Genomic DNA, 72,089 nt, shown 5'->3' with positions numbered 1-72,089 from the left:
AAACAAAGAAAGCCTACTGGTCGGCCTCGACCACATCAACGAATTAAGAGACAAATGCAGAATAAGAGAAGAAGCGTGCAAGCTAAGGGTCGCAAGAAGATATAACTCGAAGGTGAAGCCACGAAGTTATCAAAGAGGAGATCTAGTTTGGCGCATGCTCAGCGACGCTCGGAAGGACGGCGGAAAGTTTTCTAGCAATTGGGAAGGACCATTCCGTATTGCTGATACGGCCGCCGGTGGAGCGTATTACTTAGAATATTTATCAGGAAAATTCGTACCGAGAACGTGGAATGCCACACATCTCAAGTTCTATTACAGTTGATAAATAAATTCAAGTTCAGTGCACTCTTTCCTCGCTCGTTCGTTTTATCCCTAAGGAGGGTTTTCGATCGAGAAGGTTTTAACGAGGCACTTTAAAAATCTCGTATGTTTTTGAAATTAAACCGTTCGTTCAGTCAGAGCTATAACATAAATGTTATCCGAAACAATAACTTAACTGTTATTTACCTATCGTTGGTCAGAAATTAATAATTTGTTATTAATTAAACCGTTCGTTCGGTCAGAACTATAACTTAAATGTTATCCGAAACAATAACTTAAGTGTTATTTACTTATCGTTGGTCAGAAATTAATAATTTGTTATTAATTAAACCGTTCGTTCGGTCAGAACTATAACTTAAATGTTATCCGAAACAATAACTTAAGTGTTATCTACCTATCGCTGGTCAGAAATTAATACACATCATTAATTAAACCTTTCGGTCAGAATCATAACTTAAAATTTATTACGAACATTATCAGCATAATAATTCTCAAGTATTAAAAGTATTAAACCGATGCGTTCGGTTAGAATCGTAATTTAGTTATTACTCAAGTTAACCAACACATTCGATCGGAAGCATAACTTCAAATACTGAAACGCATTTTCACATTAAAAGCAGAACATAATAGATGATTGTTCGAAAGCAATAAAATTGTGTGGAGAAAGCAAGACTAAAGCAATTAATTGTTCAAACGCCCACAACCCGGGCCCAGATGTACTTCACAAATTATACTATTTCAATAGCATCATCCTGCTGAGGGGCCTCCGTCACGGGTTCGTCTAGATTTTGACCTTCATCCTCCGCACCTTCGGCCTCCTCACCCTCTTCGCCTCCAAGAGGTACTAGACGACCATCCACCACATCCATACCCGGATCGTAGCGAGTATCCTCAGCCGGCACACCATGGAAGAAAGCTACCTGACGAACGCCTTGGTTTAAACTTTCTTCACTTATGCGCAACATAAAACTTTGGCACTGTTTAATCTCGGCGTTCAAAGATTCCTTTCCGACCGTCAGATCATCTTTCTCTTTCTTTAAGAGGTCTCGTTCGGCCATCAATGTAGCCAGTGTGGTCTTTAGAGCCTCTTGCTCTTCCTTAGCTAGTTGATTATCTTTCTCTTTCTCCTTTTGGCAATCTTCAACAGCCTCTAAACCTTTCTTCAAAGAAGTGGCCGAATCGTCAAGTTTACGCTTCAACTTTGGAATTACAACGGACTCAGCCCTCTTCAGCTCATCGCCAATTGCATGGCTCACAACCGTCGCCCGACACTGAAGTTCAACCATCTCTTCAATAAGGTCCAAAGTGGGGACGGCGGCCAGTATTCCCTCATCCTCAGGTCGTAGATCGAATTGCATGGTGGGAGCAACTCTTATCCCAACTCCCAACATGCTAATAGGTTTACCTCCAGAAGAAGAGCCCGCCTCGACCCTTGGTACCTTGGCCGGACGCCCCCTTTTCTTACTCGCAACTGGAGCAACAATAGCAGTCTCGGTCGGCACCTCTCCGATGGCAGCAATTGGGGACTTCGATTTAACACCAGCAATAACAACAATCTTGCTCTTCTTCGCTTGTCTTTTCAAGCTGTTCATGAACTTGCTCAAGCTCGGATCCATCGTCACGACAATATCTACAAAACATATATACAGTTAAATAATGTCAAATTATCAAACCGAACGACCGAAGAGCAAAGATGCTCACCGTTCAGATCTGCCCATTGCTTGGACGATCCATAGAGAGCTATCAGTTCCTGAGTGGGAAGTCTACACGGAAATTGGTTTATAAATCAAAATTTCCTTATCAATAGGGGATAAGGATTCCCAAAATCGATTATCAAGTGCGGCAGGTTTCTCGGTCCAATGAAAGGGAAATTTAGTAGTCCCATCAGCATTGTAAAAAAGGTCTCGGCCATCCGGCTCCACAAAAAGTTTAAAATAATAATCTTTGAAATTTTTGTAAGAGGAGGTAAAAGCAGCGAAACGCACATTACCCAGACGACTAGATAAGGATAACCAACCCATAGGATGGCTGGGATGAGTGTTATAATAGTACAAGAAAGACTCAGGGGTAGGTGTAAGGCCAAAAATTTGACAGATAACTCGAAAGGCTTGTAAAATTGCCCACGAGTTTGGGTGCAGCTGGGTCGGTGCAACGTTAAGTATCCGAAGGATACTCATGGTAAAATCATCAAAAGGAAAAGATACATACAAATGAGAAAAGAGAGTGCTATAAACATAAAAGAAATCACGGGGAGCATTCTCCCGACCGTGGCACACCTGGTCGGTCACGCCACATATATCTACAACCAACACCTCAGTCAGGAAGTTTGACGCTAAGAAATTCTTGTGACTTGAGAGAAATTTATCCAAGTCATCAGAGGACTTAATTTTGCTAGGAATACGAAGGACAGACGGATCGACCCAGTCATAGTTTGGGCCGTCCGACGACTGACTCGCATTACCAGATGCAGTAGAGCGCTCGCTTTGCATGCGAGAGGCACGGGGTTCGATCCCCCGCATCTCCAATTTTTAGGATAACTGTTTTTTTTATGTTTATTCTTTTGTTTTCATGTTAAAATGAATTTTTTGTAAGAGGGAATTATTATGAGTTATATAATTAAAAACATTATTATGACTTGACAGAGGAGAAAAATTGTTTAGGACAATATTTTTGTCTCAAAACAAATAAATAAATATCGAAAGTTTATATTTTCATTTTGACTCGAAACGTAGAAGCAAAATCTTTACGTTGTTCTAGTTTATACTTTTCATATTCATATTCTTATATATACTAGAGGGCACACAGGCGCTCTCGCGCCTGTGTATCCGCATTTTTTATGTGTTCATTTATATTGTATTTATATTTAATATTAAAATTAAAATAAGAAAAATGTTATTTTTCACACATTTATATTAACAATATAAATTTATAATACATTATGAATAAAAAAATGACATTATGCCAACAATAATGTTGTGGAATTTCTCTATACAAATAACTTCTAGAATGTGGATCTCGACAATTTAGTGCAAAGAATTGCGTGAGCATGGTTTTGGAGACATTGTCATCATTTAATACATCACTTATGTTCTGATGCTTATAGAAGCGCACCTGATGACGATTTGGTAAATGAATTTGTAATCTTTCTACATTTGGATTCATTTTATAAAGTGTAAATCTAAATATTTTCCATAAAGCCTCCGGAGCACAAATCCATATAGCATCAACATATCGTTGGACTTCATCTACAATTGTTCCTCTACGAACCTCCATTGCTACTCGATCTGGACCTTTGTACACATACTTGTATAAATATTTAATACTTTTAATGCTACTGCACACCTCAACATTTATATGACAATCATATTTTAGCAACAACCAAGGGTTATAAGGAACCACCCATCTATTGTCAACAGTCACATTTCTATTTATAGATACCGGTGCATTGAAACGTCTTTTGTATTGTGGATATGAATCAGTACCTTGACGTGTTTCTTCCAAGAACTCTTTAGGATATTTTTTCTTGCATTGATTGTGCTTCGTACATGGTGATCTGGGATTAAGAGTTCCGCAAGGCCCATGTATCATGTGTTTTAGTACAGCTTCGTGCAACTGTGGTTCTTCTTCACTTTTTGGTATCTCTGCTATAACAATGCTATCATAATCTTCTGGATCACGTAATTTATCATTATCGTGTAAGATAAGTAACATATGCACATGGGGTAGTCCACGTTTTTGGAATTCAGTCACATACATGTAACTTTTAACTTTTCCAAGAACTCCTTTATCGATCACATTTTCCTTCAATTGTTCAAATTTTGCACGAAATATTCTTGTGAGCAAGTCAGGACGATCTTGTGGAGTTTGAAAATTTTAAAGTTCTGATGAAATTTCACTCCAAGAAGGATTGCATGTCATTGTAAGGAAAATATCAGGTTTACCATCATGAGCAACAATTGCCATGCCATCTTCATATCGTTGGGTCAAGTCTCGACGACTACCAATAAATGATGATGGTAATATTGTCCTTTGTCCAACATTTCCTTGAATAAAAAAACACTATGAGTTTTGATATATTTATATGTAATAGATGTAGTATGTTACAAATATTATGTACCTGTGTGAGTTTTTCCTTCGTGCAAAGCATCTTGCAAACCTTGATACACTTCAGCACGAATATTATTTTGATGATTTCGAATCCATCGTAACCTTCCTGCTTTAATCTTGACATAGTTGTCTACAACATATTGTTGTAAAAGTCGTCCCGCTTGTAATATTGTAGATTGATCATTGGGTCAAATCTACATTGAAGTAATCATGTATGTGTATTAATTTTATGACACAACATTGATAAGTAAATTGTTGGAAATGATATATATATATATATATATAATTGTGTTGGAAGTTACCTAAACCATGTAGCTATAATATTCTCGGCATGAGATACTTTGGCCATTAAGATTTTTTGTGTTGAAATCCCAACCATATGTTCCAAAAGGAAATAATAGTGGATATTGTAAAGGGTCATAATATCCTACAGTTTCTTGAATGTTTATTAAGTTCCCATCATGACGTACAACTTTAATGTCTCGTCCACGTGTCATTGATTCTGTGTCCCCAGTAACAATAATTGCTGCCACTTGAAATGCAGTTGGAAGATTATATTGTGGTTGATTGGCAGGACGCTCTTTAATGAGTAAAGTACATTCATGAATATTTTGTTCTTGAGCAAGTTGTCTAAATATATGCACAAATAGATTGCACTGATGTAGTATTTGTTGCAACTTATTAACAATGGTTTGTGAAGATGAGGAGTTTCCATCATCCTATTTTGTAATTCATGTGCAGTGTCATAAATGTACAATTGCAAAAAACGTGGCCTGGAACCCTCATTTGGAAAAAACCCTCCAATCCTGTGATACATTGCACCTTGAGCACGAAAACTATATATACCACGACCAGTTGCAACTATATTTTAATCCATGTGAACACCAAGTGAAGTGAATGAAATCACATGGTTGTAACTTCTAATATGTTGTCTAAAATGTCTACTTTCAGAAGAACAACCGGAAAATATTTGAATCAACTCATCCGGAGCAGTAACATGTGGAAGAATGACTTTTCCACCCGAACAACACATATCACGTGATTCATGGTAAAATAATCGTGCATGACAATGTGCACATGTAGTCGGAGTAGAAAATTGAAACATTACCATCGCCATAGTATTTCTAAAATTTCGAGCTGAGTTATGCGCCCATCGAAATCTATATTGCATTCCTACATGTATAATAATTTGTCAATAAAGTTAAGTATTTCATTGAACGTCCATCACATAAATATTGCGATAAAAGTATACTAACCATGTTCAATGTGAATGACATTTGTATTACTTGGTCCTGCTTCTTTATCATTTGATCCTTGAAAGTTATGTGGTGTAAAAGTATAAGCTGTCAAGTTAAATAAATGAATGTGCACATGTAGTCAGAGTAGACAATTGAAACATTACCATCGCAATAGTATTTCTAAAATTTCGAGCACAGTTATTCGTTCGTCGAAATCTATGTTGCATTTTTACATGTATGATAATTTATCAAAAAGTAAAGTATTTCATTGAACTTTTATCACGTATATATTGCGATAAAAGTATACTAACCATGTTCAATGTCAATGACATTTGTGTTACTTGGTCCCGCTTCATTATCATTTGATCCTTGAAAGTTATGTGGGGTAAAAGTATAACATGTCAAGCTAAATAAATAAATAAAATTATATAGAAAAAATTAAAGCAATAATATGTGTTACCTGCATTATTTAATGACCGAGCCAAATGTCGAATAGATGACAATGTCATTCCTGAAACCAGAAATTGTAATGTGGATAATATTGTTTCTCCTTTCTCTATAAGTTTTTCTTCGTATATATATTCAATTTGTCCTTTAAAAGATTTTTTGGAAATTGACATCTTATGCATAAAAGTGTACTAACCAGGTTCAGTAACATGTGTGTTACTTGGTGCTGCTTCGTTATCGTTAGATCCTTCAAATATCAAGTTAAATGAATGAGTGAATAAAACTACATACATAATCAAGTTATATAATATTTTTTTTACCTGCGTTATTTATTGATCGAGCCAAATGTCGAATAGATGTCAATCTCCTTCCTGAAACAATATTTGTCATATGAATAGTATTGTTTCTCCTTTCTCTATATTAGTTTTTCTTCGTATAGACATTTGTTTTTTAAAATACTTTTTGGACATTGACATCTTATACATAAAAGTGTACTAACCAGGTTGAGTAACATGTGTGTTACTTGGTGCTACTTCGTTATCGTTAGATCCTTCAAATATGAAGTTAAATGAATGAATGAATAAAATTATATATTAAGAAAATTATTTCAAAATAATATATGTTTTGTTATGTAATATTTTTGTTACCTGCATTATTTATTGATCGAGCCAAATGTCGAATAGATGTCAATCTCCTTCCTGAAACAATATTTGTCATATGAATAATATTGTTTCTCCTTTCTCTATATTAGTTTTTCTTCGTATAAACATTTGTTTTTTAAAATACTTTTTGAACATTGACATCTTATGCATAAAAGTGTACTAACCAGGTTGAGTAACATGTGTGTTACTTGGTGCTGCTTCGTTATCGTTAGATCCTTCAAATATCAAGTTAAATGAATCAATGAATAAAATTATATATTAAAAAAATTATTACAAAATAATATTTGCTTTGTTATGTAATATTTTTTTACCTGCATTATTTATTGATCGAGTCAAATGTCGAATAGATGTCAATCTCCTTCCTAAAACAATATTGGGATATGAATAATATTGTTTGTCATTTCTCTATAAGTTTTTCTTCGTATAGATATTCCATTTGTCTTTTAAAATATTTTTTAAAAAAATTGACATCTTATGCATAAAAGTGTACTAACCAGGTTCAATAACATGTGTGTTACTTGGTGCTGCCTCGTTATTGTTTGATCCTTCAAATGTCAAGTTAAATGAAGGAATAAATAAAACTATATAAAAAAAATTAAAAATAATAATTGTGAAAAGTTAAATGTTTATATAACATCTTTGTTACCTGCATTATTGATTGATCGAGCCAAATGTCGAATTGATTTCAATCTCCTTTCTCTATAACTTCTGCTTTGTGTAGATAGTTCATTTGTCCTTTGTTCCATGGTCATTCTTCGTCTTATGCTTGCAATATTTAGCTTCAAGTTTGGTTTTGTCGTTCTACTATTCATCTTTTGTATTTATATTTTCGATTTTGTTGTGTAATGTATTAAAATGTAGAAAACTAATAAACATTAGAAAAATTATTTAAAATATTCTAAAATATAAATCAAAACTAAAAGCAAAATAAATTATAAAAACACGGTTGCAAACCAAGAATCAGTAATGCAATGCAAACATACATACAGCAAGAAAAAAAAATTAGTATGTGACAGAAAATAGATAGCTAAATTAAAAATATTTTTAGAAAATATTTTACAAAATGTGAAAATAAATATATAAAATATGATAATATTTAAAAAACGCTTTGATCTATATATTAAATATTGTTTATATAAATAAAAAAATATAATTAAAAAATATCTTCATATAATAATTCGCAAAATGTAAAAATAAATATATTAAATATAGATAATATTTTAAAAAACATTTTCATCAATATATTATTTAAAAAAGTAGCGTAAAAAAAATATCTTTAGAAAATATTTTTCAAAATGTGAAAATAAATGTATAAAAAGCACTTATATTTTCCATTTGGTTATGTAAGGTATTAAAATGTAAAAAAATAATAATAAAGATTAGAATAATTATTTAAAATATTCTAAAATATAAATCAATACTAAAAGCACAACAAATTATAAAAACATTGTTGCAATGCAAACATACATATAGCAAGAAAAAAAAGAGTATGTGACAGAAAATAGATAGCTAAATTTAAAATATTTTCAAAAAATATTTTACGAAATGTGAAAATAAATACATAAAATATGATAATATTTAAAAAATATTTTTATGTATATATTATTTAATATTATTTATTTAGATGGAAAAAATAGATAGCGTAAATAAAAAATATATTCCGAATATATTTTTCAAAATGTGAAAATAAATATATAAAATATAAAATTATTTAAAAAAAAATTTTAATCCATATATTATTTAATAGAATTTATTCAAATTTCATCCTTATAATATTTATGTTTTATTTTATTATTTTAAAAATATATGAGAGGAGATATTTGTTATTTTGTGACTTCTTTATTTTTAAAAACTAAATTTTAAATTTTAAATATTAAATATTATATTTTAAATTACCTATATATAGGGAATCTCCTCTTAACTATCATTTAAAATTTAAAATTGTGAATTTTGAATTTTGAATATTTAATTTTTAATTTTTTTAAAAACTAAATTTTGAATTTTAAATATTAAATATTTAAAAAACACTTTGATTTATATATTAAATATTTTTTATATAAATGAAAAAATATAATTAAAAAATATCTTCATATAATAATTCGCAAAATGTAAAAATAAATATATAAAATATGAAATTATTTAAAAACAAAATTTTAAATTTTAAATTAGCTATATAGGAGACCTCCTCTTAACTACCATTTAAAATTTAAAATTTAAAATTTAAAATTTTGAATTTTGAATTTTGAATATTTAATTTTTAATGTTTTTAAAAACTAAATTTTGCATTTTAAATATTATATTTTAAACTACCGGGATCTCCTCTTAACTACCATTTTGTATATGAATATTTTTATATTATATTATTACATATCAATATTTTTTTTTGTCTTACTAGTATTTTTATATTATATTATATATGAATATTTTTATATTATATTATTATTTATGAATACTTTTATATTATATAACATGAATATTTTTTTTGTCTTATAAATATTTATATATTATATTATTATTTATGATATTTTGGTTAATATTTTGATTATAATTTTGAGGATTTATCTTATCATAATTTTATGGCATTTCATCACCTTCCCGTGAATATGTCTCTATTGCGATTCCAAGAAAAACATGTTACTAAAGATCTATGGGAAGGTAATGAAAGATTATTGAGACCCAAAAGACATGCAATCTGGGTACTAAAGTATAAGGACATACTTAACCAACAAGTCAAACACTTAATTGATTATTTTGGTTTTGGACATTTGTTAAAATTTAGGAACATTGACTTCAACCACCTACTGCTTACAACATTAGTGGAAAGGTGGAGAACAAACACTACAAGAAAATCATGAAATAGAAACCAATTTGTAGAAACCAAAATAATTAGTTGCAATAGTAACTAAATTAGAGACCATTTTAGAAACTAAAAAGAAATTTGGTTTCTAAATTAGTTTCTATTATTTTCTATTATTGTTAAATAGTTTCTAAATTTGTATCTAATTAGCAACCAAGGTTTTTGCTACCAAATTTAGAAACTAAATAATTGGTAGTTAAAACCTTAGTTGCTAATTAAATACCAATTTAGAAACTATTTAATAATAATAGAAAATAATAGAAACTAATTTAGAAACCATTTTTTTTTTAGTTTCTAATATGGTCTCTATTTTAGTTCCTATTGTAACTAATTATTTTGGTCTCTAAAAATTGGTTTCTATTTCATGATTTTCTTGTAGTGAAAGACTCATACCTTTCACTTTCCTCTCAATGAAACAATTGTTGGAAGATGTGGAATTGGTATTGGGTTTACCTGTTGATGGAGAGGTTGTCACCGGGATTACTAATGATGATTTAATATCTTTGTGTGAGCAGTTGCTCGGATTTATACCACTCGCTATAGCGGTGAAAGGAAATTCAATGAATTTGTCTTGGCTTAATAACACTTTTTCAGGAACTGCCACATCATGCAACCAACAATGTTATTGCTCAACATGCTTGAGCCCACTGTAAGAAATTATGTAAATTAATTTCTATAAAGTGACTCACATGACTTAGAGTTTGGCTTTAGGCCGAAATATGATTTAATAATAATAATAGAATAAAGGGCCCATTGGTTAACGTGAAAAATATATATCTTATGATATACCTAATGAAAACCTACGTTTGATGGAGATTGGGAACAAAAGGCTATAGGGTTCTGTCTCTGCAAATAATAGTTGTCTCACTCTTAACCATCACGAAAGTGTGTGACAAGAACGGAATTGCTAAGAGATAGATTGGGACAAAGGAGATAAAGTAATTGCTCAATTAGGATCACTCATGGATCAAGGTAAGTGCCTATTCTTTCTTGATTGTATGATTGTGTGAGAGTCATGATATGATAAGATCTATATGTGAACATTATTGTATGTGAACATTATTATATGTGTTCAATTTACGTTCATTTATGTTTTAATTTACATGTGGTATCAAAACCCTCGTTGCTCATGTTGTGATTCTCTATATCTAATTGTCCTGAACCATCAAAAATCAAAGAACCCTAATTTTAATATTAGGGTTTATGGATTAAGGATTCCATTAACATAACCCTAATCTTCCTGCACCCAATGCCATTAACGGTGTTAAAAAAACCCTATGAACCTATTAGTGGGACCGCAAGCCTTCGCCGCTTCTGTGAACCTTGTTTGCACGGTGGTAGTGTTGTGATGGTGGTAGGAGCCATTTCGGAAAGAAAGGTGTGAGAAAGATGATGATGTAGATTCAATTTCTGATTATGGAATTATAATATAATATATATTATAATATAAATTAATGAAAAACATGAATTGTTCCTGCACTTTAGATTAAATTATAATATAATGTTGAATTCAATTTATGAATAACAATGAATTCATTCATGCACCTTATGTCATTCATTCCTCTTATGTTATTTTATTTTTAATTCAATTACTGAAACTTATGAATTAATTCCCTTACCTCATTTATTTTATTAATGATTTCAATTAAAATTTTAATTAAAGTGAGGAATGGAAAATTATTTTTTCCACTTTATGTATTAATTTTAATGTAATTTAATTTGCATTAAATTAAAAGTTTTAATGAAATTTTATTATGTTATAATGTAATTTAATTTGCATTAAATTAAAGTTTAATTAATTGATTGAAAGTGAGGAATGGAAAATTAATTTTTAAATTATGATTTTGGAATTATTGTATGATAGATTTGTAATCACCAAAGTGATCAAATCTTTATGTTTTATTTAATTTCAAATTATGGATGAATTTTATTTCAATTAATGATATGATTTTGGAATTATTTGTATGATAGATTTGTAATCACCAAAGTGATCAAATCTTTATGTTTTATTTAATTCCAAATTATGGATGAATTTTATTTCAATTAATGATATGATTTTGGAATTATTTGTATGATATATTTGTAATCACCAAAGTGATCAAATCTTTATGTTTTATTTAATTCCAAATTATGGATGAATTTTATTTCAATTAATGATATATTGTTGGAATTATTTGTATGATAGATTTGTAATCACCAAAGTGATTAAATCTTTATGTTTTATTTAATTCCAAATTATGGATGAATTTTATTTCAATTAATGATATAATTTTTGGAATTATTTGTATGATAGATTTGTAATCACCAAAGTGATCAAATCTTTATGTTTTATTTAATTCTAAATTATGGATGAATTTTATTTCAATTAATGATATAATTTCTGAAGTTATTTGTATGATAGATTTGTAATCACCAAAGTGATCAAATCTTTAAGTTTTATTTAATTTCAGATTACTGATAAATTTTATTTCAATTACCTATAGAATGGATGTTAAATTATTTATATATGGGTAAATGAAAATTCATTATTATAAGACATTTTTGGATCACCCAAAGGTTGATTAGTTCTCCTTGTAATTAATGGATATGATTGTTGGTAGTGAATATGTGTTATTATTTTTGCTTGTATATCCAAAGATAACAAGTGTTTCTAGTTAATACATATATCTTACCAAATAAAGTTAATACTATTAGCATCATTATGTTTTGTGTATTAATGAATCTCCCAAAGGAGAACATTAGTATACATAGAATGTTTTCTGAATCTGTATTGTATGTTTAGTTTATGACTCAAAGTATTAATGTTAAGCATGTGTGATCAAGTATCTGTTCTTGTATCTTCATGCGAATGAGCATAGCAAGTAATATTAAGTCTGCTCTTCCCAAAACTGATAGTGCAAAAGAATTTATGAAATTTGTGGAAGAGCGCTCTCAAACTACTGATAAGTCTCTTGTTGGGACATTAATGAGTACATTAACCACCATGGAATTTGATGGTTCTCGTACTATGCACGAACATGTCATTGAAATGACTAATATTGCGACAAGACTTAAGTCTATTGGAATGGCAGTGGATGAGAACTATAACATGTTAGTTCAGGAAGAGACTAGATTGAAGAATCGAGGAAACCACTCTATACACTATGTGAACAATCAGGGAGCTGAAAAGAAGGTCTTCAAGAAACATGGAAAGGGTAAAGGACCACTGAAGATAAATGAGTCCTCTACTAAGCTCCAAAAGAAGAATGACAAATGTCATTTTTGCAAGAAATCTGGACATTTCCAAAAGGATTGTCTGAAACGTAAGGCTTGGTTCGAAAAGAAGGGTAAGCATAATGCTTATTTGTATGTTTTGAATCAAACCTAACTGAAGTTCCACATAATTCTTGGTGGATTGATTCTAGATGCACAACTCATGTTTCTAACCCGAACCATAAAGCCAAATGAAAAGTTTGTCTTCATGGGGAATAGAGAGAAGGTTCCAGTGGAAGCAGTCGGGACTTATCGTTTAATCCTCGACACTGGATTTTATTTAGACTTGATGGATACTTTTTATGTACCTAGTATATTTAGGAATTTAGTTTAATTGTCTAAACTTGATGTTGCCAGATACTCTTTTAAATTTGGGAATGGATGTTTCAGTTTATATCAGCGTACCTATTTGATTGGATTTGGTACTCTTTATGATGGATTATATAGATTGAACCTTGATAATCTATATACTGAAACTCTTATGACCTCGCATCATAATGATGGCACTAAACGTAGTTTAGTGAATGAATGTTCTGCTTTCTTGTGGCACAAACGTTTGGGGCATATTTCCAAAGAAAGGATGGTAAGATTAGTAAAGAATGAAATACTTCCAAGTTTGGATTTTACTGATCTGAATGTATGTGTGGATTGTATTAAAGGCAAACAAACAAAACATACAAAGAAAGGAGCCACAAGAAGTACTCAACTTCTTGAAATTATACACACTGATATATGTGGACCTTTTGATGCAAGTTCTTTCAATAAAGAAAGGTATTTTATCACCTTTATTGATGATTTTTTCACGTTATGGTTATGTCTATTTACTACATGAAAAATTGCAAGCAGTGAATGCCTTAGAAGTTTATATAAATGAAGTGGAAAGGCAATTAGACAGAAAGGTGAAAATTGTCAGGTCAGATAGAAGTGATGAATATTATGGAAAGTATGATGAAAGTGGACAACACCCTGGTCCGTTTGCTAAGTTCTTTGAGAGACGTGGTATTTGTGCTCAATACACAATGCCAGGTACACCACAACAAAATGGTGTTTCAGAAAGGCGTAATCGAACCTTAATGGATATGGTTAGGAGCATGTTAAGTAAGTCAATTGTACCTGTTTCATTGTGGATGTATGCTTTAAAAAAACTGCCATGTATCTGTTGAACAGGGTTCCTAGTAAGGCAGTTCAAAAGACACCTTTTGAATTGTGGACAGGAAGGAAACCCAGTTTAAGACACCTGCATGTTTGGGGATGTCAGGCAGAAGTCAGAATATACAATCCGCAAGAAAAGAAATTGGATGCAAGAACAATCAGTATATGTTTCATTGGTTATCCAGCAAAGTCAAAAGGGTATATGTTTTACTATCCTACCCATAACACAAGAATTGTTGAATCTGGAAATGCACGGTTCATTGAAAATGGTGAAACCAGTGGGAGTGATACTTCACAAAATGTGGAGATTAAGGAAGTTAGCGTACAAGTTCCTTTAACTAGTACCTTTACTTCAAGTATTGTTGTTCCTAATGTAGTTGAGTCACTCAACGATGAAGAAGAACAACAAATTAATGATCATGAAGTTAACAATGAACCTGTAGTAGAACAACCACAAGAAATAGTACTAAGAAGATCTCAAGGAGAAAGAAAGTCTGCTATTTCGAATGATTATGTGGTTTATCTACAAGAGTCAGAAAATAACTTAGGTATTGATAACGATCCAGTTTCATTTTCAGACGCCATCAATGATGATAATTCTGATAAGTGCTGAGATGCCATGAAAGATGAGCTTAAATCAATGGCACAAAATGATGTATGGGACCTTATAGAATTGCCAGAAGGATGCAAGAGAGTCGGGTGTAAATGGGTCTTTAAGACTAAACGTGACTCTCATGTCAATATCGAACGTTACAAGGTCCGACTTGTTGCCAAAGGTTTTACTCAAAAGGATGACATTGATTATAAGGAAACATTTTCACCTGTTTCTAAGAAAGATTCCTTTAGAATTATCATGGCATTAGTAGCTCATTATGATCTTGAGTTGCTTCAGATGGATGTCAAAACTGCCTTTCTAAATGGGGATTTAGAAAAGGATGTTTATATGGACCAATCAGTGGGGTTCATTGAAGAAGGAAAGGAACACATGGTGTGTAAACTTAAGAAATCAATATACGGGCTTAAACAGGCTTCTAGGCAATGGTATCTTAAGTTCAATGATACTATTGTGTCCTTTGGGTTTAAGGAAAACATCGTTGATCGGTGTATATACCTTAAGGTCAGTGGGAGCAAGTTTATATTCCTGATTCTGTATGTTGATGATATCTTGCTTGCAACTAATGATCTTGGTCTGTTAAGTGAGACTAAGAAGTTTCTCTCTAATAACTTTGAGATGAAAGATATGGGTGAGGCGTACTATGTGATAGGAATTGAAATATTCCGTGACAGATCACAAGGACTGTTAGGTTTGTCTCAGAAAGTATATATTAATAAAGTTTTAGAGAGATTCAGAATGGATAAATGTTCGACATCTCCTGTTCCAATACAGAAAGGAGACAAATTTAGTCTCATGTAATGTCCAAAGAATGACTTGGAACGATAACAAATGGAGAATATACCTTATGCATCTATTGTTGGGAGTTTAATGTATGCTCAAACTTATACACGACCAGATATTAGTTTTGTATTTGGTATGCTTGGAAGATACCAGAGTAATCCAGGATTGGATCATTGGAAAGCTGCAAAGAAAGTTTTAAGATACTTGCAAGGAACGAAGGATCACATGCTTACTTATAAAAGATCTTATCATCTTTAAGTGATTGGATATACAAATTCAGATTTTGCTGACTGTGTGGATACACGAAAATCTACATTTGGTTATGTGTATCTTTTAGCCGGAGGAGCGATTTCATGGAAAAGTGCGAAGCAGACAATCATTGTTGCATCCACCATGGAGGCTGAATTTGTGGCATGCTTTGAGGCCACAATTTAGGCTAATTGGTTGCGGAATTTTGTTTCATGACTTGAAATTGTTGACAGTATTGCCAAGCCGCTGAGAATTTATTGTGATAACTCCGCAACTGTCTTCTTTTCTAAAAATGACAAGTATTCCAAAGGTGCTAAACATATGAAATTGAAATACTTTGCCGTTAAAGAGGAAGTTCATAAACATAGAGTGTCAATAGAACATATTAGCACTGATCTTATGATTGCTGACCCTTTAACAAAAGGGTTACCGCCCAAAACATTTACTGGTCATGTTGTAAATATGGGCATTATGTCTACTAGTGAATGATGAATGTTGTTATTAATGCTTATTTGACACTCTGAGCTCATTGAATAAATAAAATTTCTGAAATTTATGTTTTCTATTTTATGTATAAGCATGTAAATTATGATGTGGAAAAAAATTATGTTGTTATTGATGAAAATGACATTATGTTTGAACCTATTATGAATTTCTCACTATAAAGTCATATTAAGGAGAAAGAATGATATAGTAGTACATGGAAGAAAATGTGTTGATTGAAATGACATGTAACCGCCATGACTCTTATTATTTCTGTATCCTTGATCTTGATTAATGATAGAACCAATTTACGTAAGGCCTTTTAAATGCGCATTTATGTAATTATTAAATCATGAAAGTATTATAACTCATATGAGTCAAGTGGGAGAATGTAAGAAATTATGTAAATTAATTTCTATAAAGTGACTCACATGACTTAGAGTTTGGCTTTAGGCCGAAATATGATTTAATAATAATAATAGAATAAAGGGCCCATTGGTTAACGTGAAAAATATATATCTTATGATATACCTAATGAAAACCTACGTTTGATGGAGATTGGGAACAAAAGGCTATAGGGTTCTGTCTCTGCAAATAATAGTTGTCTCACTGTTAACCATCACGAAAGTGTGTGACAAGAACGTAATTGCTAAGAGATAGATTGGGACAAAGGAGATAAAGTAATTGCTCAATTAGGATCACTCATGGATCAAGGTAAGTGCCTATTCCTTCTTGATTGTATGATTGTGTGAGAGTCATGATATGATAAGATCTATATGTGAACATTATTGTATGTGTTCAATTTACGTTCATTCATGTTTTAATTTACACCCACATATTAACACTTATTGGAAGTCTATTGATGTCTGATTTTTCAGGTAGTAAGGTACATTTAATGTACCTATTATTGTTGGTTGAATTGAACAACGTCATGAATTATAGTTGGAGGTTAGCTGTATTGGCTCCTCTGTATCGTGTGCTTGATCACGAAATATACTTAAATCAGGATAATATTGGAGGTTGCATGCTGCTTTTACCGTGTTGGGCATCAGAACTCCTAACATGCATTTCTCCACCACTTCAACCATTGACTAATGAAGAAATTGAACAAGGCGTTGGTTTCCCACTCGGGAAAATATATGTTATTTTTGTATTAATTTTTTAGACAAGAAAACAAAGTTCAACTTAAGTTATCTTAGTTGTAAATTTCTTTATATTCCTTTGTTTACGTTAGGTGGACTCGGAGGATGCATAGGGCGCACACAGGAGGAACCACGGTTCTCCAAACACGGGCAATTTTTTATGGCATTAAAGCTAGAAAGGTTGTAAACAATATATAAATTAACATACCATTTGAACTGAAAATTTCATATTATTGATGTTTTAAACATTTATCTATAGTTTCTTTGGACTCCATATCGAGTGGATTATGTTAGGTGCTTAATCACTATTGAGGTTTCCCCAATTGCATGGATGATAGTTCCTCTCATATGCTTTTCAACGGTTGAATTTCATCAGGTTGATAAGGTTATTCATCAGTTTGGATTTCGACAAACTATTTTAAGTGACCCATTGAACCTTGATCAACTTCACAGAGAGGATATGAGAGGACGTACTGATCGATACTGGCCAAGATATCATGCCGCATGGATAACTATGTGGAATGACCATCATAATCGTCCGATTCAAGGAAATCAGTTTAATGGAAATAGCCATTTGCATGACAAGTCATGCAATGGTACATCAACCATACTATCTGCTACATCTCCCTATACAGTCACCGTCCGATGACATTGTAAGTTAAATTGCAAAATCATTTAGTATTCTTCATCGACTCATCCAAAATTAATACATATTTTCAAAACAGTATGATATGCCACATGAGACTACACAACCTTACTATCAACTTCATGTCGGGTCTTCTTCTCAAGTTGAATCGTTTCAACAACAATCTTTTCGTCTGTCAGGTGTTCACCCAACTCAGTTGTTCGGATATAGGGATCAACCTCACATGTCATTCCAATCGTCATTCTATCAAAGACCTTTCAACTACTCAACATTTCCATCTTAATAACAATTTTTTGCTAGTCCATCAAATCCCTTTGCAATGTCTACCATGATCCCCTCATCTGCCTACAATCTAATGTCATCCATGTAGTATTATCGACCAACAATGCCTTTACAAGTGTCCGAAAATCAGAGTGAGGATAATGAAGTCGAAGACAATGATGATGACATTTCCCCTCCGCCCCCTCCTACCATTCCATCTGAACAACAATCAGAAGGATGACTACGAAGACAACGAAGAAGACCACCTTGTGGCACAATTTCTCATAGATGACAACTTTTCCTACATTTTTATTTTCTAATCTTGTATAAATTGTACTTATTTATCATTTTATAAATTGTTTAAACGTTACCATTTTATTTATAATTGTATCAACCATAAGTTACTTCACAAACATAATTTCAATTTTTGTAAAATAAAAAAAAAAACATTTTTAATTTGAACCATATTTAAAAAGTACTGAATATTTTAAATTATTGCACAACCTATTTTAATCGAACTTGATTTAAAGTAACTTTGTTTTTGTAAAAAAAAAAATTAGTTTTAATTTTTTTAATATTATTTATCTATAAAATAAAATTGTTCACAATATTCTTATCCAGTTCATGTAATTTTAAACAATATCTAAAGTATTCTTATATACATTTATGGGTCAAATATAATCCAAGAAACTAACCAAAGAATCTAAATGGTCAGAGCATGTGAAAACGAAGCAAAATACACGGGAAGGAAGATTTGAATCATGTATTTAAATATTTTCCCAATTTTCGTAAATTAGCATTTGATTAAAGCGATTAGATGAGGTTTTTAACTTGAAAGATGTACGTCAAGTAGTTTTAGTAAAAATAATATCGGATGAAAATTGTCAGACACAACTTTGAGTTGACATACATACTATCAAAACAATTACTTTGTAAAACTCATTTTAGTAAAGTTTTCCTTCTTTAATTAGCTGCAAATCAAAATATGCAATTCAAAGAGATAAAGATAGAAAGATTTTTACCATATGTTTTTTGAAAACATAAATTACGTTAAATTCTTGATTAATGTGACAAAGTTCCACTAATGAGTATTATTTGGACTACAACCACTTTTGATTAAGATTTAATATTATTTGAAATACCATCACTCGTAATTAAAACTGAGTACTTTGGAACATAATCACTCTTAACTAACAACCTAATATTATTTAAACAATAACCACTTTTGGTTAAATACCAAATATTTTAGCCAAATATTTCAGAACCAGTAAACAACTTTGATATACAAAGAAGTATGATCTTTACTCTTTTACATTTTTGTTCAACACAAACAATACTCTTTTCCCACAAATTTAAATTTAAGGCTTAAGGAGTTTCATCGCTTAAGAATATGTATTTTTATCATTTGTCCAAACGTTCAACTTATCAGCAAAGCTACACCTAAACGAGGTGCTATGAATACTTAACATTTGTCATGATCTTACGCTTAAAAGAGAATATTTTATACTCTGTAACCACTTATTCAAAACACACTTGAGGTTTATTAATCAATTTAAAATAGTAAAATAAAAGTAGGTAAAGATAGACCAACAAAGTCATATAGATAAAAAAAAAGTATTTAGAGTTTGAGGAAGTTGATCATATATTTTTAAGAGCTTTTCCTTTTACTTTTATTATGGAAATGTTGGGTATAATTTTGTCATAAATACTTTTAAGAAAAAAATAAAAAATGTAGAAAAATTAGATAATTTTTTTATAAATTAGTTTATGCATAAATTAATTTTATCTCATATAATTTTTTTTTTCATTTTGTAAAGAATCTTATTCATAATGTCGTCCAAATAAAAGTCATAACTTAAAGCGAAGATGAAGATGACTTTTGGTTTAAAAATAAATTAGTTTGAACAAGTCCATCATCATACGTATTTCATTAATTATTTGATTTAATTAAAAAAAAAATTCTACCAAACTGTGGTGCTTAAGAATAACCGTGATATGTCTAAATTGAAATAAAAATAATAAGCAAAGATGAGTCAACACGAAATTAATTAAGATGAAGACGATCTAAGGCCGTTAACGAGAGCAACATAAGACATAATTTTGTACCCTAAAATATGAAATTCATTTGTTTGATTCATTAAATTTATATTTAAAAAACTGAATCAATTCTCACAGCAAAACATCCTAGAAATAGGCTAATTGTAGTTTTCATTTATGATTGGTTAAAATAGTAAAATTAGATAAAATCATTTACTATGTTTTGTCTCTGAACTTATGATATATTGGTTTGGTTTTGGATTGTTGTAATTTTTAAAAGGAGATTTGATTTAAGTGATTTATATCTCAAACACAATATGACGTAAACAAGTTTATTTATTAGAAACTTTTTCGTCCTTTCTTCCCAAACAATTATGGCTTCAAACATCAACATAACAATTGATAACAAATTGAAAGAAGCTGCGAGAGATGGAGATATAAACCTTCTCTACACAGTAATTGAGGAGGATCCACATGTTTTGGAACACAAAGATTCAATACCATTTGTTGAGACACCTTTGCATGTTGCTGCATCATTTGGTAATATAGGGTTTGCCACTGAGATCATGAGGCTGAAACCTTCATTTGCTTGGAAGCTAAATCAACAGGGGTTCACACCTATCCACCTTGCTATGCAACACAACCAAAAGAGAATGGTGCTTCGCTTTGTAGGCATCAACAAAGAATTGGTTCGAGCGAAAGGGAGAGAAGGTTTCACTCCTTTGCATTTTGCAACTCAGATGGGAGAAATTTATCTTTTGGCTAAGTTCCTCATGGCTTGTCCAGAATCCATTGAAGATGTGAGTGTTCGATGTGAAACTGCACTTCATATTGCAGTGAGGTTTCGACAATATGAGGCTCTTCAAGTCCTGGTTGGATGGCTGAAGAGAACATGTCAGATGAGTGCCATGCAGATAGAAAAAACAGTGTTGAACTGGAAAGATGAGTCAGGTAACACCATTCTGCATGTTTCAGCCCTCATCAGTGACTCAAAGGTACTTTCTGTCATTGGAACATAATTTGATCATGTCATTATGGAGTGCCAACATAAAAGTTGGTATACAATTAGTCAACAAATAGTTCTTAGGTAGTTAGGTATATGCTCTGCTGGAATTTAAAGTTTAGAACTCAGGTCTAGATAGGTATAAGTTCAACCCTATTATTTTGTAAGTAGTTGGTTATGGAATGATGTTTCTGAGAGTTTGGTTGGTTGGGTTGGAGTGCCAGAATAATCTTAGCAGCACTGTGTTAAAGCAAGCAACCTATATTTTGTCTTCTGATTGACTCACTAATAGTACTCCTCTAAAGTCAACAACATATGATATTTTTGTTTGATTAGAAATTAGCTTCGTATTCTATGAATAACTCTATTTGTGCATTTTTTGTTAATCTTTGTATTGCTAGATCTTTCAAGTTACAAAGGTTATGTTTAAGAATTAGAATATTCTTTAAATATTTTTATTTAATTTATTTTTTCTTGTCAATAAAAAATTAAAAATACATTAATCAACAAATTAGAGCATATAATTTGTAATATTATAGTTGTTCCTGCTGGTTGACCTGAAACGCCTTCGTTCGCCTACGTCACTTTCACGTCCATAATCCCCGCGTTTGCACGTGTCTTCCTTGTGATGAATGCTTGAAAACACAAAGATAAAGGGCACCCTAGAGGCCATTTGCACTCCGATGCTCAAGTCAGACTTAGGGTTAGGAAACACCAAACTGTATAACTGTCACTATGTGTGTTAAGCGGCGCAAAATGAATAGCGTACCTTGCCAAGTTTGTTACCTTCCTATTTATAGACTGAAACTAGGGTTCCCTCTTTACCCGAAATGGGCTTTCTGATGGGGCGGGCCCAACACTGTTGTTACCCTACTCTTAGGATAACCTAGCGCGTGGGTTCCCTAACTGGAGTGCGACCTCTGACGGGGTGACCACCTGGATGCCTCCTCGTGCACCTGATCTCTGGGGTCACCTGACTTTGGGAGTGCCCTAGTTGTTCACGTGTCATGCATGCAGCTCATCCTTGGAATGCGACCTTCACAGGTCATATCTTTCCAGTGACTCTATACTTGTGTTACGCCTAAACGCATCATCCACTCTACACGCATGGACTCTCATGACCTAGGCTTCTCCCTTACTGATAACTGATGTATGGTCTGAGATCCGCCTCTCGTGGCCCAGCTCTACTGTCTGGGTCCCCGATGTCCGACCTCTCCACACTGACTAGTGACACGTCGGTACATCCTGGTGACCGATGTCTGACCATTCTTTGGTTCCTTGGGACACATGCTTTACGGGATACTAACCCACGCTGCTCGTGGGACCCTGCTTACGTGGCCCCTAAACCACTAGTGGTCAACAACGTCCGATGACTGGTCGGCACACATTAATCAACAAATTAGAGTATATAAATTTGTAATATTATAGCATATAACTTGTGATGTTATAGTGTTTTTATAAGTTTAAATATATATATATATATATATATATATAACAATTTTGCAGTTGACTTTGTATAAAAGAAAATAAATATTATATTTTACTATATAACTATCAAAATTTGATATTAGTGGGATCAATAACTTGTTTTATTCTAATTTATTAACTTTTTTAAAGTATTCATAGAAATTTAGAATTACCCTATAGAAATCGATTTTTATAAATTAAGGTATTTTGTGACATATGATTTTGTAATATTGAATCTTAATAATTTATCTTATTATACTATAACATTTTGATAATTATAATTAACTTGTAAGATATTTTAAGTGAATCAATATTTTGCATAAAACTTTATGTACGAATATGTAATAAACTTAACCTCTAATATTAATTTTCCTGAATGAAAAGTAAATCCTCTGTTATCATTCAACATTAAGTTTAAGAATTTTATCTACTTTCTATTATCATAATTAATCACCTAAGATCTTAAAATGAGTGTCACACATTATATTAAATTTTCTTCATAATTCAGTGCCCGTGACTAGTTCTTAAACTTGATAACATTATAAGAACTGTGATAGAAGATTTTTAACAGTATTTTACCTTATTTGTTTGGTTGAGCAGGCGCTTCGATTGTTGACGAAGACTAAAATTGATTTGAAGGCCAAGAATTTGGAAAACTCAACAGCACTGGACATAGCAGGTAGTGCAGAGATAAAGATCGTCTTAGTGAGGGCTGGTGCAAAACATGGTTCATCACTTACTGATTCTCCAACCATTTTGCGGAAAAACAAAAGTTGAATATGACAGTTGCAGAGAAAATAATGATATTTGTAATTCGTATCAGAAGGGATATAACAGAAGACCAACGCCAGGCTTTTCTTATAGTCGCTGCTCTCATTGCCACTGCTACCTATCAATCAGCACTAAGCCCCCCAGGTGGAGTTTATCAGGCTAATTTAGAGGATAATATCAGTAATGTTAGCATCAGTTCCATCAGTTCTTCTGCTGGTACCCAAAGGAATGCTGGAACTTCTGTCATGTCTGAAGGTGATTTCATGACCTTGTCCATTTTGAATTCACTTTCTCTTTTGGTTTCAACAGTGGCAATCTGTATTTTGACGCCAAGTGGGATAGTGGGTGGTATACTGTTAACGCCATTGATTTGGTTTGCCTACTGCTATCTGTATTCTATGAAGGTGATATCCCCCACTAATGCTACCTCAATTGTGAATTTGGTTATGGTTTGTTTATTCCCTTCCGTGCACTCTGGAGTGTGCTGGGCATTTTCTTCAGTGTATCAGAGACTTAAGTGTCGTGAAAACAACAGGGAAATTGAAACAAGGAATGGTGCAACAGGAAGAAACATATGGTAGGAGACTTTATCTTTAGCAGAAAGAAAATCTAATGAAGTAAATGAGGAAAAAGATTTGTTGCATTTTTATGGTTTTATGGTATTAGAGCAGGTTAATGTCTACTATACTTCTATTTATACTTCATTTTATACTTCTGTTACTACTATTTTTCTTGTTCTTTATTCTTTTTTGATAATTTTTTTCAAAGATCATCTTTATCAAAAACTCTTTTATAGTTCATCAATGTCTAAATCCTACTAGTATGTATTATTTGCATCTTGGATTCAAGGTCGAAAACATCAAAAAGATGGTGTTTGACATCACTGATTTTCCCTTCAAAAACTTTGGATGAATCTGATGCCCCATGACTTACAATGAGAGTGTTATTAGTCCCAAATGCATCAATCTGATGAACTCCACTAGGTGGAATCAGTATTGCTTGATGGGTTTGTTGTTGCAACAAGAGCGGCCACTATCATGTACACGTTCCGTATCTCAGTTAACATGCTCTTGCGTACCAGTTTTTCCATTTACCCACTCTTGCATTGATGTAATGAACGATTCGACTTTTCTAACACTCCTAACTCTTGCTTCCGCACTCAGCAAATTCTTTCTAATTTCTTGGTTGTTTATTATATGAAATGCCTTTGGCCCATCAAATTTGCAACATCTATATCTATTAAGGAAATAATGATTATCAAATTATACACAATTATTGTACGTTATTGTAAGTAATTAATTTGATAATGATAAAATCTCATGATTAGTATATCATTACATAATTAACTTCATAGAGAAGGATTAGTCGAATATTAGGAAAAGTATGGACCCATTCACTAGAAACCGTCATTCTTAAACCTCATAAGTATAATTGTGAGAATGTATGTCATAAAGGCACACATATTTGTGGTAAAAAAAACGTCAAAATGATGGTATTTGACATCATTCACTTCCCTTCAATGACTTTAGATGAGTTTGATGCCCCATGACCTACCATGAAAGTGTTATTAGTCCCAGCTGCATCAATCTGATGAAATCCACCCGGTGCACTCAGTATTGTTTGATAGGTTGCTGTTGCAACAAGAGTGACCACTATTATGTACATGTTATGTATCTCATTCGACACTCTCTTGCATATCAGTTTTTCGAATTATCCACTCTATCATTAATGTAATGAACGATTCGACTCTCCTAACACTCCTAACTCTTGCTTTAGCACTCAACAAATTCTTTCTTTTAAATTTCTCAGTTGTTTATTGTATGAAATGCCCTTTGGCCAATCAAATTTGCAACATTTATATTTATTAAGAAAATAATGATTATCAAATTATACACCATTATTATACGTTATTGTACGCAATTATACGCAATTAATTTGATAATGATAGAATCTCATGATTAGTGGATTATTACATAATTAGCTTATAATTTGAAAAGAAAAAGTGTTCATACACTTGTATATAATTCTTACACACAAGAGAATAAAACCATTTACATTTTTCTTACCATCTATTTCTATTAATTCTACTTTTACGAAACAGAGAAGGAGTAACCGAATATTAGGAGAAGTATTGACCCATTCACTAGAAATCGTCCAAGATTGTTAGGCAATATAAGCATATTTGTGAGAATGGATGTCATAAAGACACACATATTTGATTGAAAACGTTAAAAAGATGGTGTTTGATATCACTGATTTCCCTTCAAAGACTTTGAATGAATTTGATGCCCCATGACCTACAATGAGAGTGTTATTAGTCCCAGTTGCATCAATCTAATGAAATCCACTAGGTGGACTTAGTATTGCTTAATAGGTTGTTGTTGCAACAAGAGTGACCACTATCATATACACGTTTTGTATCTTATTTCATATGCTCTTTTGCGTACCGGTTTTTCGATTTACCCATCCTACATTGATGTAATTAATGATACGACTTTCCTAACACTCCTAACTCTTGCTTTATCACTTAACAAATTCTTTCTAATTTCTTGGTTGTTTATTATATGAAATGCCCTTTGGCCTATCAAATTTGCAACATCTATATCTATTACGGAAATAATGATTATGAAATTATACGCAATTATTGTACGTTATTGTACGTAATTAATTTGATAATGATAAAATCCCACACTAGTGCAGAAACATAAAACAAATGCGGCTATTTCGAATTTATAAATGCGGCTTTATAGCCGCATTTGATCACGCACTTGTAAATCAAGAAATATAAATGCGGCTATATAGCCGCATTTATAAATACCATTTACAAGTGCGGTTATTTGCTTTAACCGCACTTGTATAAGCCAAATCATTAAAAAAAATTAAAAATTTTAAAACATCATCAATCTTGTGTGAAGCCAACGTTGATGAAGAGTCACGGGAGCGCCAACAACGGTGGCGGCAGCAGAAGCGACGGCCACAAGAAACCACGAAGACAATGAAAGAGTACTGAGCAATGCGAGAAACCAAACAATGTAAGAAAAACGAATGTCAACCAACGAAACAGTGCTTCGAGACCACCAATGCAAGGAAAAAAACATATATAAGAAAAACGAAAAACATTTATGCATATATTTGTGAAGATGAAGAGGAAGAAAGAGAGTTCAAGAAACTTACATTGCACAAATGGAATGCAGATGCAACAGAAGGAGACGAACTCAGAGTGCGAATGTGAAACGAAGGCAAAGACGAGAAATAAAGTTTGAAATTGTGTGTGGCGCGCTTCAAAATTTAGGGTAAAAAAGGATTTACGAATGCGGTTAAAGGTAAAACCGCATTCGTAAATCAAAGAATTTTTATTTACGAATGCGGTTATTCAAATAACCGCATTCGTAAATCAAGTGCTTTGATTTACAAGTGCGGTTATACAAATAACCGCATTCGTAAATCAAAATAGTTTCAAAAATGCCACTGCGTTTTTTACGAAAGCGGGTAGCGCAAAAGCCACACTAAATAAAGCGTATCCTTTTCTTCTTTTTGCACTAGTGCCATGATTAATTAGCTTGTAATTTGCACAGAGAAAGGGTTCATGTATATAATTCCTACACACAAGGGAATAAAATCATCTACATTTTTCATAACATTTATATTTATTAATTATGCTTTTACGAAACCATCATAGAGAATGAGTAGCTGAATATTAGGGTATTGGCCCGTTCACTAGAAATCGTCCAAAGTTTTTAGGCATCATAAGCATAATTGTGAGAATGGATGTCATAAAGGCACACATCTTTGTGGTCGAAAACGTCAAAAAGATGGTGTTTGACATCATTGATTTACCTTCGAAGACTTTGGATAAATTTGATACCCCATGACCTACAATGAGAGTGTTATTAGTCCTAGCTGCATCAATATGATGAAATCCACCAGGTGAACTCAGTATTGCTTGATAGGTTGTTGTTGCAACAAGAGTGACCACTATCATGTACATTCGACATGTTTTTTTGCGTACCAGTTTTTCAATTTACCCACTTTTGCATTGATGTAATGAACTATTCAACTTTTCTCTTTTCTAACTCTTGCTTCTGCACACTCAACAAATTCTTTCTAATTTCTTGGTTGTTTATTATATGAAAAGTCATTTCGCTCATCAAATTTGCAACATCTATATCTATTACGGAAATAATGATTATCAAATTATACGCAATTATTGTACATTATATTGTACTTAATTATACACAATTAATTTGATAATGATAGAATCTCATGATTTGTGGATCATTACATAATTAGCTTGTAATTTGTTACTTTACAATTATACTTAACTCTCTTCATTGATCTCTTGTGACTTGTTATTTTTTCTTTATACCTCACAACACTAAATTCATAGTGAGAGACAGAGATTTACCATCATGTCATTTCTTGTTGCAGCAATGTGTAGAATGGTATTTCCCTCCACGTCTCTATGGTTCAGAACGGTTTGAAACTCATTAGTATTTTTTCTGAGCCATCTAAGTAAGAAGTCAAAAATCTCAAACCTCTCGTATAAATGCAGTGCAGTCTCACTTCTAACAGTCAAATTTTTATTGAATCTGGGCAAGCTTCAAGAAAGACAGTTAAAAGGTTTATATCTTCCGATTGACTTGCCAAATGCAAAAGAGTGAGACATCTCTCCTTTTAGCTCGAACGAGTTCTTTGTCCATCTCAATAAGGTGAAAGACCATTCTACCGTGACCATGTTGTAGAGCAAGGTGGACTGGTCTGAATCCAGAGGATTGAATTTCCAAGAAAATGAAGGTTTTAATATCATGATCTCCTTAGCAAATTGAATATGCCCTGCACGTGCAGCAACATGCAAAGGAGTTTCAACAAATGGTGTCAAATCTATTTCTTCTAAAACATGTGGATTTTGCTCAATCAATGTGTATAGACGGTCTATGTCTCCATATTCTGCTGCAGACTCCATCGTCTTCACACTCTTCACTTCTTTGAGGTGTTTTTTGGCTTTGTCAAGATTTGTGTGCTGTCAAGTTTCCAATAACGATTTCATTTATGGAAGACTATCTTGAAATCCATTTGAGCTTCAATCTTAATATATAAGGTAACAACTTGCTCTTAATATATTTGGCTCACGTTCTCCACGCCACTCACTTTGCACTCGCTGCCTCTCTTACACCCGTTCCCACTCTTTCCAGAATCTTCACTCATCCGCCATTTCCTTCTCAACTTCGCATACCCACCACCTATCGTCACCTACTTTGTTTTTCTTCTCACTTTATGATCTTCACCTACCAACTTGAGTCAAGTATTAAGAAAATAATGATGATCAAATTTTACACAATTAATTTGATAATGATAGAATCCTATGATTAGTCTATGATTAGTGGATCACATAATTAGTTTGTAATTTGTAGAGAGAAAGTGTCCATACACTTATATATTTCCTACACTCATCTTCATTTTTCTTACCATCTTCTTATATATAATTTTTTTATAATATCTGTCATCACCTTCATCAACAATTTCATTGCCTGTACACACAATATTGTTCACAACAAGTCGGGTTAGATAAATTAATCTCAGTCTTTGGGGATTGAATTTCCATGAAAATGAAGGTTTTAATATCATGATCTCTTTGACAAATTGAACATGCCCTACACGTCATGCAAAGGAGTTTCAACAAATGGTGTCGAATCTGTCTATTTTAAAAGATGAAGATTGTGCTCAATCAATCTGTATAGACCGTCTATGTCTCCCGATTGTGTTACACGCTCCATCATCCTCACATTCGTCACTTCTTTGCGATATTTCTGGCTTTTTCAGGAGTTGTGTTTTACAACAACGGTTTGAGTTATGAAAGACTATGTTGGGATCAATTTGAGCTTCAACCTTGTTATGTAGTCAAAAATTGGTTGTTAATATGTAGTTGTTAGGAAAGAATATTTTTCTAGAGTGTGAAAGTAATGTTTTTGTAATGTGTAACGTAACAAAAGTTGCTATTGAAAGGGGAAAAACATTGTCATTCTTAGAGAATAAGAAAATAATAAATACTTTCTTTAATTTGTCTTTTTTTTGTTTTAAATTAAAACTAATTGTCGATAGATGCTACTGTTTTTCATTAACATAAATCTGAGAATTAAAAAATATTTGATTTAATCTTTTAATTACGTGTACTTTGAATGTTAAACAAAAGAACGTTGTACTTTATCAATTTCAACTTACACTCAATTTATCATTAAAATGATGAAAATATATTTATGAAATGACGAAAATGCTCTTGCAAAATAACGAAAAGGATAGCTTTTAAAATCTTATAGGCAAATTAGAAGTGTTTAATGTTCATTTACCAACTTTAAAATATCTTCAATATCTCAATAATGATTTGGAAAACATATTTTTAGAATTTTTATATTCATTTCAATAAACTTTTATTTTCTTATTTTAAAGAATTTGATTATAATAAATAGAAATGATGAAAATGTAATTAGTATAATGCATATCAATAAAATAAATCTTTATTTCCTGAAGAGTTTAAGTATAATTTTAAAAGTAATATCATGTATAAAAATTAAGTATAAAAGTAAAAGAATAAATTACTCTAAACCCTAAGAAAAAATTCATAGTGGACGTGATACCTCTTCTTTTTTAAGTTTCACAACAAACTAGCTAAACGGTATATTATTTTCAAACAATTAAGGAGAGTTATTTTAAGTGTGAGTATAATGTTTTTCAAACAATTACAACAATTAGTGTAGGAAGAGAGAAAAAAGAGAGTATCATGTACAATCTCAAAAAATTATAAAAATTATACGCTCAAGAAAATCATGAATTTATAACCTCAAGAAGGGGGTATCATGAATTATGGCAGGGAATCATGCATTGGAGTGCCCTTCACTTTAATTTTCTGCTTGGCAACTGAATTACAACAACCAAGATCACTCCAAATTTACAGGGTGACATTAAAATGCACAAGGGATTGCCTGATGAACTACCAAACCTCCTAATTGATCACTTAATGAGTCATCTCACATTCAAATATCTTTTTTTCCTACCACTCACGCAGGCCCAGTCATCCATTTTGGACACTTCTATGTCTTCTAAGAATGGTGAATATCTTTCTATGATGTACTTGACCTGTATAACACAAGAGCAATGACCTCAGGTGCATAATGGAATTAAGAAGCAGTATCCCCAAATAGTAACAACAAACACAATGAATCATTTCGAATAAGAAATTATATATGCTTTAATTAAATTACCTGCTCATATAAAACACCAGAGAGACCAACAACGGCTCCAGGCTTTGCATAAGAGACAATTTGATCGGCAAGATCCATTAAAGGATTTAAGAGTATATTTGCAATAACCACATCAAACTTAGCACAATCAGTAGTGACTGTTTGTATCTCACTAGTGTTTTCGCTCTCCATAACTGCAAATGTCGAGTCACCTTTGGAGGATGAAGAGGTTTTGCTGGTAATCAGGAGCAGTTGCATTTTGTCTGGTCTGATGTTGTTCAGAGAAGCGTTTTGAGATGCTGATGTAATTGCTTCTGAATCTATATCAACTCCAACAGCAAAGGCAGCTCCAAACTGGTAAACAATAGGATGTCAAAATTGGAATTGGAGAGTTAACTGTAAAATATAAAATGTAAACAATATCAAAAAGCTGCTACAGAGATTTTGGCAGTATTTTGTAAATCTGAAAAGAAAATACTAACATGAAGTTGTGGGATAAACGATGCACAGGGCAACTATATATCAAACAAGTTCTTGAAAAAGATGTGGTGGTATTTTTATTATAAAGGAAGAATGGGAAACCTATCAAAGCATTATTTACTTGTCCAAAATACGTTGATAACTGGATGCACATAACTTAGCAGTGAAGATGCTACCAACCTCTAGCAGTTTCCACAGTATAAAACAATATTATTCGTGAGGGAATATGGAAGATCATTCACTAGCCAAATCAATTCATATATTTATGTTCATAGTGTCTCTGCATTCATATCTGATCTTAACATATATCCTACATGGATTTAAAGTTAAATATCTTCCTGCCATTTGCCATACAGCAGTTTCTAATCAAATTTACAGCCTAAACATTTTATTATGATGAAAATACAAGAAAACAACCAATACTGCTGAAAACTGGCAATTTGTCAAGACTGGTTTGTATAGTGTAAGGTTTCGCAGAGAAGCAGCAGTCGACAACTTAAGCCCAAGTAAAGGTAGAAGAAAAAACAAAAATTGGGAGAAAAGTATAGTTGCAATGGACAAATGATAGTGGTGTGATCCTGAGCATGTTTTTCCATAATAGTTCTTTTCCTTTTAGTTCGATTCTTAAGTATAGACTAACAATTGACTACCTTAAGAGCTGCAATAGCAAGAATTCCAGTTCCCGTGCCATAGTCCAGAATGTGCTCCCCTCCTTTAATACAACCGTGTAAGAGTAATAGACAGAGTTTGGTAGTGGCGTGATCCCCTGTTCCAAAGGCTAGTCCAGGATTGACAATTATATTTGTTGCTTGAACATCCTGTGTAAAATTCAGGATTGATTATTGGAAAAATCCTTTACAGTTTTCAGCTTCACGATCACTCAAAACATTTAATTGAAAGAGGGAAAAATATAACAAGGATATTGACAGAAGTTACCAAAACAAACAAATCAACAGAGTTCGAACACAAATATCCGCAATCATAGTAAGTTAGCAATTAGTCATGGATAGAGAAAGTTTAAGATAGTCATACTGGTGGAGTACACCACTGAGGCACCACCCATAGCCCTTCAGTAACTAGAACTGGACGAAGTGATTCCTGCATGTAAACATAGATAGATAAATTTAAGTCATTTTCAATAACAAATCTAGTTTTGACAAGAATGTTGTGTACATGCCGTACATAAGAATGTTAAGGATAGAAAACAGTATAGTGCTGATGTGAGAAAAATCAAATAATTAGTATTAAGTAGTCAGCAAAAGGTCTTTTATATCAATAATTCCTTTCCTTCTCACAGATTACAACTTTGCAAGGAAAACCAGTTTCTGGTTCACGCAGGATACTGCTAGGATTTTTCCCTCAGTAAGCCACGGCTAGAAATATTTGTTTGAGAAAACACTAAAAGATGGAGACAAATTTCTTCCACCCCTTTCAGAGTGGAAAAAAAAGAAAAGAAAAAAAAAGACATCCTTTTATGAAGAAGGCGTCTTATCTCATCCTATAGGAAAAGTACTACTAGGAAGGTGACTACAGAGATATGGAATTAACTGTAATAAATATATATTTCATCTTTAGAGGAATTTGCACATGCGTTAAATTTTATTAGTAACATGAAAATAGAAACAACTATGAAAAAACAAAAGAGTGAGAAGAAAAGATTGACCTGAGATCTCTTCATCCAGTCATCCTCCTCATAAATTTTAACTTCATATCTAGGTATCTCCTTCAAACCAATAGAATCAGCTGCATGGAAAATGCTCACATTTATATCCTCAACTTCAGGAAATATTGAACTAATGCAAATCTGCAGGAAATATTTCATCAATATGAGCAAGTGAGCAACAGCCTAGTGTCAAAATTGAATTATAACTTTTAGAATGATTACTATTAGAGATTTAATTGCTTAGCAAGTGAGAAACAGCCTAGTGTACAACAAGGATATTTTTTTCCTTATGGTGATTGTTGGAGACCCACATCGACTAGAGATGAGAACAATTCATTGTATATAAGTGGGTGCAAACCTCATCTCATGAGTCGGTTTTATGAACTTGAGTTAGGCTTAAAGTCCACTTCGTAATGGCTTAAAGTCCACTTTGTAATATGGTATCAGAGCCATTTCGAATCTATCTTAACGAGTGTTTGTTGCCTTTATCAGGCCACCCGCTATTGGGTCGTTATTGCATAGTGATGTCAACCTTTATGTTAAGGCCATCAAGTATGATCTTGTTCCAGAGTCCTTCACACACACCGTCTTGAGCAAGGTTTCGAAATTCAACTTATGCACTAAAAGTTGATACTTAATAGAACCTGCATGGTTTTCATTAGTGTATATCTCCTGAGTCAAAGTGTCTCATTTCTTGAAGAATAGCCCCCTTCTTGGGTTTGATTTCAATTACTAAAGAATTTTGTCAACTGCTTGCATGCGTCTTTCTCTTAGATCATGCATAAATTGACTTATCACACTAATTACAAAAGCAATGTCTAGTCTAATGTGTGATAAATATACAAGTTTTCGTACCAATCTCTAATATTGGATTTTTATTCTACCAGAGTTCTTTTCACTTCCAATTTCATTATTCTGTTCAACAGGAACTCCTAAGGTTCTACATGCCAGCTTACCTATACTATTACCTTTCATGGGTAGGTTATATGACCCAGAGGAAACAAAACCTTTAATATTACCTACATTCTCATCATTTCTAAAAAAGGAAACAAAAATATGTTGAAACGAATGTAGAGGTCCAAGTTTGGTTCTTCTTCATTAGTGGTAATCTAATTTTCCAAAACAGCAAGAAAATGGAAATAAAATCATGAGCATAAGAAGAATATCGAGCAATGGCTTCAACCACTTGTAATTGATATTCTTCATCTCAAAATTTTGTTACACATGATATTCTTTTGTAATTAGACAATCAGAAGATATTTTCTAGAGTGCTAAAACATTTGAGTGCATTACTATACATTCCTCATTGCATTACTGGAAATTATTCTTTCCTACAAATTCAATTAATCTTCTAATAGGAAAAATAAAGCTTTCTCACAATCTATTAGGACTTAAGCACAAGAAGAAAGTTCAACCTCAAAGACTAATTCACTAAGTGGAGAAGTTCAAGGCTTACAACACAATCATAAACATAACTACCATTAAGTTGGAACTGAAACAAATAAAACAAACAAATTCGATACCACAAAAGCACACCAAAAATTGTGACGAAAGAAAATTAAAAATAAGAAATTAACTGTAACAAAAATCAACAAATTTACCTCATCTGTAATTTGAGAGACATCATCTTGATCCAAGCTAACCGAACTTGCACCAAAGCTTAAAAGGGCTTCAGCAAGCACATCCTTGTCAACACAAAGTGGAAGGGTGGTCAACCATATTGGCAACATAAGAGAAATTTTAAGCAAAAGTATGTTTAAAATTAACCTAAATATGTTATTGAAGTCTAGTAGACACTTCCTTCCACATAGATCGCAAATACACTGTAGCTTTTTAGTCGTATCTGAATTAGCCATTCATATATCAATTATTGGGACTTTGTAAAAATAAATAAATCTTGTGTTCTTAAAAGCCTAAAGAATTGTCGGGAAATCCTTTATCGTTTACCTCAATTCTTAGAGTGTGACTTGTATATTTGTTGGGTATCTTCACTTAATGTCAATTAGTTTTAAGATGAAACCTAACATAGTATCAAAGCCTATAAGTCATCTTGGTAATTACCTATTCGAATAGGCTCACTTGGTTTGGCAGATACTTGTGGAAGAAGGGTGTTGGAAGTCCCACATCACCTACCTCTATTATTGGAGTGTGGCTTATATATCTATTGGACAACTTCGCTAAACATCAATTGGTTTTAAGATAAAATCAAACATGGCATCAGAGCCTATATAGCCTTTGTCAGTCGGTGGTGGTTTAACTGATGGCAAACCATCATTAACACCTTATAAGTTGGCTAACTTCTTTGTTAAATAATCATAACAACACACACCCAAATAACACTAATATCATAAATATTGGTCTAAACCCACAAACTAAACTTACATTGGTGAGTTAAAGTTCCCAATTTTTATACTTTCAACATATTTGTGGTAATTATAGAAATAATGCACAAATCCTTTGTATTAAATATCTTCTATTATTTTATTTATTTTATTGATTTCTGTTGGAAATTTCACATTGACTAGAGATAATACCAATTTACACTATATAAGTGGGCAATCCTGGTTGTGTAAGGATGAATTAGGCTTAAACTCATTTCTTGATATGGTATCAGAATTTATCCTAACGAGATTTGATGGGCTTATAGTGTCATCCGCTATTAAACCGTTATTGGATCACTCACGAATATCTAGTCGCATGCTCAGGATGTACATGTCTCAGCATAAGAGGGGTGTACATGTCTCAGCATAAGAGGGGTGTGTTGCACATCGCTTATCAACGTGAGATAATGTCAATTTATAGTATATAAGTGGATGGAGACAATCTTCATCTTAGGTTTTGTGAGGAGAAGTTAAGCTTAAACTCACTTCTTCGTGATTCCATTTTCTCAATATAAATAAATCACTCATTCTATCTTTGAGAAATTCGGTTTTAACTCAAAGTCTCTTTTTTTCGTACATGGTATCTAGAGTCTTGCTCAAAATCGTGTTAGCCTGTAGACCTACTATCTATAGCGGAATTTTTCTTTACGAACCTTTTCCTCATGTTCACGTGCACAGTCTAGGCATTGTCTCTACCGAGTTTTCCGACGACTTCCATTTGTTTGGTGATCACAGGGTTGGGATTACACTAAGCCTGTCTATTTAACCATATAAATGTCGTGATGAACCACCCATCCACACACCCTCACGTGCGTCGTCTCTCCCGCAACTACATAACTCCCACTAGCATGCGGTGGCGCTTGATAACCGACAAATCTACACCTAGGTCACCTCCTCCATGCAACCCTACCCTTGTGGTGAAAGATCCATTAGAGTTCATCTGGTGGTTCAATCTAATTTTGCTCTCCTCGAATTATTTTCATATTTTTCCATATTTCAAGAAAAAAATTGCCTTCTAACACCCAATCAACTTCCAAAACAAATTCTCCCATCTTTTCTAACCATATCCTAACTACAGAGAAGATAAAATGGATAATTAAAATAAATCACAATCATAAAGTACTAAATGGTCATTAGGTCCTTTAAGTGTAAATCGGTGATAATTGAATCTTAATAAAACCAATATTCTCATTTAGATGTGTAACATGTGTAAATAGTGGGATCATTGGTCATTAAATTGCAATGTTCAAGAACCAATTTGACACAAATCATATATTTGAAGGACCAATCTGACATAAGTTGTATAGGTTACTAATCAATTCATAATTTCTACACGTTAAAAGACTAATACTCAGATTTTTCGTTCACAGACTAAATAGTTACAGGTTTACATGTTTAAAGACTAAATTGGTCCTTCAAAGCTAAACTAAAATTAGTTTAGACATAAATTAAAAAACAACTTTAAAGAAACTAATACAGCAGAGTTTCTAAAATTAAACTATAATTTTAACTCAAAAAAAAACTTATTTTATTTTTCCTCTGATTTTGTTCAAACATTAACTTACAATGTAGAAAGAGAAATGGAACAAAGTAAAGCTGAAAAAGAAGCTTACTGCAGTGTCTTTGGGACAGTGAATCACAACGGAAGTGTAAGGAGCGGGTGGAGTCAAGGACGTGTCCAATAGAGTTGGAGAAGAAGAAGCTGCGGAAAATTTTGCATTTGTAACTGCGGCACGAAGATTGACACGGAAATGGGGAAGCCATTGGTACCTAACAATTCTGTGATGGATGGAGAGAAACGGAACGACGGAAGAGTAGTGTATGAGGCGGCGGGAAAGGATGGGAGAATGAGCGCCGACCATGCATGTTAACTGTTTGACGAAATGCCACGCTGCCATTTCCTTGGCCTAAATGAAAACTTTCACTCTGATTCAAAAAGTGCATCAAATCTCTAATATCAGAGTCTCTGCGTTATAAACGACAACAGGTGTAGATATTTGTGGCTATTACATGGAGCAATCAATATTACTTTTATTTCAAATATGTATTATTGTCTAAATTCAATGTCAAATTAAATTAAATATTTACAATTGCTTTTTTATAAGCAAGTGCTTACTGTATTATTATAAAAAAATGAGGACAGATATTATTATAATAGTACGAATAAAGAGACTAATAATATACAATAAAATTTCAAATGTTAAAATAAAAATATTTGAATAATGATCTAATAGTATCATAACAGTCAAAATAATATTTACTCGATATTTTTGTAAGAAGATACTTATAGTTTATTATAAAAAAAGTGTAAATACTATTATTATAGTATAAAGAAAATTATTAATAATATAATAAAACATTCAAATGTTAAAATAAAAATATTCAATAATAATATCATCCATTGTATCATAATAATCAAAATAATATGGGTTAAATATGTCTTTTATCTATGTATTGTAATACAAAATTAGTTTTTGTTTCTCATCTAACTTTAGATCATTCAGGTGCTTGTAGCATAGAAATGATTGAAATGAATCATTTTGTATGTGAAACTAATAATCATTTCACATGTTGAATGACTCATTCAATCATTTTCATACTACAAATACATAAATTGTCTAAAGTTTAGATTAAAAACGAAAACAAATTTTGTGTTATAGTATAGGAATGAAAAATATATTTCACCCAAATAATATATATATATATAATGATTTTATAAAAAAAATACCCTACTAGATATAAAATTACAATGTCAAAATGTCAATTAATTTATTTTTTTGGGTGGTATGATTAAAATTGACATGAAAAAAAAATAATGACAGTTTTAGAATACAAAGATGTGATCTTCAAAATGAGATAAAAGATAATAGAAAGAAAAGAAAAAGAATGAAAATTTTATATGATAATATTTTTTAAATAAAAATAATAATATTAAGGTGTGGTTATAATACTAATTTATAATATATATATATATATTGTTAAGAAAAAATCCAACATCATATGATTTTGATTAAGTGTTGAAAACATCTAAGTTCAAACATGATCATGCATCGTCTAAAAGACAATTAATGTTGAAGAAAACATATCTCGTAAGACATAAGTATTCTGACTAAAAAATGAAACAACATTGTGCAGTCTTTCCTTACGTTTGATATGGCACTTATATGATCTGAACATTTGTTTATATGATCAGACAATGAGGTGAGTTGATTTTAGGATTGCACATTTTAATTGGTTGCTCTTGTTTATGATTTTTTATTTAGCAATTTAAGGTGACAACCTTAAGAAGATTCTCACTGGACACGAACTTAACCAAGTGGTTAAGTAAGTGTGAAGGTTCACTTCAGAAGGACAATGAGAAAAAGACAACTAATATGGTGTGGATGATGCAAGGGCGAAAATTAACGAGTATAGAATGAAGCAAGGAATGAAGAAGATGACTGAATGGAAAAAGACACAAACAAGAACATAAAGAAGAATGTAAATGGCGAAATGGAAAGGGATGGAAAACATGAGATGAAGGAAGCTTATGGAGATTAGGAAGGATGAACACGCCACTTGGAGGGTAGGAAACTCCAAGATAAGTGAGGAAGTGATGTGAGTTGATTTGTGGTGTGACACTTTACTTAGATTGAGATTTTAGGAATTTAAGAGTGAAAATCTTAGGAAAATCCCCATTGGACATTAACTTAACCAAGTGGTTAAGTAGATATGAAGGTTAATTTCACAAAGGCAAAGATCAAAAGACAAGATATGGTGAGAATGGATGCAAAACTCAAATGATAAAGACAAAAAACCGAGAGCAATACAATGAAGGAAACAAAGACAATGAACATAAAATGGAAGGCGAAAATGTAGGAGAATGGAAGAAGGAAACTTATGGAAAATGAGAGTGGTGTTCACGCCACTTGATGGGTGGTAACCATCAAGATGAGTGGAAGACCGCCACTTGAGAGCTTCATTCTCATCAAGATAAGACTAAGGGAGAGGAGATAGCACTCACTCAAGCTCACACAATATTTGTGCAGAGTAACTCTTCTTCTATTAATTTCAACTTGTAAAATAGAATAGGTAGGCCTCATATTTATAGGTGAAGGAGCTTTGGAAAACAAGCAAGAGGGGTAGGATGGGAAAAGGGAAAAAATGAGCAGCCTTAGGGTTTGACTAAGTCAAACACGCATCCTAAGCTTGTTTTTCTAGAAACTAGGTCAAATTGTCTTTCTAAAGGGCTAGAAACAAACTAAAATGATACCTACACCCCCTATTATGCTAAAGAAACCTTATTCTAGCCTATCTTTGCTATTTGGACCCCTAAAGTGAACCCAAATTATTTACAAACATATTCTATTTTTTAAGAAGACCGAAAGGAAGAACTTCTGATATTCAGGTTTATAACTTCTTCTTCTTTTGTTGATTCTTTCTTGAGGCCTTGTGGGGCTTGACTTTGTATATTGAGATGATTGACCCGTTTGGAAAGTGTTTGTTGTGTCCTTAGTTATCTATCGGTTTGTATAAGGAAGAGCCGCCACTTGAAATGCTCACACACTCAAGATAAGACTCAAATTCATTTAGGAGACAAAGTTCACTAATCACTCAAGCAGAGTTTCTTTACTATCTTCAAAATCAAATGTAAATACATGAGGCAAGGCACCCTATTTATAGGAATGGGTGCATTGGTGGGTGATAGCTGTTGTTTTGCTGTCAAATTAATATGATTCTAGCGTAGACTTGTCTAACACTAGAGAGATGATAGTATAATTGTGGTCAAATGACCCCAAGTCGTCTCACAACGAATCCAATAGTGAAATCAGTAAATCAGTGTTTAGAATCTATTTGCAAGCAATAAAAGTTAGCAATAACAGTAATAATAAAAATAAGGGGTTGAAATAGTTGTGCAGAAAATACAAAAGAGATTTAAAATAACAAATAAAAAGCGGTTGATCCCAAGTTCTTCCACCATTGAATTCTTCACAGGTTCTCTAAAGATTAATCTTTTCTCAATTCTCCAACAGAGCTAAACCAGATTGAACATGCGCTGATCTGATTCAACTGAAACTCACCAGTAAAACATGCATCAACTGGTTTAATCAATACCCATTTTGTTCCATGCGTATACCCCATGGGAATGCTTACCTCATCTCTCTTGAATCATGCGCCCAAGGAATTAATTAGAACAATGCGAACTAACTAAGAAACCAATGTTTAAGACAAGGAAGACTCTCAATCATGCGTTCAAGTACAACCTCTCACAAAAACTAGTTTTCCAGGAGATTAGACAATAAAAACAACCGCTATAGAGAATTAAAAATCGAAACTTTTATTGAACAAAACCTCAGAACTCAATGGGAAATTACAAAGGAATCAACCAAAAAGGTTTAGCCTTCCATGCGGAGGCAAAACAAAAGAATTACTAAGAAAACCCTATGAAGCTCTCTCCCTTTCTACTTGATGCTTGTGTCCTTTTATAGGCTTTTCTTCTCCAAGGATCTTGGGAAAATATTGCAGTTTAAATTTTGTAAACAGTTTCCACTTTCCATAATTCTTTTTATTTTGCAGAAGATTTGCTTCCAATTTTGTTTCTGGAATCTTGTAGCTTTTATTTTCTCTTTCTTCTCCTCAGAATTTGTTTTCTGTTTTGATTCAAAGAAGCAACTTGGACTTTTGCATGTTTGGCTCATTTACAAAGGTAGATGCTTTAGATAATTTACCCTAAAAACACAAAATTACCAAAGATAATAGTTAAGGCCCAAATAAACCCAATTATATGAATATTAATTAAAACAATGGATTTATTTATTATTATAGTCAAATAATATATGATTAAGGCTATTGTGTGTGAATAAATATATGTTCATCAGTGGGCAAGGTGGGGGAGGGATAGAAAAGGGATATGAGAGGGGCGGCTTAGGGGTTTCACCTAGGTTAATGTCGCCCCTTAGTCCTGACATCTAAAATCTAGGGCTACTTTCTAACCCTAATGGACTAGACATAAGCTAAAATGATAAATACACCCCTTTATTATGCTAAATGGGCCCTACTCAACTGAAATTAAAAACAAAGAGACTAGCTGGTGCTCATCTCCCATGGCTTGGGCTCTACTCTTGGTGATCCTCTAAGGAATGATGGGCTCTGAAGCACTGGCTAGTGGTGAATCCTCACCTAGCCTTAGATCCTATGTCATGCTTCGGGTCATCTTTCTAGAGGGTTGGACTTGGTCAGGGGATGTTCTATCTCTCAAGTCTTCATCAAACAATGTGCACAAATATCATTGTACCTTTTGAATATACATATGTGTGTACTATTTGGATGTCATAAATGTCCACTAACTTCGTCTACTAAAGAGATATGTTAAAGATGCAAGCTAAAGTCAACATCAAATGATCTCTTAGGAAAATACCTAAAATTGTCTTTGTTGTTGATAAAGAGTGATCATGTGCTTTGAAGAATCCAAATCCAAGGTGTTTGATGAAAAGCTAGTGTTGCTGCTGTGTTTGGGTGGGATCTGGGTAGTTTAATTTGTAATCCAGTCCCTTGTTAAATCTAAAGCTAATGTGATTTAAAACCTTTTTGAAATTAAGTGTTTTTCCAACTAAGTGAAAAACAACCTGTTGTTTTGTCGAATCAACCGGTTGTTTTACTCTTAGGAGTTTTGAAAAAGGTTGAAAACTGATTTGGGTTGGTTGACTTAACAGTCAAACCAAAACAATCGGTTGTTTTGTGGTTTCAACCGATTGTTTCTTTGAAAATCTTAACAAAATTTAGTTTTGGTTTGTGAATCTGTTTTAAATGTTTTCTAACTGAATACACTCCTTCATTAATTGCTTTGACCAATCTTTTGAAGATATAAATAATTTGTTTTATGTTTTCAAAAGTAAGAAACATTTTTGAGAAATTCAGTTTGACAGAATTGATTTTGAGATTTCAAGATTCACATCAAGCTTTGGGTTTTCAAGTGAGAGTGGAATAGGATTGCAATTGTATTCAATTCAGTTTGTACTATGATCAGGTGTAATCCTTTCTAAACCTAATGTATTTCTGGTGTTGTGTTTCCAAAGAGTATTGTGTGTTCTTGAGCTGTCCAATATCAATACTCTTGGTGTGGTTTGTCAAAGATAGTGTGTTTCTTGAATGGTTCAAGGTCACTACTTCGGTGGTTTGTGTTTTGTAATCTGGTTTAATTGCTTAGTGGATTACCAAGTGGTATTCTGGGGACTGAATGTAGTTCTTGGTTTAAGAGTGAACCAGTATAAACAGTTTGTGTGATTCTCTCTTACTCTGAACTTATTTAAATTTTGTTTTAAGCTTTGCTGATATAAACAACTGATTGTTTCGAAGAAACAATCGATTGTTTTTCTGTTGCTTTGTTGTATAATTGCTTAAATTTTTGGCTAACTTGATTCCTGTTCTGGATTTATACAAAGAATTCAATAAACCTTGAAAAGTTTTCAAAAACCCCTCTTAAAAAATTCACTCCCCCTCTCGTTTAAGGCCATATATTCTAACATTTGTCACCAAACTCCTAAAATAAGAATGTTTTGACTTTGACCCAATTTTCTACCATGTATAGTATACAGTTTAACCATGACTTGGTGCAAAAGGCTATGTTACCTATGTTAAGACGTTAGACGGTCTATCACCCATCAGACGGTCTAGTGACACGAGAGTCTACATGTTTTGATTATAACAAACACTATAAGGTGTGTTAAAATGTCTAACGAAGCTACTGACTCTGCAGATTTAGTTGAATACCCATTAGAAGATTATAAGTTGTTTAAGTTTTTCAGACAATCAAGCTTTGTAACAAATGTTAGACAATACTATTAAATGAGATACATTAGACGGTCTGTCAAGACTCATCAAACATGTCACTAGTGGAAAGCCTCAATCAAATGATCTTAATAAAAGATGAGCAAGAGTCCCATTGGTCGAACAATGACACACGCTCACTGAAGAAGATTTCATCAGACAATCCTAGTGCTCATGGATACATCAGAGGATATTGTCAACCCATTCTTTTGGACATTACAAGGCAAACAAATATCAAAGCACTTGCTTATAAGCCATCAGACGATCATCGAAGATTGCAATATCAGACAATACTAGTATTTTCTACTCATCAGACGAACTACAGCATCAGGGAAGTGTTTATACTTAACCTTTTCATTATGAGAATGTTTTATGACATTGCTTGGTTGATTTCGAATCTTATTTGACATTGTTAATTCATATAAAACATTATTTTCAAATAAATGATTTTAGAAAGTTTTCGTATTTGATATTGTTTTCGTACACAAAGAACTTGAAAATCTCAAATACCATGGTGCTTAAATGTTTTGAGGATGAAAAAATGTTTTCAATATTGAATTTAAATGTTTTTTAATATAGTTGTGCAATTAAAATTAAATTTAAAATTATATTGGAGTGAACAATATTTCACTGTTAAGTTTTCGAAAAACAAAACATGAACATTTTCTATATAAAAGAGTTTTTCAAAATATGTTTAATGTAAACATATCATAATGTTTAGATTTTATATTAACTTAGAATGAATTTGAAAGTGAATTTCTAGAGAAATATTTAGGAATTGAAAATATTGATAATTCAAAATTGTAAGAAATCATTTCAGTGATACCCATGATTTATTTTGTTAATTATAATGTTCATTGATATTGATTCTGTTCCTAGAAAATGACAGAGGAACTTAAAGACGCGTATAGAGATGAAAGTAAAAGTTTCCATATTCAGCAGCATCTGATAGGAAAGAGATGAAGCTGACAAGCAAGATTTGTGCAAATCAAGAGTAAAACAATGTCAAGGATGTACAAACGAAGATATTAAAAAAGGAAGATTATTCGAAGTGCAAATAAGTGGCAAAACACATTAAATGATTATATCATAACATTTTTGTTTGAGCATTGATGAGTTTTTTACGGCAAGTGTACTGCGTCAGAAGTAATAATTTGTCCCTAAAGACAAATATCGAACCCACAAGAAACAATTGAATTATCAAGTATAAGATTCACTAAATAAAAGACAATAAGTAAAAGTTTGTAGGATGTTTGTTATATATGATTGCAAAATTGTAAATAAAGCAAAGTAAATAATTGTTGATTCAATTCAGAAAATTGGGATTGAGATTCACTCTTTTGTATTTTGAAAAGCATAATAATATTCTATCATTTGATTGATATTAATTCTCATATAAAATTTATTTATATCGATTTCTCGCATATAAAATTATTAGATAGTTTCCTAAATATCGATTCTTTGCATATTTATAAAAACTATTTATCCTTAAGATTAAATGTTGATAGCAATTAACATTTCAAATTTATTCCTAACATTTAAATATGTTAAGCATTATCATTTAGGTAAGAAACTTATAAGTACTTTTCAGTCAAATCTAAGGATCAAAATTTTTCAGTCAAATCTAAGGATCAAAATCATGGTAAACAAGCCTTACAAATAAAATGACAATACTAATCATCAATCAATAACAAAATATTATATTTAAATATCACCTCAATACATAAGATTTTGAACAGATTACTCCTAATCTCAAAGGGTAGAATTAGTCACTCATGTTGGCCATTACAAGCATGGAAAGCAAGAAAAGAAGATTCAGGATGTTTCTCCTCGACGACTGCCTCCTCTAGGATTTTCTATCACCTCCTATCCTCCCAATGATATCTAGGGTTGTGCCTCACACCTCATATTTAACCTAATTGGACCTGTGTTTGTTTCAAAGCGCTGAAAGGCAAAGAAACACTATTTACAGTGAAATGAAGATGAATCCACGTAATAAAAACGTAAATGCACGCAAATCGAAAAAAAATTTGCTTGCAAAACTTTCTTCGCAAATATGCGAAGAAAGTTATATATTTAACTTTAATTTCCTCTTTTACCCTTTTTATTTTAAACTTAAATTATTTTAATTTTTATTTAAAATATAATTAAAATTGAAATATAAAAAATATAATCAAAATTATAAAAAAATAATTATTATAAAAACATAATTAATCATATTATATATAATAAATTATAAATATAAATAATAATAAAAATAATAATATTTTTTAATAATTAAAAAATAAATTTATATAATAACTATATTAATTAAAAAAACGAAAGATAAAAATAATGAAAAATAAATTTTTATCAAATATTTAAATAATATTTTAATTAAAAATAATTATAATTTATAAATAAATATATCAAATTAATTTTTAACCATTTTTAAATATAAGGATAAATATGTAAACTTACATTTTTATCAATTAAAAAATATATAATTTCAGTCACATCTATCACAAACTTTCGTAAACTTTTCCCACACTTTCCACTCTATTTACCTTAATCTAAACACCCTAACTTTCTTTACACTTTCCCTTCAAATCATTTCAAATTCACTCTCTCTTTTCCACTCCCTAATCCAAACAAAGCATAAGTGACTTCATGCCTATGCGTGATTGGGCTCGCCTGGGCAAGTTGGACAAGAAAAAGCTCAACTTTTCTTTAGTGATCTCGCCTGGGTGAGATTGAGCTCGCTTAGGCGAGTTCCTTTGGAAGGGTTATGGCTTAGGCTAGTTTGGGCAAGTGTTTGAGTGTTCCAACATTCCCTTTTTATCTTGTATATTCTCCTTTAGCTCTTTCATCTCCATTTTCCCCTAGAATCTTGAAATTAACACAAATTTGAGAATAATCATTCTTATTCATATTATAATCACAAAATATGTAAAAAGGTTTAAATTCATAAATTAGGAGTTAAATTATAGTTATTTTAATCAATAAATATCCACAAGTGCTTATATTTTAATATGAAATATTACTTAAATATAACTTATCAAGCGTCTACTACGAAAATAAAATTAACAATGCAAATATAAACATTTCCATTTTGAACGTCTAACACGTAGAAGAACGTGAAATAGTGAAAGAAGAATTTTATGTTAGAAATAATTATAGTTTCAATGTCCAAATTAAGTACTGATAAAGAAACATTTTGAAATGCTTGTGAAGACTCAAGAACGAGTAAACTACCTCAAAATAGAAGTTTCTATATCCATCGTCTAACGCGTTAAAGAAGAAGAAGAACGAAACATATTAAGTTGATACTTAAAGTTATAAAGATTAAAGTGTGAATGTTCATATTTGCAAAATATAAATAAAGTATTTGAAATCCTTCACACACTTAAGACACATAAAGATCAATTAGAAACAAAGTTTATATATTTAGAATCTAACAATTATATTGAATAATGAAGAATACAAAGCTTCAACGGTCATGTTTTTTAACACTATATAAAGACCTTAAAGATGAAGAACACAGTAAAGAGGTGTACATAAAGAAAAGCAAGCTTTCAAGAAGTGCATAAACAAAGTGTGATTAGATTTGTGCTACATAGTTTAGATATTTTATTGTAAAAGTGAACTAAGATTGGGTTGTGCATTAACTATTGTAAATCCTTCACACTGTGAAGTATACCCTTAAAGCTTTTATTGTTCTCTTAGTAAAGAGGTTTCTTATTGTTAAGAGATTTTGATCTCATGGAAAGATTATGACTGATTGCCTAGAAAGGTAGAGAATACTTGGTGCACATGGAGAGGTAGATAATACTTGGTATATTTGTAGAGGTAAAGAATACTTGGTATACCTAGAGAGGTAGAGAATACTTAGTGACCTGCAGAGGTGTAAGAATATTGGGTGACCTAAAGAGGTGTAAGAATATTTTTGTGCCTAAAGAGGTGGAGAATACTTAGTGAAAAGTTCTTGAACGAATTGCTTGAGGGAACTAAATGTAGACCTTGTTATAGGGTGAACCAATATAAATATATGTCTACTTCTCTCTCTATTCTTATTTAAACGCTATTTTTAATTGGCTGATACTCCACAAATTGAGTTTAGGGTCCATTTAACCACCCTTCTGAAGCCAATTAAACCTTCAACCCAAAGAGATAAGCATTATTTGTTAAAATGCTAAACAATCTATCACCCATCAGAAAATTGAGTTTAGGGTCCATTTAAGCCCCTCCCCCTTTCTGGAGTCAATTAAACCTTCAACCCAGAGAGATAAGCATTAACGGTTAAGACGCTAGACAAATGGTCTTGAAACATAAAAGTCTACATGTTTTGATGATAACAAACATTATAAGGTATGTTATAATTTCTAACGAAGCTAATAAGTGAGAATATTTAGTTAAAGACTCACTAGATATTCCAAGTTGCTTAAACTTATCAAATGGTCTATTCAAGGCATTCTGAAAGAGTTCCCAAAGAATCAACATGTTACAAGGTCTACAATATTATACAATTTTTAAATAGTCATATCTATTTGAAAATGCTACATGCCAAACACTCTTAAGTATAAGACATTGAAGAATATGAGCAAGACTCACCAAACAAGTCAACAATGGAAAGCCTCAATCATACAATATTATTGAAGAAGACGAACAAGAGAACTTGTTTATTGTTTATGGGTTATTGTAGCCCACACTAATTTGCCATCAACAAAATCATAGGTTGTCTAAGAAAAAAATGTATTGAACAATAAAAAAACTAGATTATATACTATAAGTTCTCTATCTATGTATTAGGTTGTTTATGTCTTAAAAAAAAGATTACAATAATTAAAATAAAATAAAATAAAATAAAATAAAGATAAATAATATAGAATATTAGTTAATTATAAACTATTATTAATTTAAATTTTAAGATAATTATTATAAAAGTGATCAATTTATTATATATAATGATTTATAATTTAATAATTGCCTAATTATATTAACTTATAACTTTTTTTTTATCTTTTAAGACAAAACGACTTATTTATCCTTTGTGTGTTTCTCTATTTTCAATATAATGGATTATTGTTTTTTAGTTTTTTTTTTCATTTCTTTTAATATTTGTCTTTAAAATAATAAAGATTAATTTATTTGATGACAATTTTTTTTTTTTATAAATTTATTGGACTAGTTAGACTTATTTTCAGTGTTTATAAGTTTTTCTGAGAAACATGTTACTTTTAAGACTTTGACATCAAACTTTTAATAAGACAAAAAACAATACATATAATATATAAATGGATTAGAAACGTGCTTAATAATAATAATAAAAAAAAAGTTCTAAAAGTTATCTAACTTGAAATATTTTCTCCACTAGTCAAACTTTATCATATTTATAAATACATATTTTTTTCATGGTTTAATCTATCTTTAAATTCTACCATTTTTTTCACTGACACCTTAAAATGTAATTGTATTCTAATCGATTAAAATATTTTTAATTATGTTAGAGTTAAATTATTTATCTTAACATATAATAATATTACGGTGTATTTTTTAATAGTAAAGTTTAAAAGATTAATTAAAATAAAATTACAGTTTATAAACACAATGAAGTTTGAAGATTAAATAAAAAAAACAAAAGTTTAAGGTACATGTTTGAAAAAAAAATCATGTGTACCAGCAAAATCGTCAATTATTTTAAGAAAATTTATTTATGTGCCAATTGAATTAACCGCTAATTAGTTTTGTTGTATATAAAATTACTGTGAAAAGCAAAACCAGTGAAAAGAGAAAAGAAAAAAATCTTCGTTGAATTTTTCATCCTACCAGTAACTCAGTACCACGTGACCGTTTTCCTCTCTCTTCTGCTAGAATCCTTCACAGGTCTCTTTCTCTCTCTGTCTTCATAGTTCATACGAATCTTCACTTGTATAATTGTTTTTTTTACCTTGGTAAGCGAATGTTGAAAAATAGTGAGTGGTGGTGACATCAAAGGGTGTCTTTCAAAACCGAAGAAAATGGGAAGAATCTTCACGGTGGAGCTGGAGGGCAGGTCCTACGGTTGCAAGTCCTGCAAAACCCACCTAGCCCTTGCTGATGATCTCATCTCTCGGGTACAATTTTCGCTCTTTCTAACTCTACTCAATGATAAATCATGTTTTATCTAACACTGTTGTTTGTGAGATTATCTGAAACGAGCATAAAAGAGCAATTTTTTTCCTGATTAAAAGAACAATATGTCATTTCATTTTTCTTATGTTGGTGTGTGGAAATATTGAGACTTTTTCTATTGGGTTTGTGGGATTTGATAGCTATGATTATATGCTAGAAGAACATGCTTGATTGCTAGAAATCAAGCTTTGATACATCAACAATTGTAGGGTTTGGTTTACTACAGTTGCAAAGAACAAAGTTTGACCCTTGCAATCAGTTTGGTGTACCCAAGATTGTAAATTGTGGTCATGCAGTGATGGATTGTTGGGATCCTTGACATTGTGTGAAATTGTGAAGAAGTACTGTTGATGGGACTACAATTATGGATGCAGCGATCCCAAAAAGCCAAACTGCAGCTGAAATTGTGATCGCAAACTTATTTTTCTTAAAAACCTTGGATTCACCATTGAGAATGAGCAAAAAATTTACCTTTTCCAGGGTGTACCAAATTGGTCATTAACCTAGAGCCACTGAAGGTTGGACCTTGACCGCTGCCTTGAACATTTCTAATCTGAAGATTGCATCATTCCCAGCGAAATCTAGATGACAGGGTTATTGATTTCTAAACCCAGTGATAAGATACACCTTGGACATAATGTCTAAATCTGTATCAAAGGATTCAATTAAGTTAGATTGCTGTTAATCCAACAGTCCTCTGTGATTTCTTGGAAAATTGTTTGATCTGGTTCTGCTAAATAAGTTGGAGAACCTTAAGCATTTTGGGGTCTTGTCAATGGCAACAAGAGCTTCTTGAATCTGATTGAGTGGTCATTGGGATTTTTTGTGGCAAAGACAGCTGCAATTAACAGTTACATATAGGGCAGTTGATGGTTATATTTCTCATTCAGCTGGCAAAGTTTACTCTTATCTGTAGAACTCAGAACATCATCAGTGGCAGTATCATATTTTCATCTCTTAAGTTATCTTTTACAAACTTCCTGTGGAAGTATGATATTCTCATTAAAATTTCTATTGCAGCTTCAACCACTATTGAAAAACAAGAACTCTGGCTAATTTCGTCAGAAGAAAGGCTTATAACCTCTCGTTGCAGAGTGGGGATTTCTTACAATATAGTAACTCATGGGGTCATCTCTTCTTACAATGAAGGATAACTATATTGCCAACAAATCATATTAGGAAATACTGGTTTGTTGCATGAATTGTTAATATCCTTCATTTTAGTCCTTTTGCTGTTCATTCTTGTTCATGGATAAATTGAAGGTATGCTGACAAGATTTCAAGTTGCGGTCAAGAGAATTTAGTCCACTCTATAACTTCAATATTGAGGATAAATATCAAATGCGGAAATAATTGTATAAGACTGTGCAGTTTTGATGAAGCAATTACTGCAAAAGCTTAAGTTATCTATTGAAGACATACAATTGACTTTATATAAAATCTTACATGCTCCTCACACAAGATCCATTTTGGCTTCAAGCATGAAATATTCTCAAGTCCACCTACTTTGTGGCGAAATTCAACTTTTTTTATAAGAGTGAAGGTGGTAAAGATTGAACAGTACATTAATTAACCACAGAACATTTGATACCATGGTGAGCCAACTATCACAAAAGTTTTAATCGATTAGGTGAAGACACATGAAAAGCTTTATATTACATCTCTAACAGCAGGTTGATATGCTAATAGAGGAGTTCATTTAGTATCTATTCCCATTATGGGTAGAAATGAATTATCTACAAGCCAGTATGTTGTATAAAAATGATATGATGAAGGGAAAAGAGGTTCCTTTATTATATGACTAGAAAAAGGCTTCAGTAAGAACTTACAATTGTCCTTATGATATGACTGTTGACTAGATGACTGTTGCATTGCTTCTTTTAGTGAAAAGTACACTAACTGATGGAAACCATCTAGACTCGAAACTTTTGACTAAGAAGATAGACGGAGGTCGAGTTTTATTGGAGAGGAACACTCATAAAATTGAGAAGTCTTTTTCTTTTTCTTAACCTTGTAAAAATTGTATAGAGTACTTAAAAATTTCTTTTGGACCTTGTATTTTGGGCCAAGTAGAGTATTGGTGTAAATAGAAAAGAGAGTAGGTTGTAAAATAGAAAAAGAGGGGTAAATAGAAATATAGGCAAGGATGGTATGAAGTTCCACATGTCCTCTCCTCAATGGAGAGGATTTTACTCCAATGAAGGCATGCCACTTGTCACTCTCCCAGTGGAGAGGATTTGCACCAATAAGGAGGTGACACTTGTCACACTCTCATTTGAGAGGTTTTGAGAGACTTTATCCTATAAATAGGAGTCTCTTGTACATGTATTTTTAACTTTGATTTGAGTAAAAAAAATGCTGTCTAATTTTTGAGACACTTCTACTTGTTCAAAGTTCTCTCTAGAGTTGTCTTCTTGTTAAACAAATTTCTGGACTCCTCCTAGTAGTGTTTGCCCAACCTCACTCTAGAAACTAAGTGTTGGCCTAACCTTACTAAGATTCACCATCATAATTTTCATCCCCTCCAAAATTTCTACAATTCTGCATGCTTCTGTAATATCATTCATTATTTGTAGAAGATATTCAAATCAAAACAATGAAGAAGATCTACATTTGAAGATGCAAGGCCGGATTGCATCACTAACACCTACTGTGGTTTCTTGAGAATTGACATGAAAATGATACCCCTGGCTTTTTAATGCCTGGAGGTAATCCCCTTAGGGTTACACAATGTTGTTTTTTTTGGAGAACTAGGATATACGGTGTGATGTGTTTCAAACCAGTAAGGGTTACTGTAGGTGTTAGGTACGGGTGAATTTTAAAAAAAGGCAAAGGCATTACTGTAGTTTGTCCTTCCTTATTGTTAAACTATAGGAGAAATGGAATCAATACATCAGACAAAGGAGATTTGATGTCCTCTAGTAATAAATATATGGGAAAAAATAAAACTTACATATATAATTTAGATACTTTTTTAATATATTAGATCTGCTCCTTATTTTTATAATTATAACACCTACAATATCTGTTTCTTTGTCCATCTTATTATTCTGTTTTTTTCTTCTTCTTGATTATCATATATTTTAATTAAAATACAAGTATATAGATGACATGTATACTTTTTGAGGGGGAAAATGGCAAATTTAACTTTTTGCTTCTAATTGAATGTGTTATCTCTGTCTTCTACATTTTTTGCTTAGTTTCTACCAGTACCTTACTGTAATTGTTGTGCTGGATTAAATTGCTTCACATCTTAATATCTGGTACCTATTCTTCTCAGGCATTTTATTGCCAGCGGGGAAAAGCATATCTCTTCAATAATGTGTGAGTATTTTTTCAGTTGTAATCCATTAGTGTTTAAAAGTAATGATTGTAGTATATAGTACATAACAGCCTTGTGAGTTGTTATTTAGTGTTTTCATATTACTAGTTAAAAGTTTTATTAAGCATAGTTTGATAGTGCTGGAAGTCTGAAACTTATGATGGTCATATTTTGCTAAGTTAAACTTTTTGACGAAATTACATATTTTACATTTATTTGGAAATGCTTTTTGTTGGAGTATTAGACTCAGGCATTTGAACCTTTTGTACTAGATATAAGGATTTATTGCTAGCGAATGTAAAATGGGAATTGTTGTACTTTCTCTTTGCATTCTACTTGAGAAAAATACAAAAGAATAGAGAATAAAATTTAGAGTTTGATTCCCCTCTCTTAGATTCTCATATTTATAATGACATTGGAAGTTCATATATAATGAATGAGAGGAAAGAGAAAAGAATAAGAAATGTCACATCTAGAAATTAGGTACAGCTCAAAGCACGTAGCAACCTTTCAATAAATCAATAGGCCAACACACTCAAAATACAACAAAATACAATGAGTACTACATACCACAACCATACAAGCTCACAGTTTTAGTTGAGGTGATTTACTCATACAAGCTCACAAGTAAGAGATGTCATTGCCCTTTATTAAGCTTCAGTAGTTGATAAGGCAACTACATATTATTTCTTGCTTTTCCAAAAATAATATTTCCTTCAATGAAAAGTACAATAAGTTAAGAGATTCTAGTAGCATCATTCCCTATAGTGACTATATCATCAGTACTTTCTTTAGTTAGGTACACACATTTTCTAGGAGAGGTTTGACAATATAAATCAAATGATCTGCCTCATCGCATTTCATCCCAAAGATTTGAACAATGTGACTAAATTTCCCAAACCAAACAAGTGGAGATTGCTTGAGACCATGGAAAGAGCAAAACAATTTACAAACCAAGGAGGTTGCTCCATGTAGACTTCCTTCTCTAGATCACGATTAAGAAAAACTTTTTTAAGATCCAATTGGTGAAGAGGCCAATGACGAATAACTCCATGGGAAGAAAAGGACATACAATAGTCATTTTTGCCATCGGAGAGAAAGTATCACTATAGTCGAGGCCATCAAGTGTATTCTTTGGCCACCAATTGAGCTTTGAGGCAATCAATGTTACCATTGGGTTCAACTTTAATAGCATATACCCAATGACAACCAATCATCTTCGTCTAGGATAGAAGAGGAACTAACTCCCCTCTACTATTTTGTTCAAAAGTTTTCATTTCAAAAATCATGGTTTATCATCATCCAAAATGACTAAGTGCTTTTATCACATTCATATGAATAGTAATAGAAGACAAAGAGAATAACAAAAAATAGGAAGGGGAAAACTTGTGATAGCTAAGAGAAATGTAAATGAGAGGTATGACCCATTCTCTTACAATACATTAAGGATGTCCTTTACCACCATGTCGTCCTCTAATTCGACAACCATCTTTCCTACATGGAGATACCATGGCTGAAGATTTAGTGGATTCTTGAAGATTTGTACCTTTAAGAGCTAGAAAAAGAAGAATTCAAGTTGTTAAACTTTCCATGGTTGGAATTTCTTGACCATCCTCTAAATCGACAACCATCTTTTCTACATGGGGATACCATGGCTGAAGATTTAGTGTATTCTTGAAGAGATAGAACAAGAAGAATTTAAGTTGTTAAACTTTCCATGGTTGGAATTTCTTGACCAGTTAAGATTTGATCCCTAATATGATTAAAATTTGAGTTTATTGCACGAAGGATCATAGCCATATAAAATTAGTCTTACTTGCTTTCTTCTATTGAATTGGCTTCTAAAAACATCTTCAATTCTTCAATAGCAGTTGATCATCAACTATAAAAAAAACATTGTGAAATATTGTGTAGGCAGTACAATAAATATGGAATTACTTTTCTTGATATTAAAAACAAATAATGCATAGGTATTTAAGGAAAAACGAAATAAATCTCCAGAAATAAAGATTATAAATCAAGAGCAAATCTACCAAATAAACTCCTAACCCAATCTCTTAATTTTGGGGATTTCTTACAAACAAATCTGTATTTATTATTTAATAAACCTATATTCATTGTAAAATAAATGTGCAATATATGCGCCCATATTTCAATAGACATCATATAACATGATTTGCTTGTTTAAGAGATGCTAGCTTGTGGGTAGAAGAATCATAGAGATGTTGAATGTCATTTGCAAAGATACTTTGAGCCTTCTTCCAAAAAGTTGTGCAAGTTTTGAAAGTTCTAAGAGTTCCCAACACATTGGTTTCCCAGATTGCCATAGTAGAACACAAAGTTGAAACTCTAGCTTTTGCTATTGTACAAAGTTTTCTGATGAGATCTCACTCACATCTTTTTCCAAGTGATGATGGAACCCTTGGCCAAGAAACTAAAGTTCCATAGAAGCTGGCCAAGATAAATAATGTTTTCCATTAAGCTTTTTTGTGCAATAGAAGGAGAGCTTGAAAGATAGTGTACTAGTCCTGAAGCCATTTCCAAGTATCACAAAACAGAGAGTTGTGTCCAACAACGAATGAGAAATAGAACCCAAGAGATAGGAAGAAATTTTCTCTTGAACCAAGGCTGGAGAGTGAACTCTAAGGGTCACAAAGGACAGGAAGTCCAACGAGCCCCTCAGAAGAGACGGAAAGCTAGTATGGTAGCAAGAAGGCAGCATATGGCTTTCAGATGCCTAGGTCATAGCAAGAGGAAAGGCGGCTTGTGAGGATGACCTTGACTACGGTATTGAGCTGTCACGCAGGGAGAAAATCCAGATCTAGTGTTGGTTGGATAAAACAGGACAGATAACTGCAATAGACGGTGGTATCACAATACGAGGATAAGCAGAGCAAGAGCAAGATCAACCCCCTCTAATACCAACTTGTGAAGAACAAAAAAGGGAGAAAAATATATTTTAGAGAGCTTGAAAAATCTGCCTTAGATTCTCATATTTATATGGAAATTGATGTGATACAACAATGAAAAGGAAAGAGTAAAAAAAAGGTAAAGGCAAATCTAGGACCCTTGGTACATATAGGTACTATTCGAAACAACTTTTTAATAAAGCTTACTTAGCCTATTCTGAACCCATTCTCACAGACATAGCTATTGAATTCAATTTTTTTTGCAAAATTCTTTTATAGTTGGTAATTTTTCTAGTCCATGTAAAATGGGTTTAAAATCGTTGAATTCAGATGCATGGCACTTATTGATCAGTGAAGACTGGGAGTGATGTTATGGTTTGAATATTGAAATTCTCGTTTTATGCATTTTTTGGATAAGCATATGCTTGTATCCTCCTTTACCTTGGACTAACTTCAACATCCATGACATAATGACACTAGATTGCATTGATTGCAATTTCATTGAACTCCTGATTCCTTTGCATACGGGACTTGATCCCGAAAGAGAATTATGCATTTTCTATAAGACTAGTTCATTATTGTATTACTAATCTTGTGAATATATGGAAGCAATGTATGAAGTGTCAGGAACACGAGCCTAGAAAGAAAATAAAGCTAATTTTGAAATGCTTCCATTTTATGTATTAGCAGCTAATAATACCTAATCCAAAGGTAATGACTTAGGCACAGGAAAGAAAGAAAGCTAATCATGAATTAGTTAGCTCAACTTCATATTAGCCGTTTTCTAACACAGAAGTCATTTGACTTTATGCTTGCTAATGCACTTCTTTTTTGGCACATTATTGTTAATGAAAAAACAAGAAATAGATTAAGGGCATGCTTAGGTAATCAACATCAGGGTTTATTACTCTCTAGTGCTTATGTTATAAGCACTTTGATTGGTTAAACTTGTGACCTTCCTAGATAAACTCCTTTTAACTTATTTCAATAAGATTCACCACAAACTCCTTGAAAATAGCTAAAAGGAAAACCATAAGCTTAATCCAACACCTTCCGTTTTTAGCTTAATCTCTTGTATCAGAAAATAAGCTTCGTTTGTAGAAGCTCTTTCAAACACATGCTAAGCTCTCTTTCCAAACTAAGCTATTTTAGGAATTGTTTGGATCTAGTTTTTCTCAGATGAAAATATAACTACGTTTGAAGTTTCCAATTCTTATGGCTATGCTTTTGTCTTCAACCCCATGATCCAGTGTGAACTTCACGATTGGAGTGCTAGAGGAAAGGATGATGCTTTCTGGACTTCATACTGTGGCAGATATCTTTTGTTGTTGCTGTGGTCAAATAGTTGGCTGGAAATATGTAAGTCTCCTCCTGCCCTGTCTCTTTTTGGTATAGAAAATATCAAAATTTGTGAAGTCTATTTGCATGGGTGACCAGAAAGTTTTTCATGCATTAGTTCACTCTTTTTGTTTCAGCTTTCTGTTATATTACTTTTGAACCCTTTAAATTGCATTTTTTCTATCAGGAGTCTGCACATGAGAGAAGCCAAAAGTATAAAGAGGGGAAGTTTGTTCTTGAAAGGTACAGTGTTGTCACAATTTGAGTTATACTTCTTTGTCCTCTATAATATGTTTATACTGATTGTGCATGTTGTTCACTTCCATGTAGCAGAGGAAGGATTGTTGATGAAATTGATTTCTCCGCTGAATTCCATATTGAGAGCTGCGTCAGCATGAGTGATGCTGAAGATGCTTAATCATATTAAAATATTCGGCACTTGTCAGATCATGTGAAGAAGAATGGACAGTTTTTTTATATATGAAAATAATGTAGAACCATGAAATGTTCAGAATCAAACTTTGTCATGCTATTTCTTAGTAATAGTTGGTAAAAAAGAAGTACAATTCTCAATGGTATTTAATCTGTGTAGACAGAAAGAGATGAATCAACTGTTTCAGATTTTACCTTCTTTCTTGCAAAGATCTTCATTATAACCTACCTAAAGTCAGATATGAGCTCCCTTTATATTTTCTTCAATATAAATAGTCATATTCAAATGTGATATGGGGGCAACAGATTCAAGATCCATTGTAATTATGCCAGACTGTTAGATGTAGTATATTATTATTAGGTACCTATGAAGCACTGATGCTACTGGGATTTTTTTTTTCCAAAGTAGTGTAATTTTATTCCAAATTTTCACAAATGAGTAAATTGATGTTTTATTTCAAAATTTAAATACAGGGTACGATTCAATTTCAAAAAAATCGTCAATTTTGTTCACGATTTTGCCTATACGAGTTCTATGTAAATTGCACGTGTCAGATATTTGGAAAGAAATCATAGTTGCAAATATGATTTTAATTAGTAGATAATTAAACTCGTAAAGTTAATATGATTTTAATTAGTAGATAATTAAATTCGTACATGTGAAAAATGATTTTTGAAAAAATGTTTATAATTGAAATCGCTTATGACATGTACAACTTTAATTATATCACATTATATTGAAATTATATTTAGCATGTACAAGTTTACTTCAGTGACTTTTTTCTTTTTTTTTGAAGAAAACTTATTATTTATTTTTAATGATGAAATAATTTAAGAAAGATTTAGTTTTGTTATTTTATTAAAAATATGTATGAATTAATAATGATGGTAAAACCTTAAATATGAGACACTAAAACTAATCAAAATATTTAATTACCTTAATTAGAAACTTTAACCGAAAACTTTAAAAATCATATATTCAAAAAGATATACCAAGAAATCGTAAAAGCATAAGGCTTAAAGCTAAATCCTATAATTATTTAAATATTTCAGTGTTTACTGCTCAACATTCTTAGTTTTAGAGTTCGGGTTAAGGTTTTTAATTTTTTTTAGCATCCAGAGTTTTATCACTATTATTCATTTTCATACATTCTTTTTAATTAAAATAGCACAATTAAATCTTTCTTAAATTATTCCATCGTTTAGAAATAAATAACAAATTTTCTTAAAAAAAAATCATTGAATTGAAGTTGTGCATGTTAAAGACAATTTCAGTAGATATGGAGTTTAATTGTATGCTAATTAAAATCGTATTTTGCAAATACAATTTCTTTACAAATGCCTTGAACATGCCTAGTTTACATAGAATTCATATTTAGTAGATACGATTTCTTTGATAATTAGACAAATTCTCATATTTAGCAGATACAATTTCTTTGAAAATTAGAAAAATAATAGAATTGGCAATTTTTTTGAAATTGAATCGTACCCTCCATGCACGATTTATCCAATTCTGGAATAAAAAATCAATTTGCCCATTTGCAAAAATTTAGAATAAAATTACACTACTTTAAAAAGAAAATAACCCTGAGACATGATATTGAAATACATAAGATATGAGTAATTCGACTCAACATACCCCAAATAAAAACTCAAACGTATTTTGAATTGTACAATTAAAAAATTATCAGATATTTCTTGACCAGAAAATGTATTCTAGATTATATATATTGGAATAAATTTTTGAATTGTGTAATAAAAAAGAAATTTTGAGTTGTACAATTTAAAATATGCTTTCAGATTGCATAATCCAAGTATATTTTGAAATGTACAATCTAAAATACAACTCCATATTACAGAATTTGAAAAAGCATTTGAGGTTATATAATCTAGAATATATTTTGGGATTGCAAAATCTAGAAATGCATTATGAATTACATAATTCATAAATAAATTTTAGATTACACAATTCAGAAATATATTATGTACATAACGCGGAGTACTTTTCCAAATTACATAATCTAGAAATCTGTATTTTTTCCAAATTACACAATTTAGAATATATTTTCAAATTATGCAATCTAGAATGTATTTCTAGATCCAAAAATACATTCTAGACCTCGTAATTTAGAACATGTTTCCAAATTCTACAATCTAAAAGTTTAAAGCATAAGCATATTTTAGACCTTTCCAACACCTTATGGTGGTGTCAAAAAAAACCATAGGAGTGCAAAAAGTAATTATCTTCTTGTAATCTTTCCACCATTCATATTGCTTATTCCACTATTGTATCCTGCAACCCAGGTTTTAAACATCCACCCCATATAATTGTAAATTCCAATTTTACTCTTGTGAAAATAAATGATCAGGTGTGGCATTATCAAGTGGTTGTGTTTGTTTTTTGTGAGCATTTAATAGTAGGTGAACGATGGTGTTTGGTGGTGTTGTGTGGTGGTTGTTGGTGGTGTTTAATAGTAGGTGAACGATGGTGTTTAGTTCTGAAATATATAATCTGATGATTTTTTAATTGTAGAATCCAAAACGATAAAAGTTAAATTTATGTATTACCGAATATACAAATCTAGAATAAAAAAATATGTATTTCAGAATGTATAATCTAAAATACATATTTTGTATTTCAGATTCCACGTTCCATAGTACATGTTGCTATTATTCCATAATACATGTTGCTATTATGAATTGTATTCCTGAATATACAATCTAAAATATAAATATGTATTCTAGTTTGTATGTTTCGAAATACATATTTTGTATTTCAAATTGTAAGTTATTGAATACATATTTGTATTCCAAATGGTACATTATTGAATACATATTAATATTAGTATTTCAAATTGTATGTTCTGAAAGACATATTTTATATATTTTAGATTGTGCATTCTAGAATTCAAAAATTATGAATTCTTTAACATTTATTTAATATTTTTTGTAATTTTTTCAATATAAAATTTAATGTATTTAGCAGCTATTATTAAATATAAACATAAAACCTTAACTATGGATAAAAATGTTCGATAAAGTAGATAAATGAGTATAATGAAGTTTGTGATATCCAAAGATAAATTGATTGTCATAATGTGTAAAATCGATTTATATTAGTAACAATTTAGCTTAATCTCTAAAATGGCATATAAATTGAATAGTATTTTACAATAATAATTTTTTAACAATAAAAATAACGAGTATAAATTATATTGGCCAGACCTATGGTAGGCAAACATACTGAATGAGTAACCATCCCTAATTTTTACCCTTATTTTCAACCACAATTTAATAAGAAGAATGATGTGTGAGGAGGCCAAAGAAAAATAAAATGAAAGGGAGATTCAGAAAATAAAATAAAAATGTGGGGTTTGAAAAGAAGATGTTGGCCCACACCTACTTCTATTTATGGACACAACACAATTTCCTCACTTCACTACAACCTCCACACTCTTTTCTGTGTCGGTGCCGTCCCTCACATCATTTTCAACTTTTACAAATTTTTTTAATTTTAATTAATAAATCAAATAACTAAAGTGAGAAAAAAAAAGGAAAGAAATCTGAAAATGGAAATGCTTCGTAATGTCACGAGTTTGCCAAACATTTATTCAATGTTTATTTTTCTTTACCTGTATTCTTACTTTTCGTGTTTCTTTTATTACATTTTATTAAATAATTTTCTATACTTCAATATTATGTTATGTTATATTATATCATATTAACTAATTTTTTATTTTAAAATATTAAAAAATTTGCATAATAAAATATTTTTTAATTAATGACAAAAACAATAAAGAAAAATAAAAAACTATTAAACATACATAATTATAAAACACAAGTCACAAAATATAGACAAAATCGTTAGATAATAAAAAATATGAATATTATCGTATTTTCAAAAAGTAAAGTTAAATGACGTATATATTTATTTGATGACATAAGTTTGGCATGCATCCCATTTTTTAAGTATAAATTTAAAATAATAACACGATATACTAGTGAAATAAAAAATAAGTATAATGTAAAATGTTTTGTGATTAAATTTTCTAAAAGGCGTTATAGTTTATTATTAGAATTATTTAATCGTCTACTGATAGAATGAATATTATTTTATATATATCAATCACGAATATAAGATAAAGAGTGATGTTATTTATTTTGCGTTACAAATTATTACGAAAGCTACTCATTGTTATCATGACACGAAGAGGACGTACTCAGTGTTCAGCAACTCATGCAGATGATGGATGAATTTAGCAGAGTTAATGAAGAGCTACAAGTTTGCTCGATGGGCAAAGAGCGTCGGTGGAACCTTCGTATGGCTAGAATGGTTTTTCCAGCCCTTATCAGATAAGAGGAGGTCATGAATAAATCAATCCTAGTTCATCACATTCGAAGTATAGGTTTTTAACACAACATAGGATCATATGGCTTATTTAAAAATATTTTAATATAAAAAAAATGAGATAAACAAAAAAATAAAAGAAGACAAAGATATGAGAATGAAAACTTTTTCTATTTTTTTTTCTTATTTAAATCAAAACAGAGAGTCTGAATATATATAAACAATACACACATTCTAGGTCTAGTTAAAGAGACAAAATGTAAAACAAAGAGCCCATAAATGTTAGAATAAGGAAAGATAAAATAAAGATGACACATGTACAAAGAGAAACAACTAAGAATTAGAAAATACAAAATTAAATATTAGCTTCCTTGTAGAAGCCTTGTATCCATATCTTTTGTCGTCCCTTGCAAGCTGGAGAACAAATATTGATGAGACCCAGCTTGGAACAAATACTCTTGAAAGATTAAGGACTTAAGACTTTGGTATAAATATCAGATAATTGCTTTGTGGTAGAAATGGGAAGCAAATGTATAAGAGCCTTCTTCAATTTTTCCCTAACAATGTGACAATTTATTTCTTATGTGTTTCGTACGCTCGTAAAACACTGGATTTGTTGCAATGTATCTTATCGAGTCATTGTCACAGTATAAAAGAGATGGTTGCTCAAAAGGAACTTTAAAATCTTGAAGAAGATAAGTTAGTCATTGAATTTCACATGTAACAGTGGTCATTGTCATGCATTCACCTTCACAAGAACTCTTTGATATTGTTCCTTGCTTCTTCTATTTTCGGGATATGAGGAATTTCCCAAGATACACACTAAAACCAGTCACTGATTGTCTTGAATCACTACAGGTGCCCCAACACTATCATAAAAGGCTTTTAAATTAGTAGAAGTGTTGGAAGAGAAAAATAAATTATCGACTTGGAGCTACTTTAATATATGTGAGAATTCTAATTGTTACATTATAGTGAGCAATTACAGGCTTAACACGAAATTGAGAAATTTGTTGTACAAAAAATGTTATATGTCGGGTCCGGTATTAGTCAGGTAAATAAGTCTTCCAATCAATCTTCTTAGGCTTGAACATCTGTGAAAGGAACACTTCTAGTAAAAGATAATTTTGTATGATTATCAATTGGAGTAAGTGCAAGTTTGCAGGCTAAAAGACCTACATCAGTTAAAAATTTCAATGCATGTTTCCATTGATTCATCATTATCCCTTTCTTACTTCTTGCTATTTCAAGACCAAAAAAACATCTTAAATCCCCAAGATCTTTAATCTTGAATGTCTGATTCAAGGCTTGTTTGATTCGCTCAATCTCCTCTTTATCATTTCCTGCCAATGTTATATCATCCACATACTCCAATAATGTTGTAAAAGATCATTTAGAAGAATTAATGAATAAGGAATGATCATTCATAGATTGAGTATATCCCACAGAAAGCAAAAGGGATGACAGTTTGGCAAACCACTCTCTGTTGGCTTACTTAAAGCCATATAAAGCCTTTTTTAATTTACAAACTTGTCTTGGTTTAATAGAAGTCAATCTAGAAGGAGCAACCATGTATAGATCTTCTTTCAACTCTCCATGTAAAAAGACATTGTTTATGTTTAATTGTTTCAATTCCCAATTATATATAGAAGCTAGAGAAAGAAGCAACCTTATGGTGACCATCTTTGTTAATGGAGAGAAAATATCAAGGTAGTGAATGTCTTCTATTTGTGTGTATCCCCTTTCTACTAGCCTTGCTTTATACCTTTCAACTATCCCATTAGCCTTATATTTTATTTTGAATATTCATTTGCAACTTATGGTTGTTTTTTCCTTAGGCAGAACAACAATCTCCCATGTTTGATTTGACTCCAAAGCAGATATCTCACATTGTATAGCTTTTCTCCAACAGTCATGTTGGAAGGAATAACATAGTCTTGATTAGAAACATTGTCACTGGATTTGGAGTGTTGTAAAAGAGCTAATAATGTTTGATACTGCTAAGGAGTAAAACCAATTTGCTAAGACTGCATTTTTGTCTTTGAACCTTCAATATTTTGCTCATCATATTAGAATATTGCTTGAAAGAAGAAATCATCTCCTGACAATCAAAAATATGAATTATGTCTCATTGTGAGAACCTATCATTTAAATCATTCCATATGTCAAAGGCATTGTCCAAGATCAATGATCACAGTTTGGTCCCTCAAGAATAATAGGGACAATGACAAAGGAAGGATTATCAGATGAACTAACATGGTAAGGAGAATAATTTTTTTTTGGGATCAGCAACTTCATCCATGGGTAAATGTAGCAACCAGACCTCTGATCAGAGCTTTCATACCATAACATAAAAAGAACTGAGATGAATAAAAGAGAAAAAGGAAGGCAAAATATATGAGAAGGATTCTTCTATTTTATTTTCCTTACTTGAATCAAAGCAGAAATTCTAAATATATATAAACAAGACACTCATTCTAGGTTCATCACATGCTTCCCAATGTATAGGTTTTCAATAAAATGTAGGATCATATGGCTCACTTGAAAACATTCTAATATAAAAAAAAGAATTGAGATGAATGAACGAGAAAAAGGAAGGAAATATGACAAAGAATATTTCTTCTATTTTATTTTCCTTACTCAAATCAAAGTAGAGAGTATGAATATATACAAGAAGTACACACATTCTAGGTCTAGTTAAAAAGACAAAATGTAAAACAAAAAGTCAATAAATCCTACAATAAGAAAAAACAAAATAAAGGCTAGACATATGTACAAGGAGAAACAACTAAGAATTAGAAAAGACAAAATTAATATTAGCTTCCTTCTAGAAGTCCTATATCCATATCCTTTGTTACTTTCAGAGATCAAATGTTAATAAGAGGAAGCAACAGAGTCCTTTGCAAGATGTTTGCAAGCACGTTGGCTGTTACGACTTTGGATTGGATTGTAGCATTCTCGATGGTTCAATTCAAACATTTGAAGATTTCTCCAAATCTTTTACAGCTCAATATTAAAAAAAATGGACTTTAAGCTTAACTCAACCTTATAAATCTGGCTTATAAGGTGAGGTTTCCACCCACTTAAATACTATGAAATGTCCTAATCTCTAATCGATGTGGAATCTCCAACATACCCCTCTCACACTGAGACTGCCAACTTGTGCGTGGAACTATATATTTATGGGTGGTTCGATAGCGGTCCCATAGTGGATGGCCTGATAAGCCCAACAAGCTCTCGTTAGGATAGACTCAAAATGACTTTGATATCATATTAAGAAGTGGACTTTAAGCCTAACTCAACCTTATAAAACTGACTTATAAGGTGAGGTTTGCACCCACTTATATACTATGAAATATCATAATCTCTAGTCGATTTGGGGTCTCCAACACTTAATTCGCTGCAAACTAAATAAAACAACCCAAGTTAAGTGATGTTTTTATATGTGAATCAACAAAGTTCTAAGTCCTTGGAAGAATGTTGAAGGAGTTTTTTGCGACATCACACTCAAGATTCCACAACCAAACTAAACAATGTTTGTGGACACCTTTATTAGAGGCCTCTCAGCTAGTCCTTTTGGAGAATATTTTATACAAAACCAACAGAGAATATGGGCAAGGTCTTACCACAAGCAATGTCTCACATTGACTAATAGGAGGTCATGTATGTGAAACAAGTTGATAGAGAAAAAAATAGTTTTGGGTTGAACAAACAAACACAACACAAAGAGTTGAGTAGTTAGAGATGGCATGATGCTCGGGCAGGATCAAGCAATGAGCATTATTACTCTCACGGTGGTAGCTAAGGTGACCATGGTTTTCAACCCACACCATTAAACATATCTTAATGATACCTTTTAAAAGGAAGTACATGTCATAAAAATGTTTTTCTTTCCCAAGAAAATCAAAATGCAAGTGGGGCCACATCGAGATGTGTGGTGTGAATTTCACCTGTTAGGAGAAATGTTATACATAGATCCGTCATATTAGAAAATTGATCAAATAATGGAGTTTCACGTTGTACAAGAAAAAAAGTCAAATGATGAAAATAGGGAGAAAAATGACCAACACGAGTTATGTCGTAAGCAAGTCGATGAGCATGAAGCCCCAATGTCCCAATGTTAGGTGATTTCAACGTTGTCAAGGAAGTTTATAGGGGAGGAAGTACTAGTTCGGTTTAAAATTATATGTTTGAGTTGTCATGAATATCTACACTACACATGATACGCCACATTCCCCCAAAATAACATTCTTATAGAAGGATTTAGAGGATGTTCTTCGACATGAGGATGGTCATATCAATTGTCATGATGAGTCTCAATGTACATCATGTACTCGTTAATAAAGGTAATTTTGTTAATGTCATGTATTGAGAAATCTTTGTAGGCTTTCAAAACCCATAAGAGGGCTTAACACCTTTCAATGGAGTCCTAGTAGAAGAGACATACAAGTTTGGGGACATACTGAGCTAAGGACGACTTTGGTGCTAGATAAGACACCAAAAGTAAATATTTGGTAGTCAAATTACCTTCTTCGTATAACGTGCTACTTGTAGACATTCCCTAAACAAATTCGGAGTTGTTGTGTCAATTTTACATTTGAATCATATACACAATGATCGCAAGCAATATTGCAGTTATTCTCATAAATAAAAAAGTAGCTCGTAAGTGCTACAAAATCTACAACACAAAAGAAGCTTTTATGGCCCAACATGTTATCATCCTAAATTTGGATCGGATAATAGTATTCAAGGATCGACATCCACAACCAATCAAAGATTTAAAAGAAATCCAAATTATTGAACGGTAAACATTGAAATTGAGGAAAAAGTTAGGTCCAAGTTTGAGAGATAATTAACACAAGTCTTACAAAATAATCACGAGGAATTTGCATGGTTAATGGCCGACATTTTAGGAATTGATCTTGGTTTTTTATGCCATAGGCTAGCTTGGACCCAAGGCTAAGTCTTATGCAAAAACAACACAAGTTCGAGGCTGAAAACAAGCTTTTGTCAATGAAAAATATTTGGAAAATTTAATGTCTAACATGGTTGGCCAACATGTCATGATAAAGAAAGCATCAAGTAATTGGCACATGTACACTGAATTTTTAGATCTTAAAAAGTCATGCCCTAAAGATTCTTATTCATTGAGCAACATTGATTGTTTGGTTGATGGAGCATCAAGGTGTGAGATGCTTAGTTTCATGGATGATTATTTTGCAAAAAAAAAACATCTCCATGCACCCTGTAACATCCTTAATTTTACCCATATATAATGTAATAAAAGTAAAACAAGCAATATCTAATTACAAATAACATATACTACTTTCTCATATGTGTATCTCAAAAGAAATATCCCTCTTCATAGGGATTTAATATATATACATCTAAAGTTTGACATAATTTAAATTTCAAATTAATAAGCATAATTCATCAATTCTCATATGATTTCTCAAACCATCAAGTGTCTATTACATTCATAAAATTCATCTTTCATATGTCAGACTTTTACTGACTCACAACACATAGACACTTGACTCTACTTCCGGAAGACTCGTGTATTGAAATTAGCATCCAGAGACCTGCACCTGTCATACTACTGCTGTGAAACCCACACAGCCATGCACATAATTATCTCAATATCTCATCATCTCATCATCTTCATATGACAGGGTAAATCCATTTGATATGCTCTGATCAGTTCTTTCAAACCTCAGAATCAGCCAAATGGACCTCTTTCGACTCTCACCAACTGAATAACTTCATCTATTTGATTCCATTATATCAGTAGAGTCAGGATCGTCTCATTCACAGGACACTCACAAATCAATACACCCTAATAACAATCTCAACATGGTATTTCCTTTCCTGAAAATACTATGTCTTGATCACACTTTAACCTCATTACATACATCATTTAACATATCAATGCACCACTCAATCACTTCATATATATATATATATATATATATATATATATATATATATATATATATATATATATACACTTTCTAAACAATCCAAATATATCTCAAACTTTACTTAAAACACATAATTAATTCCAAATATATGCTCTTTAAATCAATCATCATCTGAAATCACACAACCACTTCTCATCAAACATCTCACTTAAGTAATTCAACCAAAATATTCAAAAAGAATAGTTCAACTCATTTATATTATCATTCAAACACTTTCAATTCTCAATCACAAACAGTTTCAACAAATTATTCCCATAACAGATTCAAAATCAACCATTCCAGTCAATATATTACTTTACTCTTCAAGAGAGACAATCCTGCAAGCAAAAACAATTAGAATTGGTGACCACGTCACCTCCACATCCAGAATCTTCTAACCTAGGGTTTTATTGAAAATAATAAGACTAGCTTCCCTTACCAAAACTTTAGTTGATGCTCACTAAGAGCTCCAAATCTACCCAAAAGCTTAAAGGTAATTAACCTGCACCACAGAGTCCTAATCAAAATCTAACTATATAACTAGGACCTTGAGTTAACAGAGATTAACCCTAAAGCTAAAAGAGTCACATGTAAAACTCATGTAGACAACCTATCAAGTTCAAAATTTGACTCAAAGAAAAGGGCCAAAAATGAACTTACTCTATTTAGGATTTTGATCGGGCAATCTTGTAGAGTTCATTGGCAGGAGTTCAATGGCAGACTCCGATCGTCAAACTGATAACTGAGGATGTCAGAATCATAGAGAGAAGGAGAGGAAAGGAAAAGGGTACGAAAATAAACTTACTCTATCAGAGATTTTGATCGGGCAGTCTTGTAGTCTTTGCTGCCAGGAGTCTAATGGCGTACTCTGATCGTCAAACAGATGAACGAGGAGGTCAGAATCTTAGAGAGAAGGGAGAGAAAGGAAAAGGGAAACTTTTAGAGAGATGGTGGTTATTTTAAAATGAAACCTGGATAACTGAATTTTCTATTTATATGTCATTTTCATTTTAATAATAAAATATTCAGGTATCATTTAAAATATATCACTTCTACTCTAAGGTTATTTTCTAGATCCTTACACACCCACAAGATGAGGAGAAAACAACATTCATAACAAAATGTTATAGTTTTTACTATAAGGTCATACCCTTTGGATTGAAGAATGTAAGTGCCACCTACCAATGTGTTATGGAAAAAGTTTGTGAAAAATAGGAAAAGTACAAAAAGGGGAATTGAATTGTGATTTAATTTTCTAAAATCCTTTTGCAAACATGGTCCTATTGTACATCATCAAGTATTATTGGCTTTCAATGCGAGAGTTCTATACTTGGTATGTACAAACTTGTGATAGATGTGAACATCATGTTGGACCCAACAAAATCGTTGCATTCAATCAACTTACCTTGGTGTTTCACATGTTAAGAATCAATATTCTAGATCCTTTCTCAATTATAGTTTGAAAACTCAAGTTTTTTTTATTGTGGGGGTTGACTATATCACTAAATGGATTGAGGAAAAACTATTGTTCATTATATCTAACTGAGTCAAGTAGTTCATCATTGTTTGCCATTTTGGTGTCCTTCAAACATTGATCACTGATAACGGAACCCGATTTGTCAAGCACTATGTCCAAGAGTTATGTTTTTTGTTGGGTATCAGACAACACTTCACCTCTGTTGATCCGGTCGGTCATCGGTAGTCGACGACGTCAGCAGCAGATAACCACGTGGACCACTCGCAGGGTGACACGTGGATCAGGTGCAGAGGAATTAGGGAGGAGATCACCCGGGCGGGTGATCGGTGGTCAGTAACCGAGTGACCACCGACAGATTAGTTCCAAGATAAACACCCGGGGGGAGAACGTGAGAAGCAATAGAGCATCGATCAGTCATCGGGTGCATGGTCATCGGGGTTTCGTGTTACACGCAGTTAAACTGGGACTGAGATTCCAGTGAGAGCGTTACGCATGGACCTCGCATGATCATACCTCAGAGAAGGAAGAGCTCCTCGCCGGTAGAATCGTGCACGAGAGTGGCCTGAGGGAGTTAGTAAACCAGTCAATGATTGGTGACTCTCTCAACCCATTACGTGCATGACATCGTGAAGGGGAAATCGTGTATACAGAGAGCAGTGCTTGGTGAGTGTGCCTAGTCCAGCCACACCTGGCGTTCTCCTGGGAATGTGCGATTCACCCAAATGGAAGAAACGCGCTAAGTTACTCCGCAAGGGAATAACTTAGGCGCACAAAGAGATGCGCTAGAGCCCTTCAGGTAGTGGCACATGTACGGTTAGATGTGAGTTGCATGCCTCCACGTGTCACTGTCTGAGAGGGGCGCGACCCAGATAAAGGTGCACTCCGTGTCATGAAAGGTACAGACAGAAAACACAGACACCCACGTCTTCACTGATTGTGGTACGTTTTTGCACAAAAGCATAACAGAATTCTGACACACGCAGAGAATAGCGTAACAGAATTCTGTTAGGCGCAGACACAGAGAGAGAATCATAGAGAGATAGACACATTATTTTTTTTGGTGATTCTGTGACCTAACTTGAGCGTCGGAGTGCAAACGGCCGCGAGAAGCGCCGTCTGTGTGTTTTGCAGGTTGCATTTGAAGTTCCCGGAGAAGGTTCTAAGAGCATTCTTGCGGATAGCACAGTTGCATAGGCGGGGTAAGGAAGCGACAAAGCAATTCCTCCACGCTTGAGTTGACGACAGGATCATCTGTCGAACATCCATATTAGAGAACAATCAAACATTAATGCATGGGTCCAACAACATTCTTTTTTCTTTTTTCTTTTTTCTTTAGACTGACTCAGTCAATTGCTTTAAAAGAAAGCCAAATTTAATCATTTTAAGACCTATTCCTCATATAGAAATCTTGAAATCCAATGTAATCCGTGTTCATTAGATTTTGACCATTCTCCTATTCCATATCCAATTAATGAATAAATTAACATAAATGGCACAACATGACCAACAAAAAAATACATATATGTTTGAAGAAAACTTATTGATAAACAATTCTACGAGAGGAATAATAAGAATAAGAAGGGATGATAAATTATCTTAGATATGAGTTAAAGAATCTAATATGAAATAGTGTTATAAATTAACTTTAATGGTACAAAAAAAAGATGTACTAGAAGTGAATTAAATCAGTCTAAGTTGATATTTATGTTCAAAATATTAAGAAATAACTATATGATCCAATATCCTATTCTAACATATAAAGAATCTATCAAGTAACAACCAACAACCCAAAACACAAGCAAGATAGACAAAAATCAAATCCTTGCTAGTGAAGACCAAAAATGGGAATTTTGGAAAAATTTCAAGTATTATCGAAAACCTCAAAATGCTTCGACTTGACTATTAACACACATTTGGTGCTCTCCACAAGGTAGTCTCATAAACAGAAGGAGAATGATCTCTCCAATGATGGTTGAGAGAAACACACAAAACTTGGTTGAGCAATGAAAACAGAAACCATAACCACAAACATGAGTAAATAATGGATAAATAATGGAAGTCTATGAAGAATGAGGTGCTGAAAAGAATCAAGTGAATACAAACAAACATAAAATGTTAGGGTTCAAAGAGGGGAGTGTTGTTGAAGAAGAGAGAAGAGTGTCTAAATTTCGAGAAAGTGTGTGCAAAAAGTTAAAAAGACTTATTGTAAATAAAAATTGACATAGTAAGTAACTTATAGTGATGATTCTAAATTGAACCGACATAGTAAGTACTTATTATGCCATTTTTTTATATTTCAATTAACATAATAAGTTTGATGTTTATTACAAAAATGTTACCACACCATTTTTTTTTATTATGGACTATAAATAAGTTGTCATTATTCCATATTTTTGTAGTAGTGGTGTTTTTTTTCTTTAGAGAGGTTTTAATCATAAGGAAAGTTTAAGACAAAATAACCAAAAATGATTTATGTATTAGTGAGAACCAAAAGGGTTGTAACTAAAAGTGGTTGGTGTACTTGTTTGTAACCAATTGATTGCTTAGTAGAACCTCTTTAAGTTAGCTGCTTAAGGGAGAACTAGACACAACCCATAAATTTGGATAAACTAGTATAAAATCTTTTGTGTTTATTATTTTGTTTGTTTGCTAGAAGGTCTAGTCTAGTTTTCTACAAGAAGATTTTAGGCATTATTCAACCCCTTCCTTTCTTTTAGAGTAAGATGTTCCAATAACTTTGTGTCTAATACAAGGGATACCCTTCAAGCAAGATAAGAAGGTTCTTAGAAGTCAGACTTATAAAATGTCTTAAAATATTTGTATTATGATTAATACAAGGTTAGAAGGTCCTCTAATCGATACAAACGATTCTCTTATTAAGTTTATGCTAGAAAATAGAAAATATATTAGCAATAATGATCATAAGTCAAGCACAATATATAAAACACTCATAAAAAAGTTCAATTATTGGGGTGTAGTTATGTATTCACTACATTTATCATTAAAAGGATTTCTTTCTCAAAGGTTGCCAAGAGGAAACATAATCCAAGTTTTATAAAGCACAGGTCATAAAAATAATAAAATGGTTCTTCATCGG

At 32.1% G+C, this 72,089-nt stretch overlaps 4 protein-coding genes and 1 pseudogene across 8 annotated transcripts; 3 read left to right on the top strand and 2 right to left on the bottom strand.

Moving 5' to 3' along the window:
- Window positions 1-20,624: 20,624 nt before the first annotated feature.
- Window positions 20,625-23,497, top strand: LOC150023296 (ankyrin repeat-containing protein BDA1-like). Its single transcript, XM_090297792.1, has 2 exons — window positions 20,625-21,245; window positions 23,321-23,497. Exons 1-2 carry the CDS (start codon window positions 20,625-20,627, stop codon window positions 23,495-23,497), a joined length of 798 nt encoding a protein of 265 aa, XP_090153918.1.
- LOC137808817 (uncharacterized) lies at window positions 20,625-24,072 on the top strand. Its single transcript, XM_090297677.1, has 2 exons — window positions 20,625-21,245; window positions 23,321-24,072. Exon 2 carries the CDS (start codon window positions 23,500-23,502, stop codon window positions 24,070-24,072), a length of 573 nt encoding a protein of 190 aa, XP_090153803.1. The 5' UTR covers window positions 20,625-21,245; window positions 23,321-23,499.
- Window positions 24,073-24,298: 226 nt separating this feature from the next.
- On the bottom strand, window positions 24,299-28,454 carry LOC150023295 (uncharacterized; annotated as a pseudogene).
- Window positions 28,455-30,269: 1,815 nt separating this feature from the next.
- On the bottom strand, window positions 30,270-37,227 carry LOC137830037 (ribosomal protein L11 methyltransferase-like protein). The gene is given in 8 exon segments (XM_068637133.2): window positions 30,270-30,524; window positions 30,527-30,622; window positions 30,748-31,080; window positions 31,857-32,024; window positions 32,239-32,304; window positions 32,870-33,010; window positions 34,471-34,554; window positions 36,864-37,227. Coding segments are annotated over 8 exon segments (1,197 nt in total). The 5' UTR covers window positions 37,149-37,227; the 3' UTR covers window positions 30,270-30,500.
- Window positions 37,228-48,805: 11,578 nt separating this feature from the next.
- Window positions 48,806-57,401, top strand: LOC137813513 (protein yippee-like At5g53940). 5 transcript variants are annotated; one of them, XM_068616148.2, is made up of 6 exons: window positions 48,812-48,918; window positions 49,009-49,148; window positions 52,487-52,530; window positions 56,688-56,796; window positions 56,963-57,018; window positions 57,109-57,401. In XM_068616148.2, exons 2-6 carry the CDS (start codon window positions 49,053-49,055, stop codon window positions 57,191-57,193), a joined length of 390 nt encoding a protein of 129 aa, XP_068472249.1. In that variant the 5' UTR covers window positions 48,812-48,918; window positions 49,009-49,052; the 3' UTR covers window positions 57,194-57,401. The 5 variants fall into 5 exon arrangements, with proteins under 5 accessions (XP_090153119.1, XP_068472249.1, XP_068472176.1 ...); XM_068616075.2 differs by having other exon boundaries at window positions 48,815-48,918; window positions 48,992-49,148; XM_090296993.1 differs by lacking the exon at window positions 52,487-52,530 and having other exon boundaries at window positions 48,806-48,918.
- The last annotated feature ends 14,688 nt before the right edge of the window (window positions 57,402-72,089 follow it).

Source organism: Phaseolus vulgaris, chromosome 11, assembly GCF_051622355.1.
Source record: "Phaseolus vulgaris cultivar YP4 chromosome 11, ASM5162235v1, whole genome shotgun sequence".
Lineage (NCBI taxonomy): Eukaryota > Viridiplantae > Streptophyta > Magnoliopsida > Fabales > Fabaceae > Phaseolus > Phaseolus vulgaris.
This window is presented reverse-complemented; position numbering and strand designations above follow the sequence as displayed.

Coding starts and splice junctions, on each gene's coding strand:
- LOC150023296 (XM_090297792.1), top strand. CDS start 20,625: ATGGCTTCAAACATCAACATAACAATTGATAACAAATTGAAAGAAGCT. Junction 21,246..23,320: donor CCCTCATCAGTGACTCAAAG/GTACTTTCTGTC, acceptor TTGGTTGAGCAG/GCGCTTCGATTGTTGACGAA.
- LOC137808817 (XM_090297677.1), top strand. CDS start 23,500: ATGACAGTTGCAGAGAAAATAATGATATTTGTAATTCGTATCAGAAGG.
- LOC137813513 (XM_068616148.2), top strand. CDS start 49,053: ATGGGAAGAATCTTCACGGTGGAGCTGGAGGGCAGGTCCTACGGTTGC. Junction 49,149..52,486: donor CTGATGATCTCATCTCTCGG/GTACAATTTTCG, acceptor TATTCTTCTCAG/GCATTTTATTGCCAGCGGGG. Junction 57,019..57,108: donor GGGAAGTTTGTTCTTGAAAG/GTACAGTGTTGT, acceptor TCCATGTAGCAG/AGGAAGGATTGTTGATGAAA.